This window comes from Notechis scutatus, chromosome 3 (genome assembly GCF_049901735.1).
Source record: "Notechis scutatus isolate UNSWTSFEM ecotype Mainland chromosome 3, rNotScu1.2, whole genome shotgun sequence".
Taxonomy (NCBI): Eukaryota; Metazoa; Chordata; class Lepidosauria; order Squamata; family Elapidae; genus Notechis; species Notechis scutatus.
This window is the reverse complement of record NC_142011.1, coordinates 154938704-155010792: the sequence shown is the minus strand read 5'-3', so window position 1 is coordinate 155010792 and position 72089 is coordinate 154938704. Positions and strand designations below refer to the sequence as shown.

Below are 72089 nucleotides of genomic sequence, written 5' to 3'. Positions count from 1 at the left end.
GCAGTTGTGGATTCCAGGTGCCCGACTGATTTTGCTTGAGTTTACACTTGGCCTTTTAAACCATTTAGGCTTCAATCTGGAATCCTCTAAAATTGCTCCTCCAGTGTTTTTTGAAGGAGGGATGCAATTCTTATTAAAAAAACAACATTCAACCTCCCCAGATTATAAAAAAAAAAAAATGAATAAAATGAAACAATACAAAAGTCACAAATGGAGGATTAACTAGAATCATAATGTAATAAGGAAGAAAGGATAAGTTATTGCAATAACTGTAAGGCATACACACATATGCATATTCCTGTCATTCCTATGTATGTTTTTAGGATAATTAAAGTTAGGAAATATGCAGAAAAAGAGTAAGAAGTAGTAAACAACAATTAGACTAACATAAGTTAAGGGCAAAATAGGAGATCTGTGGCAACTTTGGTGCTCTCTGAGTTTGGTTGTTTTCTTGGAGGTATTTAATTACCAAACTAGTAACATCATCAGTGCTAGTTGGCAGTAGGATTTGCTGTCATTTTATATATTAGTGGTTTGCTCTATCAGTTTGGTGGGAGAGGTCTTAATTGTTTCTTTATTGGCTGTTGTTTAATGTTAGCTTTAAAGGAGATCTAACTACAAACAGGTTTAATCCAGCATTATACATAATACTCTCTGTGTGTTTTTGTTCTTGCTTCTACTGACTGATATTTTGCCTTTATTCTTTAAACTTAACTCTTCTTTTGCAGAACTCAAAAGATGAAGCTAGGCGGAATCACATCCGATACCTGTAAAATCAGCACAGGGGGCCCCTAAGGCTGTGTGCTATCTCCACTTCTCCTCTCCCTATATACCAATGACTGTATCTCAAACGATCCATCTGTTAAAATATTGAAGTTTGCTGATGACGCAACAGTGATTGATCTCATTCGAGACAATAATGAATCTGCATACAGACAGGAAGTTATACAACTTTCCTTGTGGTGTAACCAGAACAATCCTGAACTGAACACACTCAAAGCCATAGAAATGGTGGTAGACTTTAGAAGAAACCCTCCCATACTACCACCTCTTACAATACTAGACAACACAGTATCAACAGTAGAGACCTTCAAATTTCTAGGTTCTACTATATCACATGACCTAAAATGGACACCTAACATCAAAAACATCATCAAAAAAGCACAACAAAGAATGTTCTTTCTGTGCCAAATCATAAAGCTCAAACTGCCCAAGGAACTGCTAATACAGTTCTGCAGAGGAATTATTGAGTCTATTATCTGCAACCCAACAAGACAGACACAGACTTCAGAGGATAATTAGGACTGCAGAAAAAACAATTACTACCCACCTGCCTTCAATTGAGGACCTGTATACTGCACGAGTCAAAAAGAGGGCTGTGAAAATATTTACAGACCCCTCACATCCCGGACATAAACTGTTTCAACTCCTTCCCTCAAAACGACGCTATAGAGCACTGCACATCAGAACAACTAGACACAAGAACAGTTTTTCCCCAAAAGCCATCACTCTGCTAAACAAATAATTCCCTCAACACTGTTCAACTATTTACAAAGTGTACACTACTATTACTGTTAATCTTTTCACCACTCCTTATCACCCATCCCCTCCCACTTGACTGTTTCCTAGTATAATTTGATTGTTGATTGTCCCCTATGACTATCATTAAGTGTTGTATGTTATGATTCTTGATTCTTAATGAATGTACCTTTTCTTTATGTATACTGAGAGTATTTACACCAAGACAAATTCCTTGTGTGTCCAATCACACTTGGCTAATAAAGTATTCTATTCTATTCTATTCATCTAAACCAGGGCTGTCAAACTCCTGGCCCATGGGCCAGATGCATCAAATGCTCTCCACACCCATTCCCAGTTTAGGGAAGGAGAAAAAAGTCCCAATACGTCACGTGACTCTTTCTCAGCCTCTCTTTAACTCTTAGTGATTAATTGCATATCTTGGTTTTCTTACCCAGCCAGAGTTTGCTTTGCTTCCTTTCAGTGATGCTGAGTATATTCCTGGATGTTTCTAAACTCAGAAATAAGTAACTGTAGCTACACAAATAAAAGCACTGTTTTTATATTCAGTAATTATCTTCAACTATATATTTCCTCAAAAGAAAAACAGTATTCTCTCTCTTTGAAGGAACTTACCAAGGACATTAGAATAAGAGTCAACCAGTCTTTCAAAAGAAACATATTTTCTTTTGAGTAAATTTCTCTTGCTGTCTTAAGAAAAGCAGAACATATAAACTTTTAATAGCTTAGTTGATGCATATTTTAATTTAACATTACATAGTATCATTTTTAATTATTATTGCCAGCCTACTTGGTATACGCAAGTATACAACTGATATAACCTAAAAATATCTACAATATTTCTGATAATCTATGGAATGAGCAAGGCCAAATTTTCTGCTTACTTTTATTAATGTGGGGAGATGTGGGAGCAAATGGATTGCTGAATTCTTGATATAGCCAGGAAAGAATGCCTTAGAGTTAAAGTGTTTCTCTATTCATATGAAACAAATTCTCTCAATTTTATCTCCATCTAGAATGCTAGGCCCCAAATCCTATATTTTTTCCCAAAGATTTCCATCCTATAATCTACAGTAGATTCAAAATGTTCAGAAAATGAAAGGAAGAATCCAAGCTAATGGAATTGAGATATGTGGAATTTCTACTCCAGTACTCCAACTAAGAAAATATAATATATCCTGAATATATAATTCATTGTACATAAAACAACAATGGTCACAAAAAAGTAAGAATTGTTGCCCAAGTCAATCTTTTCACACAGCATTTAACTTCTGAGAGAAGCTATTATACCATCTCAGTTATAGGATTAGGGATCTTATCAAGCATGGAAATCTGTATGTGAGCATTTATAGTCATTCTGTTGCATTTAATGTAAATCTAATTGAAATACATGAAACTCTCTTTGTAGCCTTAGTGTAAAATAGCTCTAATATTCATTTATGAGCTTTACTCTGCCTATCAGCCATAAATTTATTGAAATCACTTGAATGGCAAAAAGATCAATTTTATACCTCATTCATCACTAACAGGCTTCCAAGCCGCCAATCTCATTTATTAGTTATAAAATAAACTCTGACATGTCTAATAAAGATATAATTGATAGGTTGACTTCAAAGTAAGGGATCTTTATATCTCCCATAAGGAATAAATTTTATTCAAAAAGCTGAGGACAATAAAAATGAGAAAAAAATGGCAAAGAAAAGGCAGTGTTTATGTTAGTTTTGAAAAGAAGTTATTTATTTATATAACTTGAATTAATTAAATTATTCATATTTCTTAAAAAAGGTCTACTTTTGCAGACATGTAATGTCTACAGAACAATGTGAAACAATGTAACAGAAAGCACAGCATTATATCTAAACCATTTAAAAAAAAATACTGATAGATGATTTAGAATGTTCAGCATGATTCCACAAGCTGTTTTTAAGTCATTACAGACTGTATAAAACAGTCATCTGGAGATGGGTAAGCTGAATTGCTAAGGATTCAAAATCCCTTATAATTCAGGTATGACAGTCTGTAATGAAGTGTTTCTATGACAAAGTTCTCTGAGTTTGTAATTCCCTGACAGCTATTAGTATAAGTCAGGGTTACCAAAGCTGCTTTTAACATTGCAAAGTCAGCATAATGTACTGCATGTCCTACAGCTAAGAATTATGCTGAAGTGATAAGAAAAATGTATGTTAGATTTGATAAATGTGTTATAATTGCCAAGATAATAATACGAGAGTCAAAATTTGTATCAGGAAAACTTCCTAACGCTATGTTTCTTAGAGGTACTACAGTGAAATCATAGCCCCTTTTAATATCTCTTTGTTAAATCAAACTAACAACCTTTTTCAATAGCTTTTGAACAGGACTTAAATTTGTATCAGGAAAATTCTTGTCTTCATCATTGTGGACAGCAAATGACAACTAATTTTATGTGGGCCACATTATGCGGTTTTTGAAATCTTAGATTAGATCTTGTGGGAATGAAAACAAAGTAAAGCTGAAGGATCCAATCTGGGTTGGTCACAGGGACCAGAGATTTAGTCTTCCACATTTTTGGACTTGTTCTGGAGCCCATCCTAAGGAAACTTCTCTTTGCCAGAATGTGTGCTTTGTGTTATTTTATACATAGTATTAATTTGGTGCCTAGTTATGTCTGGCTTTGTATTTGTTTTCAATTTCATTGTACACATGTTGTGCATTGACAATAAATGTTTGATTGATGGTGGCTACTAAGTTATTGGCTGTTTTCTTGTGCTGCCAAGTCCTCAGCTCCTAAAAATACTCCTGTTGACTGACAAGATACAAAGTAAAACGGTATAAGTTTTGAGATTGAATGGAGGCTTGCTCTATGTCATATGAGCCCCATTTCTTTGTCACATTGCTGTCAATATACAGTATCATGAAATCCCTGTTCAGTCTTTAGATAATGTGTGGAAATTTAGAGTTATTTCTAAACAAGTTCCAAACTTCACCAAAGTTCATAGTTTCTGCAAATATAATTTTCTTCAGGAACTGTTGGAATCTGCTATACAATACTGACATATACTATGACATCTGCTATTCTGACATACAAAACATGGCCAGGCTCTATTTAATTTTTTTCTACTTTAACTTGTTTGTAATGAATTGTTTTATGGCTATGGGGTAAATTTAATGAATAAAAATTAATTGTGCTTTGTTTAAATGTGTGTAAGTTTGAAAAAAAAATCTTTATTACCCAGCTTATTGCAAGAGATAATCACTGAGAAATTAATTTCCCACTGCAGTTTTTTTCCCAATCAAACTCCACTCCTTCCCACCCCACATACACTCCTAATGTTCCAAGAGGTAAAATATGCAGCCACATAATCTGGTGAAATACAATAAGAAAAAAATAAATTCTCAATATTATTCACAAGAGGCATTTAAATGGACTCTAATATGAGAGTTACCAGGTATCATTGTATAAGTGAAATGAAATATATTAAATGTGATCTCTATGCAACAGTTCCTATGTCATAATCCAGGTATTTGACTAAGGAAGAAGCATTCTTTTGTTGGGTTTGCTTTGGTCTGTATGCAGAAGCAGGAAAATTAATCATTTCAAAATTTGTAAAGAGCTTTCATAGTGCTTTACATGAAATATATCATGGAGTTGGGATCATTTAAGTCAATTTTATCCACAAACTCTCTTTTGAATGCCAGGCTGATGGGATATTTCACCATGTAGCTAATCTTGATGTTGTTGAATTGTTTCAGGAAGACTTCTATCTAGAAAAAATGGTGTAGCTAACTTTTTCAGTCTTATAAATCATTTTAGCTATTCTATTTTCCTCCACTATAAACACTGGGTAATTAGAGCCATGTGATATCAATTTTCTTTTTGGGAGGTCATGGCTAGATTTCAGCTGATATTCTTTCAATGGCATTAGTTTATAACATGTTGAATGAGTTGCTTAAATTTTATCCATATATGAACATTATTTTATTTGAATCCACAGCTAGATTGTACACATACCAATACAATGTGATGGAGTGTTTAATATAACACAGGAGGAAGAAGCAAGACTACTACAGGAGGTTGACCCAAAGATGATTTTTCAAAAGGCAACTGGACTTTCTTTTTTTTTTTTTTTTTTATTCCATGAAGATATTTTGCTTTTCATCCAAGAAGCTTCTTCATTTCTGGCTGAGAAAAAAAAAGAGAGAGAGAAAAGCGGGGCAAAAATAAGAAAGTCCAGTTACCTTTTGAAAAGCACCTCGATAGACATACAGGAGGCTGACTGCTACAGAAAAGACTCCTTTATTTCAGTATGGTGAGGAGAAATGAGAAAAGGTTTAAGTTCACCTTAATCATGCTTGATCAAGTTGAACAGGAGAATTGCTTTGACAGGCTTTCTTATTTCATCTCTAACAAGAGTTATATTAAAAAGCAACTGAAAAACAAAACGTAATATCTTTATTGTGAATTAGAAATTAGAATATTATGGTATAACTGATAAGACTTTGTGTTTGTACTGGTATTCTTCTTTGCTTTTTAACTGAAATGTCATAAGTCACCAAACTTGATTGCAGGAAATACGACTTCAGCAACAGAGTGGTCAATGTCTGGAATACTCTACCTGACTCTGTGGTTTCTTCCCCAAATTCCAAAAAACTTTAACCTTAGACTGTCTTCTATTGACCTCACCCCTTTCCTAAGAGGTCTGTAGGGGGCGTGCATAAGCGCACCAACGTGCCTACCATCCGTGTCCCATTGTTTCTTTTATTTTTCTTATATGTACCCATTTCACCTATTATCTTGTAAGCGATTGACAAATCAAAATAAATAAAATAAAATAAGCTACAGTTTGTGTTTTAAGAAAGCATCTTTTTGGAAATCATAAAAAGTGACTAAGGGCTAATAATGAGTTTTGATCTGAACTAATGATGGACAGCCTTACTTTACTAACCTAAGAACTGCTAGCAAATTTGAAGAATCAAAGGACTTTAACAAAGGGACAATAGATTTGCAAAGTGGAATCCATGAGAAAAAAAGATGAAAAGAATCAGTAGTGCAAGATTTGTAGTTTTAGGCTATGTTTTATAAAGAGAAAAGACAGGGTAATGTGGAAACCACAAGTTAAACACATAGGAACAATTAAAATTCTAATCCTCAATCCAGTGTACTCAGAAATAAGGAATATAACCCATCTACATTAATGGACATCTCTGTGAAATATCACTGAAGATTAGAACATCAGATCTCTCCATATTTTTTCTCAGATTATGGAAGAAGCTTCTATCTCAGATAATACTTAAACTCCACTTCGTATTTTGTTTCACACAACAATTTATGTGAAGGCTTTACAGCGGTCCAAACAAAATTTTAGTAAACTGCAAGATTTGAATTTAAGGTTGAAGCTTGTTTTTGAGTCACTCGGGAACCAAGGGTTTACTAATTATTGGCATTATATTGAAATGTAGTAGGATTGTATATGAGACACTGCAGCTTAATAGTTGATATATTTACTTACTATACTAAATATGAAAAAAAAAATCATGTAGTTTATAGAAGTAAGGATAAGAAACCTATTTTTAACCATTGAACCACTTGGTATTATGTATTTTAAGAAGGGTAACCTAGCATCTATTAAAAACTGGGGGATCATGAGTTTTTAATCCAGCACAAAACTATTTGGGTGATCCTGGATCAGACTTTCTCTCTTAGCCCTAGGAAGAAAGCAATGGCAAAACACTTCTGAAAATCCTTGCCAAGAAAACTGCAGGAACACTGACTCTTATATGAATGAATGAATGAATGAATGAATGAATGAATGAATGGACACACACACACACACACACGTGTGTGTGTGTGTGTGTGTGTGTGTGTTTATTTGGTTCTGAAGGTTTTTTTTTTTTAAGGAAAAGTTACTTTTATCCAAATTATCAGGAATAACTTATCAGATTCTTCCAGATGTTCAATTATGGAGTTGCCAAAGAATGTATGCAAATGTTCTGTTTTCACTGTGTTATTATCCTTTCAGGGGGAAGCTATTGTGTGGAAACTCAATATTTTTATTTTTCCCAAAATAGACAATGAGGAGGCTGTGACAGAAGACAATGCCACTAACAATAGCATTCTCCAAGACCCAGACAAATTCAAAGCATGTTATCAAAGACTCTGAAAATAAACTAGGAAAAGAGGGGTATCTTGCACAGAAATAGAAAAAAAAACCCTTTTCTATACTAGAATTACTGGGCAGCCATTTGTCTGAAATGGTATAGTCTTCGACTTGAGCAGAGAGTTGGATTAAAAGACCTCCAAGGTCCTTTCCAACTCTTTCATTCTGTTAATAGGATATGAAGTTGCTTCCTCAGTAAAATTATTGAGAATGTAGCCTCTTCTACAACATGCCATAGATTACTTGATGCTATGCTAACAGGTTCATCTCACAAATATTTCTCCTGTGGTATGTGCATCTGCCGCCCCAGCCTTTTACCAGTGACAAACAGAATGATCAAGGAGACAGTCTTATATAACTATGTGGCTGAATTATGTGAACATCTGCCAATGTTCATAACTCTGATAATTTCCAGGCCCCCAGGCCCCTTCTACACTACATTATTTGTATTTCAACCTTATCCATACCAATACCCTCCAAACGTGTAAGGATGACAACTCTTAGTATACCCAGCTACCATAGTTACTGAACATGCCATCTGGAAAGCTATAAAATGGCCTCTGAATAGAAAGGAATCCATTAGGAAAAGAACACTCTCTTTTTTTTTTTTTTGGTTCACAGATAGAAACAGTGACATTAAACAAATCAAGATGGTGACTACAATAGCCCTGTCCCTTTTGCATATTAAACATATATAAAAGAAAAGCGGAGCCTTGGTTGCAGTCAGAGTCACCATTTTGCCTTTGGCCCCTGATTCCACAGATACCAACAAGTTGAATCTGGATGCAATGTGAAGGTTTTTAAATCTGCAGGTAAATGTAAATTAACTTTAACAAATACAGTTCACAATCATTGACCTTCTTCAAGTTTTTTTCTTTAGGTATATTTTTCTCCATATAACATCAAAACAGATATAACAAATTCAATTTCTTGGACTTCTTTCCCCTACCATATAAAACTGAAGACAAAGGCCTTTATTCATTACCACATTTTCATAGCTCTACCTTTAAAGTAACTGAAATAGCAATTACTGAAGAAAAAATTAAAAACCATGTCTAGCAAAGAAATATACCAGCGATATAATGACATTAGTAGAAAGATATTTATATGAAATTAGGATGAGATTATACATCTGCCTATTTTGCTAGACTTAATTCTGTTGAAAAATTGGAATTAGAAATGAGCTCAGCGCAGTCCATGCAGAAAAATGAAAGGAACTTTAAAGATCGTCTAGTTGAATCTCTTGCCCATGCCAAAAATATGCACAATCTTCCAGAATTAAGAGTTGTCATGAAATTTGGTGAATGTTCCTAGTTTAAGTAGTTATAAGAAGCAATGAAGGCATTTCTGGAAAGTGGATGCTAGAAATAAATCATACAAAATAGCTGCTGTTTTCATGTCCTTTATAAAATTCCCAGAAGAAGGTAACATATTGCATTAGAATCAAGCATAGCAAAGTAAAACTAAATGGAATTCTTAACAACAAATTTTAAAAAAAGAGAATCTGGCAAAATAATAGACATATCAATCTATAAAATAAAATATTTTATTGGCAACCAAATAAAATTTTTCACTCTCTGATGATCATACTCAACAATAAGTCATTTAATTTAATTAGACAAACTATATTCACTCTAACAATTGGACATTCTTTCCCAAGCAGTAAGTAGAAAGGAAGAGACAAATAGCTTTGATCAAAATATTGAATGCATTTCCTGAAAGGGTCTTTTGAAATGACAGTAAAAGTGGGCCAGGGGGAGCATGAATTAGTCTCAGGGTGACAATAAATGAGATTTAGGATTGTCTAACCATCAAGTTCCTATATTAGGTTTCCAACAATGTATTTATTTCATATAGGATGATTTTATGATAATGGAACACATTCTAGAATTAATGTTTTATCTTCTTTGTACTATCTGATGAACAACTAATGAACTGTAATGAAAAAGAAGTTCAAACTTACCAAAACAACCCCTTGTTGTTTAAGGAGCACTTACTTCAAATGGCCTAAAAGCTCATGCTTACTTTCTTGTATCATTTTGGCCAGCTTTTGGTAGTAATATTTTGATGCTTTCCCCACCGTCACATGTTAGCCCCACAACTGTATTAACATTCCCTTTTTTCTGCTTATGTCTATAGTTTTTATTTCCATTACTTGTGAAAGGCGCTCATGCAATTCAGCTTGGGCATTAAAGACATCCTATTTGGGCTTTCTAGAATGAATTTTAATAATAAAAATACAAACTTATTAAAACAGTATGCTCCCCAACTCCCTATATTATATCTCTGAGGTTCAGTGCAACTTATTTTCCCCCATCAAGTCCAAGAAACCTTATTGTTGAACAGCATTCATATATATAGAAAAACATACACTGGAATCAGAACTGGAGCCAGTTACATATATAGAATATTCATTAAAAATATAACAGATTAAAATTAAAGCAGACTGGGCATTGCATCCACTGGGACAGAGGTTGCAGCCCAATGCTTCAAGACAAGCTCTTCTCAATGCCCATGTGAGCATGCTTTGTTTTAGCAGTCCAAATATAATCTCTATGTAGACTTATGCAAGATGCTTGCCTTCCTGCCCACCAAGAAAGCATTTTGACCCACCATACAGCAGCTGGCATCAGTGAGTTGCTTTTAGTTTAGCAGTTCAATTCAGATCTAACTAAAGGACAGCCAAATCCATCTTTCTTAAACAAAGCGAAGAGTCTGAGCTTTTGGCAAGAGAGCAACTCTGCTTTTACATGTTTTTGGATTTTGTAAAAGAACCTCTGAGCAGATGGTTTCCATTATGTGGAACATTTCTGAGCAGCTGCTGCACAATTCAACTATATGAAAAGTCTTTGTCAAATGACCACAAAGGCAGCATATGCTGGGTCTGTGGTTGCCCTGATCTCCTGCATACTTAGACAGAAAAATATTGGGTCACGTACAAATTGTGTAGGATAAGAAACTTGGCCCATTGTGGACTTTTTGCTCGGTAACTCTGATAAGCTTTTGTTGTTATCTGCAGTGGCTGGAAAGCATACAAATCAACACCAAATTTCTAGAATGACACCAGGTTCCTATTTCTGAATTACATGGATCAGTTATTAGCACATCCAATTCTTAAAGTTAATGCTGTGAAGCTGCACTTCAAAATGCTTTGAAACTGAACAAAAAAAAAAAAAAAAAACTGCCTTCCAAATGCTGTAGGAGGGCTATCCAAGTTTCAAACTGCTTACTCACTCTGGGGAAAGAGCAGGATTATTTTGAAGGGAACAAAGCGGCAAGTTATTTTGCAAATCATGAACTCTGGAACAGATTTTATAAACATGTTCTGCTCAATAACAAGCCTTCAATTCTCTGAGCGTACAATCCCTTACTATCAGCAGACTTAAAAATGCAAGAAAATAGCCCAACTTTTATATTTTCAATCAGATTCAGAATTTTTAATCATCAGAACTGAAAAGAAATGCCTTGGAATTTAAGGCTTGTTCTAAAGGCATCTCTGTCAAACTTAAATAAGGTGCTGGATGTCAAAGCAACCTGGAAAGCTGAGATTTGCCTTGAGAACAACAAGCAGATCTATTTTACTTATATTTGTTAAGAGAATTGGAGAAGACAATTTTGGTAGAAGGAGGCAACATTTCTCTGAGACATCTGGGCACATTAATGCACTAACCCATTTCTTTGCAGTATCCGTCATCCTTCATTGTTGAAGGAAAACCCTCAGGGAGAAGAAAAGCTTCCATTTCCCTCCCAGACAAGACAAGACAAGACAAGTAACAGACAAAATATGGGCACTACATCTGAAACTACATCAATAGTTTCATCAGGCTAGAGGCAGTTTTAACATAATGACAAAACACTGGGAAAGACCTACTTTCATCCAGTTTAGAATGAAAGATCACAGAATGTTGTAGCGTGTTGGAAGATGAGATTGAACAAGGGGACGTGAAATAAAATGCCACAGCATTTAGCATCACCCAACATTTAGATCTCAGCCAGCTGTGTTACTTTCATTACAGGTAGTCCTCGACTTAGGACCACAATTGAGCCCAACATTTTTGTTGCTAAGTGTCTCTGATCTAGGCTTCACAAAATCACGAAGCAGACTCCTTGTCCCTTTTTATTAGGCCAATGTGAATTCCTCTCATTCACATCCAGCAAAATCCTGGCAAACAGCCTTTCAAGAGTGAATTATAACCACAGACTTTATCAGGCTTGGAGAGTTGCCAGACCAATAGCTTCCAAGTGCAATGCTGTACAAGAAAATACTTGGCAAGGAGTCTCTGAGAGTCATGAACAAATCTTGACACAAATTAAATGAATTAATTGTCTCCTGCAAACACCATTCCCCTTTCGGTCTTCTTTATTCCCTATGGGAGGGGCCACTTTCCACCTGTGCCTTTACTCCTGAGTCAACCCTTGTTCCTTAACTATTCCCTTCTCCTGGCAGCTCTGTGCATGCGCACATTGGGAACAGGCTCCAGCTGTTCTTCTGCCTCACTGATCTCTGACTCCAAAGGCAGCTGATAACTGTCAGATGGCCCTGGCCCCATCTCTGCCTTTGATGCAAAGCACTCATTGGAGCTTTCCCCAGACTCCAGGACAAGCCCATGTTTTTCCCCAACCTTCTCACTGTCCGAGTGGGCCACAATACTGAGACATTTGTTAAGTGAATTTTGCTCCATTTTATGGCCTTTCTTGCCATAGTTGATAAGTGAATCACTGCAGTTGTTAAATTAGTAATATGATTGTTAAGTGAATCTGGTTTTCCCATTGTCAGGTCACAAAAAGTGATCACATGATCCCAGGACAATATAACGGTCATAAATGTGAGTCAGTTTCCAAGTGCCCAAATTTTAATGGCATGACCATGGGGATGCTGCAACATTATAAGTGTGAAAAACTTTTTTCAGTGCCTTTGTAACTTCAGTCACTAAATGAACTGTTGTACATCAAGAACTACCTGCATATGGTGAAACTAGTTAATTGCTATGGTTTGTCTCTCTGAGTGTCCCAAATAAGGAACAATTACTCAGTTATCATAATCAATATTAGGACCTCAAGAAATGATTCTGGTTACTAGACAAAATTGGAAGCCAGTTTCAATATTGTACAAAATGAAATGAACTGTCATAAAATTACAGACAGTGTAGGGGTAGAAAAGAAGAACTGGAGGGATGGTGTGGAAAGAGAAATAAATGGATGTCTTTGAGAATAATATTGAGAGTGTGATTTGCATATCTCCTGACATTTACAAATTGTATTTTTCCCTAGAGAAAATGGAGGAAAAGATTAGGAAAACTCCCACAACACTTTCTGTTTCAAAGCACAGAAAATAAGAATAGATGACTTGTTGAAAAAACAGAAATCAAGTCTTTTAAGTTAAATAAATCTTTCAGTGCAGTTTTTTAAAAATAAAATTAGACCATGCTCAGTGTATATACAAAGTTTGAAGAACTTATGAGATTATTTATCATCATCAATGAACCAGGATTTGAGTCAGAAGAGAAAAATGCTAAGAGGCCAAGCAATGGGGAAAAACAAAAGAAGACACCTCAGCTTAAATTTATAAATTAAAGTCACAGTATTAATGCTATAATCCTAAGCATAATTACTAATTAACCATTTTAACCATAACCATGAAAATGCTTGACATTAGATGCTTTGCTGATTTCTTTTTAAAAAGCCTTTCTTCTCAATCAGGTTCCTATTATTTTTTTTAAAAGCAATATAGTCAACCATACTTTTGAATAAATATTGCATTCAGAATTAGAATTGTATGCTTATATCTTGACCCAGATATGTAGAATTTAACTGGAATTAGAATAAAACAGGCCTTGAATTCAGTGCCTTCAAAAAGCTTTAAGGACAAACAGGAACTGTAGAATAATATAGTAGGTGCACTCCAAGTCCCTTCTCTTACTAATTGTCATCTTGCAGAAGCATACCTTCTCGACCACAGTCCCTAATCTCAGGAACCAAAAATAAATATTGCCACTCTCCTGGGGTTCTTGAAACCTGGCTTTGATCCTGGATCTGATATTAATGTATTGTACGGAAGTGTGTGTGTGTGTGTGTGTGTGTTGTGGTTTCTTGCTGTTATGATTTAGTCCAGACTGTGTTATTTAGTTTTTCATTGCTTTTATCATTTTTGGTTTGATATGCCATCCAGAGCCTATCGCAGTTGGGCGCCCATGACAAATTTAAATTTTTTTTTTTAAAAAAACCAGCTGAATATACCAATAGCAATAAGACTTATGTACCACTTCATAGTGCTTTACAATACTCTCTAAGCGGTTTACAGAGTCAGCATATTGCCCCCAACAATCTGGGTCCTCATTTTACCCACCTCGGAAGGATGGAAAGCTGAGTCACCCTTGAGCCGGTCAGAATCGAACTCCTGGCAGTTGACAGAATTAGCCTACAATACTGCATTCTAACCACTGTGCCGCCATGGCTCTGTATCATATATCATAAACATTCTACAGTTAATACCTACATACTGAAGCAGAAATAAACAAGTAATCTCCCCTTTCTAGCCAGGGAAATATAGCATGTCTGTTTGTAATTGGGGATGGAATTAACAGGACTGTTCTTACTGTTAAACCCGGTGTTTTATCCTATAAAATGTGTGCAAAATAATGGCTTAAAGATCTATGATAGAGCCTCATGCAATAAAACATTTTAAGCTCTGTTATTTTATCAACCTGAAATGCTACCACTACTGAAGAGAGGAATGCATTTAAGAAATATCATTTTCTTTCGATGTCAGCTTATGGGGAGGGTTTTTTGCATCTTTTGAGAACTAGAAAAAGTTAGCTATTGGCCTATCTATAACTGCCACATCATTTTGGTTGAAGACAGTGAAAAAAAAATTGAGCAAGTATTTTCTTTTTTTCTTTTAATATTCTAAAAAGACCTATGCTGTAAGAAACTTCACTAACCTATTAGCCATATTGTTCACTTAAAAGCAAACACATAAATAAAAGAGAAAGGTAGCTGCCACAGGAAATATTGTTTTGATGCTCTCCTATTGAACCCCAGAAGCAGAACTATATTCAAATTCTGCCAACTTCAACCATAAGAATTTCTCTCCCAAGAAACCTCACTGAAATTCTGGGACAGAGAAGGAACAGACTGCAGCAACTAAGTATCACAGACGGTTAAGAGAAATCTGAGAGGAAAAAAAAAATCAGGACAAGATTTATTTTGATCCTATACTATATGTAGAATCAATTAGCAGTAATATAGAAGCTGGTTGCGTTTTTGTTTTGTTTTTTAAAAAAAACACCTTGTTTTTCAGATTGTTTTCCTAGGCTTCCAGAATTCTAAAATGTCCGATTTGCTAGAAGAGGAATGTTTGACCAGATGCATTCTTGGTAAACCAATAACAAACCTTAGCTTAAAGGCATTAGCAGGCTTTTGCAATTGAGAAGTTAAGTCTTATACTTCAAACTGTAATAGGATTTATAATTATGCCACATCATCATTCTTAATCACCGAACTATGACCATAGAAACATCATCCCGAAATATACACCCTGATAACCTTCGGAATTCCATTCTGTTGAGACAGAGGCATACTTTTGAGAAACATCATTTTCTTTCCATGTCAGTTTGTGGGGAGGAGGGTTTTTTTTTTGTTTTTGTTTTCAATCTTTGCTAAGGCTGCCAACAGGACCGCAGACACTTTGCCAAGATATTTGTACAGATGTGTGAGTATATCTGCAGCATCCAATTGTTCCATTTACGTGTCTGGTAACCATAGATGACAGCCTTACTTAGCTGGCTGGTTAGGTTGACTTGACAGCTTCTCGGGTATCACTGGCGTGGTTAAGGACAAGCCTAGCAGGCCAGTAAATCTAGCCCAAGGGAGACAGTGCTTGCCAAATGTGAAGTCTGTTTGGTGATAAAAGGAGTTGATTGGAGAAAACTAAGGCTGAGTTCTGCCTCCTGTTCCCCCCTCCCCATGCCAAATAACTCGCAGATGGTAGCAACATTTGGCAACTCTCCTGCTTAGCTAGGATTCATATTGATACCCTAGAAATGAAATAAAAGCTCTTGTATCCTATTACCGCTCCCCTGAGCTATCTAGTACCCATCTGGAACAGAAAGTAAAGATTCACACAGCTTTATTTTCAAAGGCAGCAAAAGGGAAAGGGCATTTCGTTTAAAGGGGGAGAGGCAAGGTTGGGTGAAAACATACCAGAGCAAGTGTTTTGTTTCGTTTAAAATAATCTCTTTCTGCAAGTGTCACAGACTATACATACATTTTTTTTTTTTTACAAGAATAAACCAGATTCTTATCTACAAATTGAAGAGCTCAGAGATCCTTAGTGCAAACTATTGCTGGCCTGCAGCTTTTAAATCAGTAAACTTTGGATACCCTAAATGGTCCATTAAAGTTGAACAGATATCCTCAATCTGCTTAATTTCCTCTGGAGGCATATTGTGCTGCCAAGCATGGATGCCCGCCGGAGAGATTTCTCCTTCATAAGGAAGATAGAAAAGACCGGTAGATGTAGCAAATAGTATTTGGTTTAAGCTGGCTGGCGCCAGAGGCATGCCAAGGAAGTCATAGATGGTTTCAGCCGTCTTCTGGGGAGAGTTGACAATATCTTCAAATTTGATCAGCTGGTAGTTTGCTGGCAGCAAGCCCTTATTTACTCTCAGGGCAGCTGCTGTATTGGCCAGCCATAAATGAGACATCACAGAGACAGCATTTGAATCTGAAGCGGTGAACTTCTCTCTCAGCGCTTCATATTCAAAAGCATAGCCTGAATTGGAACCACATTTTTCTTCATGATTTTCTCCTTTGAACATCTTAGTCAGGTGCTGTGGTACCTTCCTCAGAGAGTAAAGGCTAGGCTGGTTTTTGTACAACATTGAGTGGATCCAGGCACGTGGGTCTCGAACCACATAAAGTACTCTCAGGGAAGGACCAATGACTTCCTGAAGAAAAGGTAACTTTAATGTCCAACTTCCACTAGTCAGACTAAGGACGGGGCGGGCATTTGGATAAGAGGCAAGGTGTTGCCTCAGTTCCCGAATGTATTCAGTTTCTTTGTCTGAATTTCCTCGCAGGCGGTTTCTTTGCTCTATAATAGATTCTCTCTTCCTGGACCGTCTCTTTCTGTCTTTGCTAGTGGAAGAATGCTGCATCAACTTACTTCTGCTGGTTTCATGCAAATGAATATTTTGTAAGTGAAGCTTTGTGTCTTTTACTAAGGAAAGCAGCCAGCCCTGGAGGATCCGAAAATGACCTCTCTGAACATCCGAAGCTTTCCATTCACAAGCATCAACAAATGAGTCAACCTCAAACTCCGTTTCAGGGATATCAAGGTAACCCGTTGGGATCTTGATATAGACAAAATCACTAGTGTTGTAAAAGAGCTGCTTCAGAATTTCTGCCCCTGAAGTAGGGAGGGAAGTGATGATAACATTAGGCAAATTAGAATGCCCTTGGTCCTCCCCTTCACTTGGTTCCATATTTGTCAAGCTGCTAGTCCACTTTGCACAAATTAGCTGAGTGCAGGAGCTCCACACATCTACAAGTTCAATAAACCACAAAGTGATCACCAGGATTAAGACCCAGCGCAAAAGCTTACCAAAGGAAATGTAAAATCGCCAGTGAAAAGCCAATATGGCCAAGCTAATCCCCAAAATAAATCCTGCTATCACATTCACTTTAAAGCCAAAGGGGAAAATGGTTTTATGAATAAGTCCCTGCTTCCCTATCATCTTAGTGCCCAGGCCAAACTGTGTAACCTTTCCTTGAGTGGTTACTGTGGCATAGCCACCAAATCCTAAATAACGGAACCTTGTCCACAGATTGAGATACTCTGTTACAACAGAGTAGACTATTTCTGTGCTGTTGACGTTTAGAGAAATCCGATACCCCGACTGGGCATCGTCAATAAACCTACAGCTAGAAACATTGACATAAGGCCCATGAAAAACATAGGCAATTCTCGCAATATTACTCTTTGTAGAGAAAGTGACATTTACAAACTGAGTCCATCTCTTTTTGAACTCAGCTGCTTGCTCGGCCTCTTGTATCCTAGCAACAGGGCTATTTCCATGATGGTCAAACCAAAACATTTTATAGTGAGCATCCCAGACATCCATCATGGCTCCATTATATTTGTTCATAAACCTGTATGGGACATACTTGAAGTCAATGTCGAGGTTATGGAAGAAGGCACTGATGGCATCAATAGGAGAGTTCTCCTCCTTTTCCACGTGGTCCACCACAAGTAACGTCTGAGGATTTAGTAGAAGCAAGGAGCGGTACACACTTTTCAGCTTCATGGCTGATGAATATGCAGAAGCTGCTTCACCACTCACAAACATCATCTCCTCATACTGAGAGGAGGCAATAATCTCCCCGGATGCATCCCCAACTTCATCCCCTGTCCACTTAAGCCACTGCATACATTCCCCCAGCTGACCTTCCCAAGGCTGATTGCACTGACTTGTAGGGGATGGAGCAAATACTAAAACATTGTTCAAGTGGCTAAGCTTAGGTCCATAAAGGGCCTCCGAAACAAACACCTGCCCATTTGGAGCAAAAGTAAAAGAGTTTTGATCTGGGTGTTCGTGGCCTGGATTGAAGCTACGCCAGCCATCAATCCAGGAATATGGCTGAAAGTGGACTATATCATAGACAGCACGGCCACCGAGCTTTCCGGACTTAAAGGAAACAAAGGTATTTGTCTGAGTGTTTGGTAACCCCGCTCCATATGTAACCACCCCCCAATTGGGAAACACATGCATTTTAGCCTCACCATAGTCAGCGGGAGGTTGGGGGGTTAGCCTGGGGTCATACCATATGTACTCTGTATGAAGGGTGCTCCACCGTTGGGCAGTGGATGGTACCATTGGGCCATCTTTGGGCCTGTGCTTTCTAATTTGCTGTGCAAGCCAATTGCCTACCCCATTCTTCAAGACAAACCTATCTAAGAAAACCAGTTGGCTTTCTGGACCATAAAACCAATTATAATTGGAATCAGCTATGCCTACAGTTCTCTGAAAGCCTGGCAAAAGGGTGGCATAATAAAACCAAAAGTGCATCTTGAGCCAGTGGTTTTCAAGATTGTTAATCCCAAAGTGGCGCTGGGCCAGGTAAATATACTGGGTGATGGATTTGGCAGTGTAGCTACCATAAGCTACACCTTCGTCCAAGGAACCATCAACAATATGATTTAGCAAAAACATAGTTTTTTCCATCACATCTATTACAGCATGCTTCCAGGCATTTGCTTGGGACTCAATGCCTCCTCCAGTGACCAGGGCCCCAATAAGCAATGCCAACATATTTGTGGCTTGATGGTTGTGAAGAAGTTGCTTGCCCCAAGACCGGACTTTGGAGTACTCGTACATTTCCTCGGTCACAGTCCATATCTTGGTAGAATATTTTTGTCTCCTAACATCATCCAATGAGGCATATAAAAAATCAAAAGCAGTGGCAAATCCAGTTAAAGAATGCCCAAGAGGAACTTCATCGCCTGGGGCATTCTCCACCAGCCAGTCTTTATATCCTGCCATTCTGTCCATGTATTCGACAACAAAATCAAAGGCAGCTTTATCTTCAGGACTGAGGAGACAATAAAATGCTAGGGGAGGCAAATTGTTTCCATATATCTCATTCCACTTGGCAGCAAAATCAGCATGTTTGGGAGGAGGTAGATAATAGGAGGGATTGGACAGCATTGTAGACACCGCACTCCGGAATATTCTAAAGAGGTGGAGATGACTGGTGTGAGACTTTTGCCTCAGAGCTGGAATCTCTTCAGCACCAAAATATAAGTTTGGATACAGGGTTGTTTTTTCCATCTTCTGATTTGCTCCTAAAGCTTCCATCCTCTGCTTCTCGTACTGATCCACATCATCTGTAAAAGTCACCCAGTCAGAGTAATTGCTTACAGATTCTTCAAAAGTAGAGACTGCCAACATTACTAATGCTAGAAATATGGAATTTCCTATAAACATTAGAGCCATGATCCATTAGGCAGATTCCTCACTACGGTTATACACCTCTGTTGGTGGGGTGGGCGGGTGGAATGTTGAAATTTCAAGCACAGATCAACCTACCAGTGGGGAAATCTGCTTGAAAGTGCTTTACTGTACATAGGGAAAGGAAAACTTTTACAGAGTTCTTGGACAACAAGGTCATTAGGCACAGCTCTACGTTGAATTGCAAATACACTGACAGACATTGTATGGCTACACAGAAAAGTAAAGAGAATGTCATCTCTCACTAATGTCCATGTATACTTGATACATTGGGTCTGAAAAGGATATTGTATGTTTTAGCAAGCCATAAAGTGCAAGGATCTTTTTTTGTCATATCCAACTCATTACTTTGTTAATAATGGAATTATTCTTCTTCAAAACATATAGTCATTCATGCCACTGAAAAAGAAAGCAAAAACATGACATATATCAAAGCATTAGGAAATAAATGTAGTTTTGTATAGAAGGGACCATACAGAGAATGAATTGTGCGCCTTCATTTTCATTTCTCATGTGGGTTGAAAATATCCATACATTACTTTTTGTGGGTGGAAAGGTTTAGCAAAATATTTTTGTCAGCCAGAATTGTAGCAGCTCCAAAACTTAAGCAATGAAAGCTTTGCTTGATTTGAACTTCCTGGAAGAGGATGGTGGTTTTAATGCTCGGTTTCATGACTGCCATGTTCTCATCCATCTGTGCAACTGGCTCCTGTTCCGTGAAGGTTTTTTACTACCTTGATGTCGTTGTCACAAAACACATTTTAAAAAGGGTGCATAAAATGTGAAACACCGGTCACTTTTTCTTCCACTGCTTCTGTAGTCTTTTTTTGTTTGTTTGTTTGTTTGCTATGATGAACTTCTCTGCTTTAAAAAGAAAAACCAAAATGCATCATTAAAAACAAACTAATATCAACATATACATTTAAAAAAAAAACCAATGAAGACATGGTGGCATTCTTATTCTGATCAAATTAGTATCGGAAATAAATAAGTTTTGAGTTTTCATTTCTAATGCTTTGCTTCTTCATCCACTTCCTTCACGGTGCTTGAGCATTCAGAACAGGTTGAAAACTTTTACCCCTGAATGAATCAATTCCATTTTTTTTTAAGATCGATTAGGAGTCAGTGCCACCCAGAAGCCCCATCAACTATGCCCCTTGTCAGTTACATCTATTTCCTTCTTTCCCTGCCAGCTGATGCAAAGAACACCAGTTTTGAGAGCCAAGCCAATTTGAAGGGTGGCTGAGCCTTGATGACTTTGGGCTTTTGAAATATCGCCCCAAAGCATTTCAGTTTCCCCACCCAGATATGCTTATAAGTAATTTATTCCCCTTTGCACCTAATAGCTATAATGTTTTATACATACATACATACATACATACATACGTATATGTTTTATACATACATACATACGTATCTTTCTTTTCACCTGTGGCCGGCCAGTGGCTGATCACCAGAGGGCGCCAGGAGCCAATTAACCAGACCGGACTGACACACTTAGAACAAGTTTTCTTTGCCAACAGATGGAAATACTTAAAAAGTCGTGGCCAACAGGAGGTCAGGCAGGAAATTCTTCTTAACAATAGTAGCAATTATGAAATAACGATATAATTAACGAAGACCTCCCCCTAACACTGTTTAAAAAGTTGCAAAGCCTTACCTTAAGGAGTCTTCCTCCGAAGGCGGAGGACAGAATAACCGAGGGAACCGGGAGAAGAAGAAAAAGGAGAAATATCCGGGGAAACAAATATCTTGTTTTTAAAAAATCGTTTTTTGTTTTTTTCTTCTCTTTCCCGCCGATCTGCTATCCGGCGCTTTCTCCTGACTTCGCGCTCCCCGGCTGGATCGGATAAGCCACTAGCTTCTTTTTTGGCCCCTTAGCAAACTGTCCCGAAGCCCGGCTTGCGTCGACATGTGGTTGATCCGCGTTGTGTGTGTTGTTTTTTTCCCCCCTCAAGATCTAGGAAAGAGTCGGATCCCGGCAAAGACAGTCCGAAGTAGCCGAGCGGCCTTAAAAAAAAAAAAAATCAAATAAAAAAGGCGGAAAAGCCGCGCAGTATCTTTGAAGCGGAAAAGTGAAGGAGCCGAGAAAGAAATGACTTTTGAATCCTTTTTACCTCGATTCCGCGAAGGGGGTAGGACAAAAATAATAACAATTAAAAAAAAAAATCTCAGGCGGGATTAATCGTTCAGAGTTTGATGCCAAATCGACTCCGGCAAAGAACGTGACTTTCTCCGCAGAGACGAGCCAGGCAGAGCCGCTGTGGTCGCAGCAGCCGCCGCCGCCGCCGCTCCGGCTTCTGCCTGAAGCGACGGACTTTCCTCCGGCCGAGCCTTAGCCATGATCCTCCCGGTGTCTGTCTGTCAATCGGTCTGCCTCCGTTGCAGCCAGCAGCTCAACCGCTGCGGTCGGCGGGTTGGAAGCTACAGCGGCCAACGCCGGGGCAGATTTAAGAGCGGCAACCGCTGCCTGGAGCCGGGCGGAGTCAAGGCGGGTCTAGCGGCGGTCTCTGCCCTAGCCGGCAGCTCCTGCTGCTGCTGCTGCTCATTCTCAGCGCCTCTTTTTTTTGTTCTTGGTTTTTTCTTTGCAACGCCCGCCCGGTACCGAGCATGTGCGAAGGCCGCGGTTCCCCCTCCTCTTCACCCTCCCCCCCTTTAACTACACCTGATCTTTGCGAGAGGGCGAGAAGCAAGAGGGACGGGTAGGGGATCGGGAGGGACCCAGGCTGAAGGAGGAAACTGAGAGATGCGAGGCAAGTGTTGATGGAATGGAAAAATTCTCTGGGAGAATACAGACCAACGCTCTTGAAACGTGCCAAGGCTGAATAAGTGGGTAAGGTTCTGGGAAGAAAGTAAAAGTCATCTCTTTGCGGATTCTCAGACATTATTATTATTATTATTATTATTATTATTATTATTATTATTATTATTATTATTATTATTATTATTATTATTATTATTATTCCATTGGAAACCACCGGTTTCAAAGACATGAGGTCTATCAGCTCAGCATGAGCCATTGAGGTCTGAGGCTTCGTGGCATCACCGTGTCCTAAGATCCTGGATCTGAATCGAAGGTATTAAAAAAAAACAAAAAACAATGCTCATCATTTTTATACAGGAGCCGGTTGAAAGCACAGATCACCTGTTGCATAGAAAAAGCCATCATAATCATGTATTGGCAGAAACTTTGTGGCTGGATCCTTCAGCATTTTCTCCTCCAAAGCTAAATTATACTTTGTCATCTTCTGAATCCGTTAACGGAAGCCCTAGACCAGTGGTTCCCAAACTTTTTCAGTCCACCGCCCCCTTGGTGCAACAAACTCATCCTTGGTGCCCCCCCACCCAGGGGTGGGATTCAAATTTATGTGGGCATGGCCTAATTTGAGGGTCTGGCTTGCTGGTCATGTGACTGGGTGGGCATGGCTTGCTAGTCATGTGACTGGGTGGGCATGACTTGCTGGTCACATGACTGGCTGGCATGGCTTGCTGGCTGGGCGTGGCTTGCTGGTCACATGACCAGGTAGGTGTTGTTTGGTGATCATGTGGTAGGGTGGGTGTGGCCAGGTGACTGGCAAACCAAATACAAGTGGTCCTCACTTAGTGGCTGGTTGTTTAGCAAGTGTTCTAATTTATGACTGGCTTCCCCAGAGGTACTTGACCTGTTTTTGGAGTTTTGACAGCCATGCACACACATACACACACACTCCCTTCTAACCCTGCTGGAGCAGGTCATTGGACTAGAATCGGCAAAGCATCTCTGATTAGATTCTAGTAGTGAATAGAATCCAATCAGATATGCTTTGCCGAATCTTGTTGATTTGTTTTATTTGTATTTCTTTATTTTATGTTGTTGAATTGCATTGACACGTGTGTCCCTTCTTGTACACAACCCAGAAGCTTTTGTGATTCTTTGCAGCAAAAATTACTGGCCCCTGGCTTTGCTCTACTTTTCAAACGTGCCGCCACTGCCGCGTTTAGGTGCTGGTCCCGCAGGTCCACCCCATTGAGCCCGCTGCACCGGAGGTCCTGCCCAAGCAAGTCCGAGCAGAGCAGTGCACCAAGTCAATGGGGTGAGCCTGAGAGAGGGAAAGAGAGAGAGAGAAAAGAGAGAGAGAGAGAAAGAGAAGGAATAAAAGAAAGAGAAAATGGAAAGAAAGAAAGAGGGGGGATGGAATGAAGGGACAGAAAGAAAAAGAAATATAGAAGGAGGGAGGGAGGGAGGAGAAAGATAATGAGATATCTATTCTAGTCAACTGCTCCAGCAGGATTAGAAGGGAGCATGTGTATGTGTGTTCTCCTTCTAATTTACCAGTATATTTTGGTTTTGCCTTCTTCAGAATTGGCACTGTAATACATTGGGGGGAAAGTAATTTTTTAGGGTGGAGGTCTGGTCCAATGGATCCTGTTTAAAGCCTCAACAAAATGTGAGAGCTTCCTGATAGTCTTGGCCATGTTTTGTCAACAAAACCTTTAATAGAAGACAAAGAGGTTTCAATGTGGAAAAGGGCCTCAGTCTAAACTAGGCCTCATTTCAACCTGATGCATTCTCTCTCTCTCTCTCTCTCTCTCTCTCTCTCTCTCTCTCTCTCTCCTCCCTCCCTCCCTCCCTCCCTCCCTCCCTCCCTCCCTCTCTCATAGAGAGAGAGACAGAGGCAGAGGCAGGCAGGCAGGCAGGACTTTTTGGATGGATGTATGGATAGGTAGGTAGGTAGACAGACAGACAGACAGGTAGGTAGATAAGTAGGTAGGTAGATAGATAGAAAGGTAGTTAGGTAGTAGGTAGATCTATATTGGTAGATAGGTAGACAGACAGACAGAAAGACAGGCAGGCAGGTAGGTAGGTAGGCAGGAAGGCAGACAGAGAGACAGAAAGACCTTTAGGATGTATGTATGGATAAATAGACAGACAGATAGACAGACAGAATGCAACAGCAGCAGCACTTTGGGAAAGTAGAGCAAAGCCAGAGTGGGAATTGAAGTCCACACCAATTGCCAAGGTTGAGAAACATGGGCTGAATATATCAACCCAGCCATTCTGGTTAGAGTTTAGCATGCTGTTTGATTCCAGTGGATTCAATAAACCATGGCTAAGATCTTCCTGCTCCTTAATGCAGCTGCCCCTCTGCCCCTTCTCCAGCCCCCTGGCCCAGTTCTTTCTTTGGCATCCAATTTTGCAATGCCAACCTCCCCAGGGCAGCGATGTGGCTGACTTCACCCTCTTTGCTTCGACCAAAGGTCCACTTCCATTGGGCCAAACAAGGGGAGGCACTCTGCACACGCTCAGAGACTCCCAACTTCGGGGAAGCGCTCCGCCCATCTTTACGCTCTACCCGAGAGGAGGAAAGCATGTGGAAGCAGCCCAGACCGGCAGAGGGGAGGCGGAGGGAACGATCGTTTGGAAAGCAAGCAAGCACAGGTCTCGGTCAGAAGAACCGGGCTGCAGAGGTAGGCTAGATTCTAGGTCTGGCCCGGCCACATAGAGCCGAACCGAACCAAGCCACGTGCCTTGGAGAGCCGCAGCTGCACCCACCCGCATCCTGCATGCAAGCCCAGCTGGCTGGAGAGGCGGAGGCCGGGCAGGTGCTGCACGCTCCCTTGTTCTCCAGGGAAGGGGGCCCTAACGCTGGACCACCCACCCCTTCCACTGCGCACCTTGGAAGGGTTTTGCTTTTAGGCCTTCTGGAACGCCTCCGCCACTTCCACTGGAGAGGGCAGCCTGCAAGCTAAGGCGCCCCCTTTCCGCCACCTCCCCCTCCCCTCCAGGTTTTGCAAGGCTCACTGCGCACAGGTTCTGCATTCGAGACACCACGCGCAGCTTTCGCATTTGAGCAGTGCAACAGTCAATGGGGTGACCCTGCAGGGCCGGCACCTCAAATGCCCCCCTGCCACCTCTTAGCGCCCCCCTACCGGTCCCCTTGCCTCTTAGCACCCCACTAAGGCATCCCACCGCCCCCCAGGGGCGGTACTGCCCACTTTGGGAACCGCTGCCCTAGACCATGGGTGTCAAACACAGCATCACATTGCCTTCATGTGACGTATCATGTTTGATCCAAATCTAAGTTATACTTTGCCATCTTCTGAATCCGTTAACAGAAGCCCTAGACCATGGGTGTCAAACTCACAGCATCGCATTGCCTTCATGTGATGTGTCGTGATGTTTTTCCCTTTTGTGGAGCTGGCATGGGCGTGGCCTATGCATGACGCACCTGGCCCGTGGGCTACCAGTTTGACACCTCTGCCCTAGACTAAGACAAATGTACCACCCCACATTCCTGATCCTTATTTTTCCTCAAAATCTACATTGACTAATATTTTCATGACAGGATTTCAGGACAATCATGCTTTACATTAAATTCAGCGTATTTCAAAGTTGTGATATTTGTGGGATAGTTCAACAAGTAACCTTAGCTGAAAAAAATCAAGTCCCAAGTTTTCTAACAGTGTTACAGAAGTGGTTTTCAAATTGTCTAGACTGAGCCATCTGGGAAGTTAAGGCTACTGTGAAATTGACTAAGAGAATGAACCCTCTCTTAGATAAATTAATGGATGTAATGTAACTTAATATTTATGAACTCATGAATAGATTTTGCTACAACAATCCAGATCTAAAATGTAGAAACTTTAAAAAAAATACATTGCTGACATTGAATGTGGAATAGTAAGAATGATGCAATAGTACATACTTGTCCTTGGGAAATAATACAGTTAAAAATAAGAATTGAAATAGCCACTGAAATATGTGGCTTTTTTCCCAACTGGTCACAAGAGATTAAAGTTGCCTCATGTCTATTTTCCCCTAAGGGAGATTGAAAATCTTGTCCAAGTCCAGTTACATATTGTTATTGTTATCATCAGGACTAACATTTGACTAACAAAATATCCAACTTTTTCCCATCCAAGTTACAACTTGAATTCCTTTTATATTTTATATATAGATTGATCCAATATTAAATAGTGAAACTCTATACATTAGCATTAGATCCATAGTTTTGTTTCATAGAAATCCCCCACAAATAATCAAATAGGTTGTTAATGAATGAAACCTCTCTTACAGTCAAAACACCACAATGGAACAGCTTTTATAATAACCGATTCCATTCAGATACTTTACCAGAAAAATTCCAAAGAAATAGGTCTGAAAAATTCATACCAGAAACTAAGTATTTTGGGTTTATTTGTTTGTTTAATTGTGCTTGAGGAATGCTGGTTCTAAACTTGGAAGGCTGTTTCTTGCCTAATAGGAAGTTATAAATCTGTGATTGATGTATTAGGCTAATTCCATTTCAAAGCCATCTGAACTGGAGGACAGCATTACTATATCTTGTGGCTGATTTCCATAAATTCATTATATTCATAATGGAGCAATATATCATTTTATGGATGGGAAAATTAACAAACCTAACAGAATATGTTAGCAATTAGGCTCTGATAGTGTTAATGTTCTTATCGAAAATTATTGTGATGTATGTGATAGTGTTTGAGCTATCTGCATACATATTTATATGTACATCTACATATTTATTTCACTTTTTACCATGTTTTATTCTCTTAATTTTTTTCAAAGGTTTGCAAACACTCCAAGAACTCCTTTATAATCAATCAATCAATCAATAAAAGTCAGTGGCATGCACAAGGTCTGTTTGCAAAGGATGACCGGGGTGCTATGAACTCCAAAAGGAAGGCTTCCTTCACAGAATGCAGGATGAGAAGCAAAATGACAGATCCCAATTGACAATGTGGACCAATATTAGCCTTACTTTGATCAAGGGTATAATTGTGAAGATACATACCATAAGATATCAGCTAGTCTAAGAACCAATTGAATAGAACGGCATTTTTCTTTGCCCATCCCTAATCATACAAACATTGTATCCTGGTTCAGAATTATCTTCAGAGTTGCTCATTTGTAGACTCCAAAATCAATAAAACTGTAAAGAAGTTTGGAAATAATGAGAGCCATCAATAAGGAAAGCTAACAATGGTGTTGGTGTTACAAATTATTCCTACATTTTTATGTTGTTTTAATAGCTGTTTCTCCCAATGAGTTGTCTTGAAATCCATTGGCATATCAGTGCCAGCAGTCTGGGATCGAGAATGGAGGTCTTTGGGTTGAAGAAAATCATTTTCAGCTACTTCCAGAATCAAAGGATTAAATTGCCAGTTGCTCAGCAAAAGCATCAGCACTGTCATGTCTTGCTTTTGAATTTTCTGGGTGTATCTGATCAGACACTGAATGACTCACTGTGTTGGACAACTCAGGTATCGGTCTGATCTTGAAAGAACCTTTTTATATTTCCCTGTTCTAAATAGGAGAAGGGCAGTGGAATATATCTCCCCAGGAGAATGAGAGTATGACACATATGGTGTCAGTAGAGGGCAGACCAGAATGGAACTTTTGTGAAATAAGCTACGGGTTTGAACCATTAAAAAAAAACAATTCTCTAAATGCATTGCTTTAATCCTCTAGCTTACTCCTAAATTCCTCTCTGTAAATGTCTGTTCTTAATTTATTCAGTTGCACACCATGGGATTTAATATGTCACTTGGTCAATGATACAAAGATGCTGTGCTGTTAGAGATTTGCATTTGATCTCTAAATAAGCAACATGGAATTGTATAATATGCTACATAATACTTCCTGGGTGGTACAGATTAAATGTATAATTGGTCAATAATATTGTTTCAATGGACATTATTATTCATAATAACAGTCAACATTACCTTCACCCAAGTGCTGCAATAGTTATGTGATAATTTATGTCAATTAACATATAATGGCAGTTTAGCCTTATTGCTTAGGATCAAAAGAAGAAAGACAGGAAGGAACAATATTCAAGTTAAAAAGAGGATTTCAGAGCAATCGCTGCAATACATAATTTTAACAAAATGCTTTTAAATTAAGAGAAACAGATATATGAATTTATGTCTTAGTAAGTATGCAGTAATAGTAATCATACAGTACATCTAAAAACAGATTGAGCAGGAGTGATATTACAATATGATTTTCAACTTTTAAGATATCCACTATCTTAAATCTACAAAGATTTAAACTGCACTTCAAACTGCATAGAAGATTCTCACAGATAGCAATAGCAATAGCATTTAGACTTCTATAATGTTTCATAATGCTTTACAGTCCTCTCTAAGTGGTTTACAGAGTCAGCATATTGCCCCCAACAGTCTGGGTCCTCATTTTACCCACCTTGGAAGGATGGAAGGCTAAGTCAACCTTGAGCCTGGTGGGATTTGAACTGCTGACATGCAGCAGAAGTAGCCTGCAGTACTGCACTCTAACCACTGCACCACAAGGCTCATATGTCATAAGCATCAACTAAGAAATATGCAGTTACATTTCTCAGAGCATGGATGTGCTTGGCTAGCAGAAGAGTTGCATTTGCCAAGTGATAAATTATGGCTGTTTATTTTTTTTTGTTACTGCTTAAAATAAAACAATGTTCTTTCTTGAAGGAATTCATTGTGATATTCATAGCTTCCCACACTTCAACTTCCCAACCACCCTTTGAGGTAATCAGGACTGAGGGAGAGTGATCAATTCAAAGCTGTGGATACACTTGTTTATCTTATCTTCTTCTCTTTATATTCATTTCAGGCATGAAAAGTGTAATAAAGTGTTAGACAAATTCTACATCCCAACTAATGTAAGTTGCAGAAACAAAAAAAGCAGCAATGTGATGGAAGAGTGTCATCACATAGCAATACAGTGCTCTAAATAATGATGTGGCCAAAGACCATAAGCAATCCAATAATGACTATTCTAATAGAAATACTTAGGGGGAGAAAGTTGACTTTGAAGTCTTTTATGAAATGCAGAATGGAGATGTCTGGAAATGAAATGACACTTCATATGATAAACTTTTTTGGAAGGAAATACTTATGAAGGGCAAAAGTAGCTTTGGAATTATATGTTTTTATATGAAATTTTCCAGTGCTACTGTTTTTCAAGCTTCTTAAGACAAAGATGCAATTCAGTAAAGTTCACGTTTGTCTTTTAAAAGAAGTATATGTAAAATCCACTGGGGAAAATATCTTCCCAAAAGGAAATCTTCAAAGCGGAAGATCTTTCTTCTAGGACATCTTGGCTTTGTATGTTGCATTCATGTCTTCTTTTTTGTTATTTTTATTACAGCCTTGTGATATACAGAATGGACTTGTGATATACATCACAAAAGGTAGAGAATAGATTTGAACTCTTCAATTTTAATTCAATACTTGAATCATTGCACTCTGTTGCTGCCTTTGTGATAGATAGATAAATAAATTAGGACTTAAGGAGAGGAACATTATTCATGTAAAGGGTCTTCAACCTATGTTATCTCCATTGGTGATTTATTCAGAAGGCTCCAGACTAATAATATATTCCTATATTTTCTTAAGTGATTTATTGAAGTACCCTGGGAAATTGTGCTGTGCTATAAAAAAAAATTCTAAATATTTCTCTAGAGATTCTTTGCCTAAAAAACAATTTGTTTTCCCACAATTGGCACTATAGGACAAGATGTCTTTGCAGTCAGAGCAACCTTTAAGATTAAAATGTTTGCTTTACTTTGCTTACTAGGAAATTCATGAAACCACCCCTATAACTATTCAGCAAAACTTTAAGGTATTTCACAATTCATTGTCTATTATATGGCAGGGAATCTATTAGTCAGAGATACTCTTGACAAGACTTTGTGCCTCATAGAAAAAAATGTATGTATGTATGTATGTATGTATGTATGATGTATATATTTATTTATTTATGTGTATGTACACACAAAATTATGTGTCTTCTTCTTCACAAGAATTGAGATACTTTATAGTGTGGTAAAGAAAATTACAAATATATACATTCTACAAAATATACACAGTCTAAATTAATGCCATTCTCTAAGCCAGGGTGTCAAACTTGTAGCCCCCAAGCTGGATGTGTCGCATGCTGGCCACGCCCATGCCCATTTTAGCGAAGGGGGGGAAGTCACAATACATCATGTGACAATGCTGTGATGACATGAGTTTGACACACCCCTACTCTAAGCCCAATCATCCTTCCCAGATAGAAACTAAATTTGCACCCAGTCCCATGCAAATAAAAACATAAGTAAAGGAGAGTCCTATATATTGCCCTGTATTTGTATTCAGGCTTATGTGGTCAGAATGCAGGGGGCAAATGCTTGTAAAATATCTATTTCTTAAACAGCATTAAAAAGCCTTGCCCAAATTATTTTATTATAGCCTATTTTAGACTGCATAGTGGTTATGAAAAACAAGAACTTGATCAATTATAACATAAGCTCAAAAATAGAAGCAGATGATTTTTTTTCAGCCAAGCATTTTGTTCATTTTTGTACTATTGCCAGTCTAGCATAAGAATCTCTTGAAAGTGAGTCTGTCAGAGACAAAAAAAAAAGAAAAAAGAAAAGAAATGACTGACTGACTGGGTATCCATATCAGATGTTAATGCGAGAAACAGCCAGTATCCATGAGAAAGGCTTCCAAAAATATGTGCAATATGTTGAAATAAGCCAAAGACTCCAATTTTAAAAGCACGTCTCTGGCTTTAAAAAAACAGCAGAATTATTTTCCCATTAGCAAGCTCCATTTTTGTAATTACATTTCTGACTACACAAATTTATTATGTACTTCATTGTCTTTTGTGGGTTTCTGTATTCAAATAAAGCATACCTTAATAACGGTTTGTTAAATAAACCATGGTGAATTAGTTCAGATTATTCTAAGACAGCAGTGGTTAGAGTGCAGTACTGCAAACTACTTCTGCAGCAGCCAGCTGCCTGCAATTCGGCAGTTTGAATCTCATCTGGCTCCAGGTTGACTCCGCGTTCCATCCTTCCGAGGTGGGTAAAATGAGGATCCAAATTGTTGGGGGCAATTGGCTGACTCTGTCAACCACTTAGAGAGGGCTGTAAAGCACTATAAAACAATATATAAGCCTAAAGTGCTATTGCTATTATGGATTATAATGACTAGGTTGATCTATCTTTTTAAACTAACATTAAGCAAATCACATTATGGCTTAGCCAAATGTATGAACCCAGTGTTAGCAGGGGTGGGATTCATTTTTTTTTAAACAACCGGTTCTATGGGCATGGCTAGGTGGACATGGCTATGTGACTGGGTGGGAGTGGCCTTTTTTTGGCAGCACCCCCCAGTCCTCAGGGAAACTTAAGGGGGGACGTTTTTGCTCCCAGAAGGCTTCCCTGGGGCTCAGGAAGAAAAAAAGCATGGAGGGGGCACGCAACATCTCCACCCTCCATTTTGGGGCCTTCTAGGCCTCAGGGAAGCCTCCTGGGGGGGCATTTTTGCTCCCAGAAAGTTTCCCTGGGGCTCAGGAAGGCAAAAAATGCAGTGTGGGGGAGGGCTATGCCCTCCCTCCATGTTTTGCCTTCCTGGGCCTCAGGGAAGCCTCCTGGGTGAAGCAGTAAGACAGGGAGGGAATCCTGGCACAGCTGATTATAGGAACAGCTGATGGTCAGGAGGGGAAAAAAGAAATACCTTAAGGAGTGACTGGGCAGGGTAGAACCAAGTCAGCGATGTTGCGCATGTGCGATAAGGAGTGACTGGCCAGAGAGGGGAGGGACGGGCAGAGAGGGGCGGGGCCAACCAGGGGCATGATTTGCCAGATCTCCGAACTGCGCAGAATCATAACAACCGGTTCTAAAGAACCGGTCCGAACTGGTAGAATCCCACCCTTGAGTGCTAGGCTTTCTAGCTATGCAAAATCTTACAGGTTTTCATGTGGGTCATAAGCTTTACAAAGAATGAAAAGTAAATTTACAATTCATCTTTTATTACTGTACAGTGAGGAAGCTCAGCTGTTCCAGAGCTCTATGAGAGGTTGAGGTATGGATCAAGCTCTCAAATTTAGATTAGGAAAAAAAAATATTCTGTTTTACAATTTTTTAAAATATGCTTTTCTTCACTAGAGTATTACAGCAAATCTTTTCCAATCAAACATTTTTTTAAAAAAATATTGAAGTTTGTCTGTTTACTAAATGGTTGTTTACCAGGCCACAACAAGAAGTAAATTAGTATGCTTCTTCTTTGCCATATTCCTCATTTCTCTATATATTTCCATGCAAAATTTCTTATAAATTATTGAACTATAGTTATGCACCACTGCTGATTCCTAAGATGGTTTTCCAAGAGGCACTCTTATAAACAAAGATGCTACTAATCTGGGCTTTCATATTACTATGTGTTCATGGTACCATGAATCAGATGAGTCAGAGGAGATGGAGGGTGGTGCCTGGGTTATCATTGGGGCCTGACGCAAATTCAGAACAGGGCCCATCTACTCATGCTCAGGTGGAGAGACAGCTGTTTTCAGGGCCTAAGCTGAGTGAGGCGGAGGGACAGGTAGGGCCTTTCCCAGATGCGTATATGCACAGAGAAGTGCGGAGAGGAGAGCAAAGTAGGACTGAGAGCCAGCTATTCAGGAAAAGAAGGAGATGTTAACAAGCCTCTCCCTGGCTTGGATATAAGGAGTAGGGGCATAGTAGCCACGGTTGTTGGAGACAACCATTCATGGTCCAGAAGAGTTTCTTCTGGTGAATTCCTTGCCAGGATTTCCTTGCCACTATCCAGATTGGTCAGGACTCTTTGTGTGGGGATTGAAGTGCTAATTGAGGCTCCCTGTGGGGAACTCAGAGACTGCTACATCTTGTGAATCATCTACAGATATGTGACCTGGAGCTTTGTCAGTGAGAAAGGCAGTGTATTCCTGCCTTTCTAAATAAAACATGAGTAGGCTCCTCATGAGTAGGCTGTTGAGTGGGACTCGTGAAGGCTGAGTCAGAACATTGTGGCAATTTCATATTTTTAAAAATTAGATGAACTTTTATTTTTAAAAAAACCAGTGTCAAATAGAAAGGTATCTGACAATATGAAAAAAGGTTTCTCTGGTTATATTGCTCATAGGGATCATGTTTACTGTACACTATAGAGATCATTATTAATTTTTATAACTCCAATGGGTTTGATTGGTCTTTTCCAAAAAAAAAAAAAATCTTTATCATACTACCATTAAGGGTGAGTCCTAAGAACTTTTCTATTCCTAAACTACTATCCTTTCCTTTCTGGTATAGCTACTAAGCTGGGAGATCTCTTATCTATCAGTGTTTTATGGATGTCAACTACAATTGGAATTCAAGTCTGAGATGGGAAAACTAATAAAAGCAATAGAAGTAAAATCAGTTTCATTTCTTCTCTGAATGCAAAAAAAAATAAAAATTAAGAAAAGTATTCTAGACTGAAAGAAAATGGCTCAAGGTAAAGCAAACAACAAAAAAGCCCCTTGAAATATTGAAAAGAAAACTAGTGCCCTCCCACATAACAACCCCCCACACACACACACACAAATAAAGCTTAGGATAGATTTTTGGCTGACGTCCCAGAATAAGAACCCTGAGAGATAAATTGTTCAGAGTTATAGTTACTTAGAAGCACCCCTCAACTCAATGGGACTTTTAATACTGAGGTCAATTAAATGGCAGCTTTAGCCCTGCCCATATGCTTTGAAGAGGAAAATAAATATGGACATAAAGACTCGAGTGAGATTGGTTTTGATGATCAATGAAACTATGAGCTGGGTTGAATGTGCTTACAGCTACATATGTCTTTGGAAAACGGAATTAGGGAGGATGCAATTGTTCTCCTCAGGTTAAATAAGAAACTTCCAAAACTATCTGTCAGGTGACACAAGAAGAAGCAGTCTTCAAATTCACACTTTCATTGATAAGGGACAATCTTCCATCCTTCCATAACTGGATAAAAGGGAAATCTGGGAGACGTACAGCTTGAAGGAACTAAGTGGCAGAAAGCTGGAGAAATATCTAAGATAAAACATGAACACAGTGTTATAGGTCTGTCTTATGCTTTGGAGAATATCACATGAATATCAAATAATAAACCTACAAGTGATCACATTATGAGGAACATTTTGGTATAGGTCCTATGGCTGGGATATGGGGTATTTATGGTAGCATGACAATTACTCATTACATTTTTTTTGCCAGCTGAATTAAGAACTGGCCAAGGGATTTGTGTTAGAATATCCTCTTCAAGCAGGAATTGGGGTTGTCTAGTCTAGTGAAAAAAGGACTAGGGGTGACATGATAGCAGTATCCCAATATTTGAGAGGCTGCCAGAAAGAAGAGGGAGTCAAGCTATTTTCCAAAGCACCAGAAGCCAAGTCAAGAAACAACGGTTGGAAACTAATCAAGGAGAAAAGCAACCTAGAACTAAGGAGAAATTTCTTAGCAGTGAGAACAATGAACCAGTGGAACAGTTTGTCTTCAGAAGTTGTGGGTGTTCCATCACTGGAAGCTTTTAAGAAGAGACTGGATAGCCACTTGTCTGGAATGGTCTACTAATCTGGAGGAGACATACTTGTAATAATATCTCATCTAAATATGTGTAAATCTTTATTTAGCTGATTTAGATAAATTAGCAATGTGAATTTACAGATTATGCACCATTTGAGGATACTTGGTATGGCTGCTGCAGATTGTTACTACAGTACTTTGTTTCTTAGTAACTGAAGGGGAAGGAGAACTATAGCCAGGAGCCTTCACTGTACATCTTCATCAGTAAAATCGTATTATGCTTTCAACTGAATGCATATATTTGAAAGAACAATTACTAGAAATTTAGGATTTTTCTTTGATGTCCATCTAACATTCTTCAAATTAAAAAATCATAATCATAATTCCAAATCATTGGAATAAAGAAAAATGGGACAATTTTTAGCTCTGGAATTCCTTCTGCAGCTTGATGTCCTTCAAATATAGTATGGATATATGTTATGTCTCCCCTTTAATTGCAGGCGAGTAAAACAAAAAGCAGCCGTTTCAGAAGTAATTCAAATCAAAAACAAACCCCCACAAGAGAACGGCTGGAGTAAATTCCAATACACAGCAATAAATCCCCACTCTGTCCGGCGTGGCAGTAAATCACAAGCCTTAGAGAGTTTGCTGTATGTCTTCACTCCCAATTAGTCACTTTGCTTCTGGCGAATTCCACCAGCCCAGCTGTGTCCTTTTATTCATTTATGAAACGTGCTAATTTCCCTAATTATTGACTAGCTCTACGCTTTCTTTCTAACTGGGTTTGTCTTCTCAGCCTCCTTCTGTTTCTGACGTCTAACCATAAGTTTTCCAAATTCTCATCTCCGCTGGAAAACTCTCTCATGCCTTCCCTGTCAGCCATTCCCGGCTGCTGATCAGATAAAGAACCAGAGGAGGTCGAAGGTCCTGACAACTCTATTAATTCAGGTCTGTCTTCCCTTGTTACATCCATCTCCTCATCCTGGTTACTATCCCAATCACTACACAATGCCGGCTCATATTTTGCTGCCATGTCCTCATCACTTGAACTCATATCTGCCACAGGAGCAGAATCCAAACCCGGAGCCACAACAGATATAGCTACTGTGATTTGTACCCAACATGTTCAACAGTAAATCATAGAAATCCAAAATGTAATATTATTCTCTATATGGGTTTGCATCCAATTGAGTCAATGACCCAATGACCAGAAACATTATTTATGCAAGCAACAATGGAATTCTCAATCTCAAGAATAAGCACTAAGCCTTCCACACATCAAATATCACTCCTAAATTGGCAGAATAGGATTTATTCCAATGCCTCTCCGTAAGAAATGGAACTGGACAGAGAATGTGAAATGGACAAGGATATCAAAAAGGGTTTAACCCTTGTTACTGTGTTTCTCCAACAATATGGCCTCCACTAATAAGAAGCCCCACCATGTTTTATTGGCATAAAATCAAATTAAGCCCCTCCCCCCAAATTAAGGCCCATATTAAACATGCAAAATGGGGGGGAATGGCGGGGGGGCTTGCCGTTAGGAAGTACTTTTGTTGCATGCCCGGATATGGTGCTGCCTGCATTGGTGGGGCACTTCATACCGGGAGACCTTCTGCCACCATTGCTTTCCCTTCTCCCTTGCTGCCACGGTGTGAGCAATGCCGGCGTTTGGCACAGCCACATGCGGCCAGCCAGGGCTCCTCCCTGCAACCGGAGCCCTGAGGGGACACTGGGCTTCAGGTGTCTCCTGTCACCACATTCCCTTTGCCTTCGAAGGTAAAGTGAAATATTTTAAAAATGACACCCTATTACAACTAAGCCTCCCTGCCCGAGAGGGCAGCCAACCCACATGGGGAGGCGATCTCCGGGCCACAGCGCAGGATCGGCCCACCTCGGGAGAGCGCCCAGCCACCATCCCTGCTTGGTGCCGGGCAGAGCGCGAAGAGCTTCACCTGGGGTGCCCAGCGTAGCTGACAGGAGGACCCTCCTTCCCGGCGGCAGAGCTCTCACCAAGGCAGTGAGCACCTCCCCGCCGGGCCCTCCGCTCATCCCGCCAGGGCCTGCGCCAGAGCCGCAGGCGGGCTGAGCAGAGCCGCGAAAGCGAGCTGCAGGCGAGGCGCCGCTGCCTTGGTGAGAGCTCTGCTGCCGGGAAGGAGGGCCTGCCTGTCAGCTGCGCTGGGCGCCTCAGGCGGAGCGCTTGCGCCTCTGCCCGGCACCAGGCAGGGATGGCGGCTGGGCACTCTCCTGAGGTGGGCCGATCCTGAGCTGCGGTCTCCGGGAGATTCGCCTCCCCATGTGGGCTGGGTTGCCCTCTCGGGCAGGGGAGGCTTTGTTGTAATAGGGTGTCGCAGTTAAAATAATTCGTTTTACCTTCGAAGGCAAAGGGAAGGTGGCGACAGGAGCGCCTGAAGCCAAGTGTCTCCTCAGGGCTCCGGTTGCAGGGAGGAGCCCTGGCTGGCCGCATGTGGCTGCGCCAAACGCCGCGGCATTGCTCTAATGCCACGGCAGCAAGGGAGAAGGGAAAGCAACGTGGCGGAAGGTCTCCCGAACATCCAAGCTGTCTCCGCCCACCCACCCAAGGATGCAAGGGGGGAATTAAGTTACCCCTGAAAAGAAAGCCTAGCCATTTTTTCGGGGGTCAAAAAAAATAAGGCCCGGCCTTATTTTGTGAGAAACATGGTAGTAGTGTGGGGGCAGTTAAGACTGAATGAAGTTTCAGTTAGGAATTTGATTCAAATAGAACTCCCCAAACTGAATTATTTTCCAGACTGACTTCATAGAATCATAGAATTTTATGGCAAGGATCTTTGGGACATCTACTTCAATCCTTTGTCTGGTACAGGAACCTTGTATTACCCAGTACTCACAACACATTGCCATCCAGCCTCAATCTGAACATCTCTAGCAGAGTCCACCATATCTTAAGATAGTCAGCCCATTTTTGAATATGTCACTGTTAAGAAATGATTCGTGTTGGCCAATTGAAAACTATTTCTTTATATTTTAAACCTATTGTTTCTTGTCCTATCTTTTGGATAGCAACAATTTCGCCGTACCTTTACACTGAGACCTCTAAAGATGCTTGAAAGCAGCTATTGTGTCTCCCTGCAATGTTTACATCTCCCGACTAAACATATCTTATGTTTTCATATCTTATGATTTTAAAAAGCCTTATTCTCTTATTTGCCCTGCTCCAAACATGTTCAAATTCATCAGTGTCCTTCTTGAATTGTGATAAACAAAACTAGATATTGCCTGACCAGTCGTGCTACAGACTTCCCAAACATATGACTTTGCATTTGTTTCTCTTGACATTGGAAAATTAATAATTAAATCAGATGCCTCCAAAATGATTCAATAATTTTGAAAGGCATTCACATATATTGTATAAAAAACATATCTCCCTCCCCATTAGATGTGAAAAATCACATAGAACCAATTCTAATTGAAACTCTAAATCAAATTGATTTTCAAAGTCATTTTGGGTTGCTGAATTGACCGAATCAAGATTAAAATTATTATTTAAATTGGATGAAAGGCAATCTGATACTGTAATAGTTACATATCACTTTGAAGAAAGAAATCACTAAGAAGAAAACCACCACCACCAAATGCTGCACTTTAAAAGAGGGTGGGGGGAAGAGGAAACAGATTAGCATGCTAATGTTGTATGCCTTGATGTAAATTTAAAAAGACTGGCCATAAAATAAATTGAAATTCATTACTAAAGACCATAGAGAGAAGACCTTTGTGCTTACTCAGTCTGCTGTCCAGCTATTAATTGTTGCTGGGTAACTGCAAATCCTTTGCTCTACTTTTTATCTTTGAACCAGAGGATTGGTATGTAGACGATGTCTTCAAATGGAAGAGTAGCTTCTGACAGCTCTTGAGAGAGAGTCCTGCCTTCTATAAATTAGGATATATGACCACTGTAGTCCACAATTTTACTGTGCCCAAGGACAGCAATTTCAGGTGGCATTTTAAGCATTATGAGATCTAGGCGCTTCCCAGCTCTTAGCAATTTATGCATAAAGGAAATCAAGGAAAAACAATGCTGGAATACTTAGCCTAAATGTTGTCTACAGATTCTTATAAACTAAGCTATGCAAGAAACCAATGCTACATTATCTTAGGAATTTTCTGGGATTTGCACCAGTTCAGAATCAGCTCAGGACCAGTTTTATCTTACAACTTTTGTATGCTGCAGTTGAACGGATTACTTTCTGACTGAATAACAATTTTTTTACATAACAGCAACAGGGCTCTTGGTTGCATTGATGCAGTTTATCAGCCAGTTGTATTCTCATAGATGGGGTCTTTGATCTCTCCTCTTATCCTGGCTCCTGTTTCACATATTCAATGGAACAGCAGCAATCTGCATTTCCCTCATAGTTACTAAATTGTGTCTTTCAGTGTGTGGACTATTGGTCAGTGGAAAAGAATACTGATTAGTTCATGTTGCTCAGAATTTCAAGGTTAGTAGAAGTGAGGACATGGAAGTGGTATTTCCTTTAAAAAAAATAACAATACAAATTGTCCTCAACTGACAACCCCAACTGTGACCAGAATTTCCATTCCAGTTGTTAAGTGAGTTATGCCTGATTTTAGGATATTTTTTGCTGAGATTGTTAAGTGTATCACAATGTCATTAAATGAATCCAGCTTTGTAGAAGTGAAGACATGGAAGCAACATTTCCTTTAAAAAACAACAAGGTGGCACAGTGGTTAGAATGCAATACTGCAGACTACTTCTGCTGACTGTTGGCTGCCTCCAATTTGGCACTTGGATTCTGACTGGCTCAAGGTTGATTCAGCCTTCCATCCTTCTGAGGTGGATAAAATGAGGACCCAAATTGTTGGGGGCAATATGCTGATTCTGTAAACCACTTAGAGAGGGTTGTAAAGCACTGTGAAGCAGTATATAAGTCTAAGTGCTATTACTCTTCCCCCAATGACATTGCTTGTCAGAAGTTTTGACCTCAAACAATTGGAAAATCAAATAAATAAATAAAATAAATAAAATAAGTTGGCTAGGAAGGTAACACATGATGATCATAGGAACCTAGGATGCTGCAACCATCATAAATACATGCTGGTTCCATCATACATACATCCAAATTTTGATCACATGACCATGGAGATACTGTGACAGTCATAAGTAGATTTTATAACATTTCTGAGGATCAACTACTTCCTCGGGTGAAGGATTTAATGAATTCTATCCTAAAGGGGAATCATATGCCAGAATCTTGGAAGGATGCCTAAATTTCAGTAATCTCTATTTTTATTGAAAATAAATATAATGATAACAACGATAAAGTAGTAAGAGAAAAATAAAGAAAAAGGGAACTTTTGTGCACTGATAAACACCTATGCAATTTTAAGCTGAAAAGCAATTAATGATCTGCATTTAAAAATAATAAAGAAAAGATAATTCAGGATGGTAGGAGATGAAGCTGTATAATAATGTGAAGAGAACTGCTATCTTTGTTTTCTTTTGAACAACTGGAGACATTAGGGAAAGATAGTTGCGCAACGATAATGTTCAAAACAATAAAAATGGCATATTTCCCTGCCTCTGATTATTACAGTTAGTTTTGATTCCATTCAAGACAGCCCTTACTAAATTCCCATTAACTTTGAATTAAACCAGCCCTGTCCTATTGTTTTAGCTTACATTATCTCAAATAACCTTTGTGAAAATCAAATAATGAGATGAATTCAAGTAGACCAAACTTAAGAAAAAGTACTGAATGTGAATGAATGTAACAATCAGCTGGATATATTAGAACAGCTTAGGACAACTACTGCCATGGTTGGTCCTACTCCATCAACACCAAGCAAACCCTTTCTTACTGAATAATGAGCAACTCTCTGAACCAGAGTAGAGTAAAGGTGATGACATAGGTGACTTGTCTACCTGGAGCTTCTTTGTCTACTTGTATCTGTGGGTTAAGCACAAAGAAAGGCTTACTGCTTATATCTGGTTGCAAGTTTCCTGAGAGAATCCCAAAAGAGCTGTGGCATGAGTACTTCAGCTTGGCTTCTCTTACATGATGGATGAAGGAAACAAGTTATGCATTAGTGATAATTATTTCATACTGAGATTGCTAGCAACTTTTGAACCCACTTTGGTTTAATAAAATGATCTTCTTCAACTGGACCTCCAATACCCATCTCTTCTCCAGCTGTGTTTGTAAATCTAAAGGAGTCTAAATTTCTTTGCCTGAAGGAAGCTTATCAAACCATAAGGCTAGAGGGCAAATGGACTGATGAAAATAGCAAAATGAATTGGTCATGTAGCGCAATGAAAATCAAATGTTCTGGTGTCCAACTAATGGCATTTTCTTCTTCTTTTGTTTCTTGTCTGTTTTATACAGAAAACTGATGAGAAGCAAAAAAGATTTCTGAACAACATCCAGTGCTGAATATAATTTGTACTTTGGTCTGGAAACTACATAGTCCACTCTTAATCATGTATAATGTGTAAGAATCATGTCATATTAGTCTATCATATAGAATGCCTAATTACAAAAACAGCAAACTACATTACACTGTTTGATTCTTTGTTTGATGTTTTCATTATTTTGTAAATCATTACTGCTATTGTGATACTGTCTCATAGTTTTAATGTATTCAAATATGCATATTCCCTTGTATACAACCCTGCTACAAGAATCAGGATAGAATTTGAAATAATGTACTTAAATAAATTAATAAATATTCTACCATTCCATCTACTGATCAATTTTTTACCATATTTTCTTGCTTTGGAATCAGACTGCATTACAACTGTGCCATTTTAAAGCAGTAATTCAAAAACATTCTTGTTCTTTTACCCAGTTCTTCAAAATATTATCTTAATTGAATTCCAGGGAACAGAAACAATAAAACAGATGTAAGTTTAGCCACTTCTTGTAAATCTTACTTTGCATTCCAGAAATACCACAGAAAATTTTCACTGTTTACTTAGAAGTGGATAGCTTATTTTGCTTGACTTAAGCATTCCTAGTATCTGAATTTATCCAGTTTTCTAAGAGAAAAGAAAATATTGTTCTATCACCTTTGAAATACAAAGACCACAGATGATATTTAGCCCATCTAAAACTTCGCAAGTTTGCATGCTGTCATTCTTATTCTTTCTACTAAAGGTATTTTTTCAGCTATGAATTGAGAAACGCAACATTTAAATGAGAGAAGGATAACACCTTTTAACCAAATTACACCCCCACCCCACCCCAAATGTAACCTGATGCAAACTTACTGTCATGCCCCTGTTGGAATGTGATTTAGAGGGAGAGGCCAAGCAGCTGACAGAGAGTGGAAGTGTGGCTCCATTGGCTGTGGAAGAAACTGGGGAAGGGCAAAGTCTGGCTGGGCTGAGCAGGGGAGAGGTAGAGCAAGGGAGAGGGAATTTGGAGGAAGATCCAGGCCCACCCTCTCTTCATCCTAGGGCGCCCAGGGAGGAACAGAGAAGGGAGCAAGGTGAGTTGCGTGGCTTACGGGGGAGAAAATGGCCCTGATTCCCTTCATTAGCTGCAACTGGGAACACAGTGTTTAAAAAGGAAAGCTCCACACAGCAAGTTGTTGGAAGCAAATTGTGAATTATTTGGTATCGTCGATGCTTATTTGGGTTCCTGCCATCTTCCCAACTGTATGTGTTTCGCTGTGCTTTCAAGGCTGCAATTCCTTCTCCTGCCCTATCAAGTTAATTACTGCAGTGTGGTTTGTTTGAATTTTTAGTTACAGTTTGTATGTACTTTGTTTTTGGATTGAATTTTCTCCACTTAAAGGCTGTTCCTGAGAGTTTTTCTCCAGGCGAAGATAACCTGGACATTGGGGGCAAAGTTGGAGATAATTAAAGGGACTCTTCTTGCTTATTTAACTCTGTTGCCTTTGTGCCATGCCCTGGATCATCACACTTACTTTGAAGTAAGGTGTATTGTGTTCAGTGGCCTATAACTCACTCAGTGTAAATTATAGTTTATTTGAGAGAAGAGTGCTCTTTTACTAGAAAACTAGATAACCTGCGCCCCATTGGGGTATTGATTGAAAGATATTTCCTTACCTAAACAGAGAAACAGAATGACATAAAGTGGGAGCAAGAATGAATACCAGCTGCCATCTTCCCCAATAAGTTTCCTCATGGGAATCTGGAAGAGAGCATTGGAAATCCCCTTCTCCCTTCCCAGCAGATAAGTGACTGCAGCTAGGTACAGGAAGAAGTGAAGGATTGTGAGACTGGCTGAGAAATTCATAGAATGTTAAAAATGAAGAACATGGGACTACAGTAGGAGCTCATCAACACAGTAGCACTGAACAGCCATGACTTCTCCAAATTTCATTCTCTCAGGAGTCATGTGTTCTTGATTATGGACACATTCTATATATTTACCCATTTGGGATACTTTGGTTCAAAAATTCTTGCCCTAATGCACTCTTTCAACCAGTTCAAGGTCATGACAAGGACAGCTTTAGTAGTTCAGGAAGTCATTGATTAACCATTCATTTTGTGACCATTCGAAATTACAACACAGCCAATGGTGGGATTCTACTGGTTCTATAAGAGTGCGCTTTACATGCAACACTCAAAAAATGCTCTCTGTATCAGCACTAGTAAGGTGAGCTGTATTTTAGCTCAGCTGAGGCATGGCAATTCATCCTGCTGCCTGAATCAGTTGAGCTAAAAAACAAGGGAATATAGGACAGAAAAGGGTGGGTTGGGCGGGCAGGGCCAGCCATAGGTGGTATTTGCTAGTTCTCCGAATTACTCAAAATTTCTGCTACCAGTATGCCAGAATTAGTGCGAACTGGCTGAATACCACCTCTGAACACAGCACTGAAAAAAGTGACTTATGACTGTTTTTCACAAGGCCGTTGCTGCATCTCTATGCTTATGTGATCAACATTTAAATGCTTGGCAACTGGCATGCATTTATGATGGTTACAGTGTCCCAGGGTCATGTTATCACCACTTGAGGGTAAGCAAAGTCAATGGGGAAGCCAGATACACTTTAACAACCGTGGTACCAACTTAACAACTGCAGAGATTCACTTAATGACTGTGGCACAAAAGGTCATAAAATGGGGCAAAACTAAACTGTCTTGCTTAGCAATGGAAATTTTGGGCTCAGTTGTGGTTGCAAGTCAAGAACTATCTGGATATAGATAACGAAATACTATTAGATGATGAATGTATGCCTGGCTATGCAAGATCATCAATATTTTATTAGTCCAAATATTCCAATTAAAGTTTTATAGTCTGTGATGCAGTGTGTGCTGTGTAAGTAAAATGTCCTATTGACATTTGCAAATTTTGTTTACATATTAATGGATAGGTGTTTGGATTGCATTCCCGTCAGTCAGCTGAAAATGGCTTACACTATACATTACCTTCTAGCAACAAATAGCAAGACGTTCACCGAGGAAGAAGTGTATTAATTTCATTAAATTAGTATAAGACCAACAGATTTATCAACCGTCTCTAATGAGCTAGATGAGGTTTATGGTACGATACAGCATATAATGCAACAGCCTCATCTAAATTTTATGGACCTAGAGTCAACTACTAGATAGGTGGTCATTTGTGGGCTTCATGCATCCTACTTTGGCCTTTCATTTCAAACCCAGAGAAGTTTGTTGGTACAAAAGAAAAAGAAAAAACATTTGAGGCTTGATTCTATTTCCAAAATGGGCAATCTGTGAAGCCCATGCAGTTGTTAGTAATACCATATGTTTTTCATGACAATCAACCAGCTCAACTGGCCAGAATAGAAAGATAGTTTGCTTTCCATAACATAAGATCAATGACCAACCCAACTAACAGATTGAATAAGTCTTGAGAATAAGTATGATCTTGATCTGGAAATATAAAAACTAGGTTTTTGTCCTCTTCTATTACCCCCAGATTATTATTATTATCTCTTTTATTCATTAAACGTGAAACTCAGTCAACTGAACATTTAAAAAGGTATAACAAATACCAGTGACTGGTACTAATGTTTGATATGGGTTGCTGCCAGCGTCCTAGGTATCAAGCAAGTATCTTCTTGAAATATACGGTGTTCTGAGTAGCAGTTTTTTGCAGTTCCGCTGATGTTATTGCAGGAAGCTGCAATTTCTTGATGCATTTTGTAAAATTGTTGGATATGGTACCAAGTGCCATGATGACAATGGGTATCACTGTTACACGTTTCATCCATAACAGTGTAGTTTTCGATGGCCAGGTTGCGAAATTTCATGATGTTTTTCAGTTCTTTTTGTTCAACTCTGGCATCTCCTGGTACAGCAGTATAAATAAATTGTATGTTTTGGCCCTCGACAACCATAATATCTGGTATGTTGTGTTCCAAATGGTGATCTTTGAAAGTCTTTGAAAGTCTTTGAAATACTTTGAAAGTATTTGAAAGTCCCACAAGATCTTCACCATCTCATTTTCAACAACTTTGTACTACTACTACTGCTGCTGCTGCTGCTGCTACTACTACTACTACTACTACTACTACTACTACTACTACTGTTACTGTTATCGTTATCGTTATTGCTTTGATGTGGAAATTAGTACTAGAAATGTGCTCCCTCCTCATCAAAAATATCCTAGAGATGTATTTTCTTAGCAATAGCAAAGTAGAAATAATTTTGAAACACTTCTCTTCTTAAACATCACTTTTTCTACCCTCTACCCTCCTTGAAGATAAATGTGAACAAAATAAAAATGTGTTCCAAAGCAAATCTATTAACTGAAAGGGTGTGAAACTAACAATATTCATATGTTAACTTCTTTACTCTGTCACTGCTTCACAGAAAAATTTCCCTTCAACAAAAAATAATAATAAATGAACTAGGTAAAAGAAAGTGTAGAGCAATCTGTATTTATGCTGATGTAGTTGCTGTTTCAGGCTGAAGGAATAAACTCGGATGATTGTCTGGGGCAAGGTAGACTAAATGTTTCTAAACATTCAGATATCTGAAACTGCAATATGTCAAGCTCCAGCAGACTCTATACTTGGCATCTATAGATCATTTTATGTCAGCATTTCTTTAATTTCTTTTACACAGAAGTAAGTGTACCGTATTGGACTCCCTTCAATGGTACTCTCCATTTCTAGTTCAACATATTATGAAAAGTAGTTATATTAAGGAACTTTGTATTACTCAATGGTAAAATACTAACAAAGAGTACCATCTCATAATTCCTGTGCCAGGAATCGTTTAATCGAGCAATAAAATCAAAGATTCCAGTGGAGAAAAGGAAGCAACTCTTCCTATGTTTATTTATTTTATTTATTAAATGTACAGTATGTGCTACCTATCTCTCTAATAGGGTGACTATTCTATTCTTATGAATAATTTAATGTATGAAATGATGAAGCAATAACTAATAGCCTATGAATCAGTTAAAGTCATTGGAGGTTGGGCAGCATACAAATTTGATTAAGAAATGAACAGAGAAACAAACTTCTGACTTTAAAGGGGGGATTTGAGAAAATCCCCACTGGTTATTAATCATGAAAAATATATGTACCCTAAATATTACTTGTTGATATGTTTCTTAATAATATTTACTGGAAATATAAATGGGAAACATCTTACAGAACTCATATTCTGCTTGAAGTTATCGCAGGGATCTGCTTATCACTGTGGAAACAGAACTGAATAATCTTGTTCTTGATCCAGCGGGAAAGCTTTTCTCATGTTTTTATAGCTTAAGTATTTTATGTAATCTTAGTTTGTATGTGAATGCATAAAAGAAAAAAAAAAGATAAGCCACAGAAATTAAGATAGAACATAAGGAAAAGCAAAGCAAACTAAATTGAATTTATGCCACTAGCATTCATTATACCTCTCCATATCTATCTTTGCAAAACAACTTTATTTCTACCGTGTGCATATATTGTTTCATATATTCCTTTATCTGCTAGGAAAACATCCCAGCTCACCTAGAATAAAGCAAGAATGCATGGGATAAAATTGGAATCAGGTTGTGAGGGTAGCATATTAGCCAAAATGTGCCACAATCAAGTGTTGTGCCCTTACTATCACCAGGGAATGCTATATATGCATAGATGTAACTAAGGTTGGTAACCAAACCTACATATTCTCTTTTTTCTAACTTTTTGTAAAAAGTATTATGTGAAAAAGGCAAAAAGCCATTAAACTTCCCTCCTAGTACCAACCCATTATTTTAAACTTGATCAAACAAATTCTGTCAACCATCTTTAAATTCCTCAAATATCATTCTAATATCTGCCTTCCCTTGCTCTCTTCATCTCTTCTCAAAATTCTTGTCTCGTATTTGTCAAACCCCTTTTGCATTTCCAACATGGCAACTGTAGCAAATTCTTCTTGTAAATTAAGTACAAAGATAATAATCCAGAGCACTCATCTGATTTGTTCTTTGTATCTTTTTTTCAATGTTTAAGTTGTGACATTTGCTCAACTTGTGATATTTCCCAGGCTGAAAACGACTGGCTCAAGGCTACCCATGGAAAACAGTGTGTATTCTGTTTAAGAAGGAACTTACCTTTTTCTTTGGTGTTTAATTTCTAGAAGTGCCATATATGGTGGCAAATGTTTGGGGAGGATAGAATCTAGGCTTCTTAATGAACAAACACCTAAATGTAGTGTTATATGTTAGGACTAAAATCAGTGTTTCAAAGGGAGGAGGATTCAAACTCAACATTCAGGAATATTTGCAATACAGGCCAAAATATTTAAGACTGACTCAAGGTACAGTTCAAAATAAATGATTGCTATTTTATTCTAAAATTTAAAAGGGCATTGCAAAATTAGAGAGGAAAATCTACTAGTCTCTTTGGTCATTAATTATATCTTTGTGAGTATTAAGTACTTGGAGCATCCGCTGAATACCTGCCTTTTCTCATTTGTATCTAAACATGGCATAAACATGCCTTGGCAGCATCATTTTTCTATTGAGTCCCCATGGTGCTGCTTTCATTTCTCAGTCAATATGTGAGAAAAGCTTAAGTCATCGTTAGCTGTCCTAGTATTTTGATAGTATTTCCCCATACTGTGATACCATCCAAGGGCAGGCTCAAGGTATGTACATTTTTTAGAATTTGTCTCCCATTGCAGGGAGACCATACAGGGAAGTGGGAACAATAAATATCATGCTGGTTCACAGATGGATGGATAGAACTTTGGGAGCACACAGTGGCAGTTGGCTAAATTAATTGCTTCTCGATGCCTGGAGATACCAGCTGCCTGAGTACTGAGATGGCTGACCTCTGCTGTCATATTAACACCCTGATTGCTGTGGGGGATTTGTAGATCCAGGGCTTGTTGGAAACTGTCTACTTTGGCTGCAATTTAATTTAATTGTCGCAATATAAAAATCAACATTTCTGCAGGCAGAAGGAAAGCCTCCTAGAAAGGTTTAGTGATATAGTTGTCATGGGGGATAATACTAGGAGTTTACTCTGAGAAGTTATCTCCCTTCTCTGGATGGATGAATTGAGACTTGAGGAGCTGGCTTCCAGTATGGATGGATCTTGCATTACTATACTCTTTGGAGGTGAAAGGAGTCCTGGGGCTGTGAATCCATTATTCACATTTTGAGTTGCCTCTATGGTGTGTAGATAATAATCAATCCTCATCTGTCTTTCTGCCTTGTTAAATTGATGAGTTCCTGTAATGTTGCTAGGGATGGCCTGAGCTCTTTTCTGGCACTTGAGTGGGATTTGGGAGGCACTGGGTTTAGCTAGAAGTGGTAAAACCTGTTGCAAGCAGGGAAGTTATTTCAGAAGTTACTAGTGTTTTGCCATCTTGGCTAAAGCTTCAGTTCAATTCAATTCAGTGTGGAATAGGTATTTTCATATATGGGGCTCCCAGGGAATTTTTTGAAAGAATAAGGAAGAGCACTGTTTAAAACTTTTTCCCCGAAATCATTTATAGTGTATAGCCTTTTGTCTCAAAACACAGCATTGCTGAGAATTATAGCAGTATATGTCAGCCTAACCATAAAATCAATATTAATATTTCATTCCGTTCAACGACAGCTGTCAAAGATAGAAATTTCATGGCAAAAATGGCCAAGTGACCCAGGGTAAACTTTCCCCCCTCTGTGTTCTCCTGTCTATTTCATTTAAAACACTGTACCATACTCTTTTTTTTTTCAAAGGTTGCTTCCTGAAAAGCTTTTGGTGATTATGATAGACTTTTTCAAACTGAACACAGTATAATTTCAGAATGACTGAGATACATAGGAATCTTGAGAAGTGTGAAATTAACTTTTCAATACAATGTATTTAATTGTATGATGTTTCCAAATGCTTCATGAGTTCAGCAGGGCTAAAAGTGTTTTTCAACTGATTTTCATTTGTATTCAGTTTCTGATGTATCTGGTGCTGCAATGCCCAACAACAATCAGCCAGCATTGATGGATTCCAGTTTCCCTGATACAGTTTTTTCATTGCGGCAACGTCGTGGTGAAAACTTTCACCCTATTTATCATTGACTGCACCTAGATTTTCAGAAAAGATGTCCAAATGTTAATACAGAAAATGGATCTTCAGTGACATGTTGCAGTTCATGGTCTTGTATGCTGTAAAAATTTTGTCAGCCAACTGAATATACTTTTTTGTGCTGTAGTTCCCAAGAAAACTCTCAACTACAGCCTTGAATGCTTTCCAGGCAATTTTCTCTGGCTTCACTAATAGATTTTCAAATTGCTTGCCAGTGATGACATATCTGATTTGTGAACCAACAAAAATGCCTTCCTTACTCTTGGCATTAGTTAGTCTTTGAAACATATGTCTCAAATAATGAAAACTTTCCTCTTCCTTGTTCATTGTTTTCATAACATTTTTCATCAGCTAAAATTTTATGTTACATATCTTTGTCAGGTCAACATGTAGTGAACATGCCATGATTTCTTGTGCTAAAATAAAATTCTTTTGAAGGGGCCAATTCTTTCTAATATAATGTGACTATCTTGTACAATTTCCCATTTGTGTATGTAACCCCAATGCTTGGTATAGCCCAGCTACATTCCAAGCAGCAGAACCATTACTTTTAAATCTCTACAGATATTCCAGTTATAACTGGTGTACTTGGCGTGCTCTAACACCATGTTTTCATGTGTTTCTGTCATGAGTACAGAATAGCTAACTGAGGTACTGAAGTATATATATTGCCATATAAGAGATTTCTATAAAATGGTACATCATTGAAATTACAGATTATTTTCATGATTAGCACCAAAAATCTTAAATTACAGATTATTTTCATGATTAGCACCAAAAATCTATAAGATATACCCAGAAGTGTTCAGGAAGCAAAATCTTTATTGCCCAAGAAAAAACCTTCAGCAGTTTTGTCTCACTCCTTCAACTTCACTGTGGATTGATTCATAGCACAAATTGCATTAACTGCATGTTCATTAAATGGCTTTCATTGTCAACTCATTTCTTGTATTTTGTGCTATTATGTCTCTTTGCACCCACATTTTTTTACAAATAAAGGTAAGGAAGTGGTGGTCCTCCAAAGGTTGCATTGTGAAATTATGCCTTTGCCATCCTGGATAGGGTTAATGGAGTTTAACATTGTCTTAATGAGGCTTCTGCAGTGACAATTTCTAACTTGTAACAACATTTCAGATGCAGAATGTGGAATATCCTTGACAGAGCCGTGCCACACAATAAGTTATGCAATTTGCAAATTGAAGCAACAATTCTACAGAGCCCACATATTTCTCCCACAGGTTGTCATCATCTGAAATGTCTTTTAAACACAGTTATTATAATACTGGCTGCCGAGCATCAAAGAAAATAAAGTAAGTTTGCCAATGAGAGCAGATCAGAGGTGGTATTCAGCAGGTTCTGACCAGTTCTGAAGAACCAGTAGCTGAAATTTTGAGTAGTTCAGAGAACCGGCAAACACCACCTCTGAGTGGCCCTGCCCCTATCTATTCTCTGCCTCCCGAGTCCCAGCTGATCAGCTGGGTCTTCTTTTGTTGCCCTGCACAGGAGAATGAAGCTGGAAAGCAGGTTAGAGGGGTGGGGAGGGAATGGGATTTTGCAGTAACCTTCCCACAGGAGTGGGGTGGGAATGCAGATTTTACAGTATCCTTCCCCTGTCACACGCACCAAGCCACACCATGCCCACCAAACCACGTCCACAGAACTGGTAGTAAAAATGTTTGAATCCCACCATTGGAGCAGATTTAGACTGTTTATGGATTTTAGACTGTTGATCATGGGTTTACAGTTCCTCACTTTCCTTTCTGCATGGGGAAGAATACAATTAGGAAGAAGTAGCTGGAAAACATGCTAGAAGTGTATTCCAAATATGTTTGAAGCATGGAAAAATCCAAACAATTAGCTTTTTGAGAGAGACCAGGAACCCCATTTTGGGGCTGCTACTGATAGGTTACTGTCAGCCTCCCAAGTAGGCCAGACAGAAATTCTACTTTATTGTAAAGCTATATTAACAGAATCTTGCAAATCTGAAAGTACAAATTTCTGCCTTCTCTTTTTATCACCTACTAAGTTAAGGCAGATCCTTTCTAAGTTTCCTTCTCTGTCCTATTGTTCAGTCTTGGGCTCTTCCTCCTTTTATCTGATCATTCGTAGGGCAGCTGGTTCCCTTCCTCATTTTTCCAAGAACATTCTCAGATTCCTTTGCAGATACTGTCAGATTTATAAAACCTCTGTGATCATGTTCTCTGCAAATGAAGTTCATTTTCATCCTATAAGACTCTCATTTACATGTCTCATTGAGTCGTTATTGAGAACTACAAAGCCTAGTTATTCAGCCAGAAGTAAGTGTCTTATGTGCTCTTGAAGGAAAAGGAGCTTGTCAATTTCTAGACAATTCATCCTATGGAAATGTTAGATTGAAAATACTAAATCTTGACCCAGTGTCGAAAAAAAACCAAATTAATAACATTGGGGCAGCAATAATAGAAAGTGTTATACCGTGATACGTATATTTCTTTGTAGCAAATGTATTACTTGTTATTGGAAAACTTAAACAGGCTGATTAAGTTTTTCCCTTTTTTCTCTCATATAGCATCACCAGTCCAATAACTGGAATAAAAGCATGAGAAGAAGATATTCAGTTGGTAAGGTTTCTGCTGGCACAGTAAAGAGAAGCAAGGTTCATGGTTGAATTCCTATTACCGTGTTTCTCATATAATAAGGCCGGGTCTTATTTTTTTTTGAGCCCTGAAAAAATGGCTAGGCCGTCTTTTCGGGGGTGACTTAATTTCCCCCCCTTTGCATCTTCGGGTGGGCAGGCGGCAATGGCTTGGATGTTGACCTCGGCGTTGGTGGGGCACTTCATATTGGGGTCAACGCAGGCAGCACCATATCCGGGTGTGCAACAAAAGTACTTCCTAACGGCAAGCCCCCCGACCATTCCCCCCATTTCGCATGTTTTAATATAGGCCTTAATTTGGGGGGAGGGGCTTAATTTCATTTCATGCCTATAAAACATGCTGGGACTTCCTATTGGGGGCGGCCATATTGTTGGAGAAACAGGGTAGTAATGTAACTCTTGAATGAATGTCTTACTAAGGAAAAAAATAACAACAATAATAATGTAATCCGACTAGAGATCAAAGAGTCATTGACAGACTTGAAAGCTTATGGCTTTCCCACTTTCCGAGTATCACTGATTTAAGAGCATAATCTCTCCGTTTCAGTCCACTTGCTCTACAATAATGACAACAAAAGACCCCCTAATTAAGAGTCTTAAGGGCTACAATTCAGCTTTTGAATAAGTTCAAGTACAAATTGCACTCATGGGACAATACTCCAATGCTGCAATCATTCAGCAGGCTTCTTCAAATTAATGCCATCTGCATAGGCAGTGTATTACTATGTGTTCACATCTGCCTGCTCTCCAGGTACATTACCACCATTTAGTTCAGGCAGCACAAGCTATATCTGACTTACACTGTCCCACCATAAATATGGATGAAGAACATTATTCTTTCATTGTCCCTTTGCTAATATAGACTGTTTGTTTGAAGGTAAGTATAATCTTTTAAGTATTAGCCCCTCTTAAACACCTGCCTCTCTCCTGATGTTTTGGAAAGGTTCTGCTGAACAACCCTAACAATTATGAGAATTTGGGGCTAGGATGAATGTACTGTTCACTCTACCAGCCCCTGAATGAAGACTTAAGAAATTATGTGAAATGAACAGAGCTGTTTATATATCTAGTTGCCAAAAGAAATTTGTCCTTCACAAAGGTACTTGTTATTAAGAGCTATGCTTAAAGATAAAAGCTAGGATTCCCTTATTGCTTCTCATAGCCAACCTTTTCAAGTACTTATTGAAGCTATAAACAGCAAATATGAGCAGGTCAGCCTTCGCAGTCGAATATGAGCAGGTCAGCCTTCGCAGTCGAAGAAGCTACTTTTGATCTCTAATGCCTACTGCTACAGGCTGTTTTGTTTTTCCTTTTCATTTACATTACAAGGAAAATCATCCTCTCATTAGCAGTTCTTATTCACTAAGCTATAAATCTTACTGAGCCTTTCTGTCACTATTAATTCCCTATTCTGGACTTAATCCTCTTCAGTTTTTAACATTGTGACATGCTTCTCCCTTCCTTCACATCCTTCTCACATGTCTTTTTCTCCACTGCTAGTATCACAATCTTTGTGGCTTGTGATCACTAGCTGTCCCTTTCACATGGCCCTCAATTATTGCTATGATGTCATAAGTATCTTCAGAAGTAATGCTATTAGCAGACCCATACATGTAACTTCTACCACACCACCAACATATGTACATTTTATACCAACACACTGATGAGAGATTACAATTGATAACAAAAGGTAACTATATCCAAAGTGCAGTTTCTTTTATTACATTTGTTTTTGAGATTGTGTGAAACTATGGTGATATGAGACATTTCACCTTGATATATCAAACTAAAGACTTTAAAAAGATGTCAGATATAATGATGATGCTCAAGAACAAACTAGTAATGTAATCAAGTTATTATGCAATCCTGCACCACTGTACACTGGACCAGCTATACTTTTCTCTTCAGGGACAACACCATGTACACTGCATTGCAACAGTCAATCCATGAGGATACCAGGGCATGTGACTGTTTGAAAGGCTCCCTGATTTAGGAAAGGCAACTAGACACTTATTCCTGGACCAAGAAAGGCCAACTAGAAAAAAGTAAGGTAGAAAATGAATCATTTACTGGACCACCTCAATTGATGGCATGAATATTAAAAAAAAAAAAAACCTTCTCTTTTTCTTTTCTTTTCATAAAAAATGATGAAATTTCACAACACTTCAGGAATTTTACCTAATAACCTCATGATACTTTAAACTATCATGTGACTTTAAACACCAAACTATCATGATTTGGTTATTTTGACACAATTCAGGCCTTCGAGAAATAAAGACTTTGGAGGCATGCTGCAAACTAGACAATCTAGAACAGGGGTGCTACATCTGATTTTATTGATGGACGCATCAGGGTTGTGTTTGACCTCAGAGGGCCAAGGGGTGGGCATGGCCATGGTGGGCATGGTGGGGGTGGGCATGGACATGGCAGGTGTGGCACAAGACTCGTGTTGGGGGCACCTGTGGTGGCCAAATGCTAATGCAACACTTCCAAGACTCTCTCTCACTCTCATTATAATCTCCTTCCTTCCTTCCTTCCTTCCTTCCTTCCTTCCTTCCTTCCTTCCTTCCTTCCTTCCTTCCTTCCTTCCTTCCTTCCTTCCTTCCTTCCTTCCTTCCTTCCTTCCTTCTCTTCTTTTTCATTCCCTCTTCATTCTCCTTTCTTCTTCCTTTCCCTCTTTCATTATTTTTACTTCCTTCCTCTCTTCCCATCTTTTTTTCTTTTTCTTTGTCTTTCCTCTTTCCCTTTCTCCTTTCCTGTCCCTTCTTGCATGCTCAAATGCCAAAGGGAAAACATTTCTCCATTTGTTTTGGTTTTAGTTTGTTTTGATAGTCCTCTGCCAGCAAAAATGAGGCCCCTTGCACCCTATTTTTGGCCACAACACCCTCCTGCAGCCCCCTACCAGCAAAAATGGAGTTCCTTTGCTGTTTCCAGGCTGACCCTATGGGCTGGATCTAAGCACCCCATGGGCCAGATCTGGCCTCTGGGCCTTGAGTTTAACACCCCTGATCTAGAATGTAGAGGGTGAACATTGTTGCCAATGAGATAGTAAGAAGAAATCTTCCCTAATTTAGATTTAGAAGGAGGCTTACCTTTTTCTTGGACTAGTTAGTACAGATCCTTTGTTATTCAATGAACATGTTTTCTTTAAACTCCTAATGCATGAGTCTGGCCTCCTTACACTGGAGGTACAGATTCAAACTTTCTGTATGAAGAATGGTTGCAGGAATTGGGTAAGTCTACTTTAATAAAAAGAAGGACTAGCGGTGACATGATAGCAGTTGTCTAATATTTATTGGCTGCCACATAGAAGAGAGGGTCAATCTATTGTTCTGACCAAGGCTTCCAAACTGTAATTATGCACACACATCTTTTAAAAGCAAGACTTATTTTATTGCAACGTGGGGAATTGTTTTCATTCCCAGCTGGAATTAATCTCAAACAGTCCCCTGAAATAAGCACACACCTTTGAGTTCTGTGAAATGCTGCGAAAAACAGAAGTATCAAATGAACTAGAAAAGAAACCAACTGAAGAACAAAAAAAAAAAAAAAAAAACCAATCAACCGAAGTACAAAGAGCTTCAAGAATGACTCTGATCCGATTGAACTACTTTGCTTTCTGCAAAGGTATCATCATCTTGGCCTGACCTTTATACCTTATAAGAGGGGCAATCATCTCCCAGCCTTTCTCCTGAAGTCCCTTTTGTTTCAGATGCTCTCGCCTTCTAGCAGCTTTGCACACACACACACACACACACACACACACACACACACACACTGGGAACAGGCTCCCCTGGGTCCTCTGCCTTGCTGCTGTCAGACTCTGAAGGCTCTGAAGACAGCACCCCACTCCAAGATGGTCCCGGCCCCATCTCTGCATCGGATGCAGGACCCTCGTCTGAGTCCTCTCCAGACTCCCTGATGGGTCCCCGTTCTTCCCCACTGTCCGATTCTGCTGCTGTCTGCACCGGCTGCTGGTGAACCACAACACCTATACTCTAAAGTATCTGAAGGCAGGACAAGAAACAATGGATGGAAACTACTCAAGAAGAGAACCAATCTAGAACTAATGGGAAATTTCCTGAGAACAATTAATCAGTGAAACAACTTGCCTCCAGAAGTTGTGGGTGGTCCAGCACTGGAGATGTTTAAGAAAAGATTGGACAACCATTTGCCTGAAATAGTACAGAGTTTCCTGCTTCAGCAGGAAGTTGAACTAGAAGATCTCCAAGGTCCCTTCCATCTCTGTTATTCTCTTACTCCTAACCATCCGTGGTACTGAAAACAAAGCCATCCTGTCACATGGCTGCAAGACAAAATGCTTTCTCTTTATATGCTCTGCAATTGTCATTATACTTCCATGTCCATAGGCATTAAGAGAAATTTCTATTGTTGACCTTGTTTGGTCGTGGATGCTAAACAGGATGGAGTCTCATTAGCACTCTACTGGAAGGGAATTCTAAAGCTAGACTGGGACGTTGAAAGAAAATCTAAGAAGAAGCCAAAGTTAGATCACTTTCATGCTCACGCCCATTCAATTACACAGCTATGTCCATGTGACCAGAGGAGTATGTTTCATGTAAATATATTACATGTATCTAGATGAACCTGGCTTGTAGTAGTACAACTGCACAGTGGCAGATAAGAAAGCACTCCAGAGGGTTAACATCATTGCCCAGAGGATCATTGGTTGCCCTATCCCCTGTTTGAAAGAGCTTTATAGTTCCTGCTGCCTTAAGAAAGTTCAAAACATTCTCAAAAATCCATCTCATCCCGGCAACCCCCCCTTTTTTTTTGAACTATTACCATCTGGCAGATGGTACAGAATAATAAAAACAAGGACAAATAGGCTGAAAAGCAGCTTCTACCCCAGGGCAGTAGCTCTTTTGAATTCTGATGTGTAGTGCAGTGTTGGTGTGGTGTTGGGGGTTTTCGGTTCAATGTGTGGAGGAGGGTGAAGGATGTGTGTTTGTGTTTATTTTCATGGTCATAATCATGGTGTGCACTGAAGATGGTGTTTGATTTCATTGTACGAGGTGCAATAACAATAAAGTAAACTAAACTACTCTCACTGAGAGAAATTATTATTTAGGAAACTAATTTCAGCTCTCTTCTGACTCTCAAAGACTAAAGTGGTCTGATATCTATCAGTTAAAAATAAAAAGAATTGGCATCTGTGACCCTAAAATAACAACAATAAAGGAATAAACAGTTATGCTGGAGGAATTCAGGTTTTAATTTGAACAAGTTTAACATATTGATATTACTGGAAGTGGCACTATGGAGCTGTGTAGTCTTGGGAAAGGACCTTAAAAATGATAAAAGAAACGTGATCTTGTTATTCATAGTCACATGTTTCTTATTTTGTAGTAGCAAAAGCATTGTGTGTGTTTGTCTCTTGTGCACCATTGCCTATTATTTTGAAGACTAATGAGCATCCTAATTAGCATAGTTATTTTCTTAACTTTTAATTATTTCAGTTTCTCTTTTTCTTTCACTTAGGCCTCATAGCATGATACCTGCCTCAGAAGTGAATATATTCATTCAATTTTCTTTACTTTAATTACTATTGCCTTTGGCAAGGTAGCAATAAAAAAAGTAAAAAAAGTTACACTTTTCTCCTATTTTTCAATATGGACTACAAACAAAGAATCCATAGGCCGTAGGCCACTTGAATAACATGTTATTGCTAAAGTCAGTAAATGTGGTAATATTCAGCTGAAAATTGAATAACAGTATATTCTTTTCTTGTGAAAGTGATGCATATGTTTGTCTGCAATTTTTCAAGGACATTTGTTATTCTTGTCAGTTTTACCTATCTTATGGGTCTTTTAATGTTCTTTTCAAAATTTCTGCTGATGTTTATGTAATTTTTCCAACTGTACACTGAACTTTTCTAGAACAGCAGATGGCAACAAATAGAATGTACAGATGTTAGCCAGCCCATATTGCAGTCCACTTTAGGGGATTTCAACATTTTGATGGGGGAAAAATATCTGTCATGGATTTATTTCCTATCCCCATTCTATACTCACAGCTAAGAGAGGTTGTTAGTGCTTATCGTATTAACCCACTTCAGCATCTGTTAGATCTTGGATTCAACTTTTATACCCTGAATAATAATTGCTAGCTTTCGGTGTTTTTTTCAAGTGTTTGTTAGAGGTCAGGCTCTTCTTTAAAAATCTCAATCTGAAAGCTTGGTAATTCTGAGATACAGTGATTTATACTGCCACACGCTATTCCCACCTCCAACATATGCCATCTACAGGCCTTGCATTTGAGATTAGGAAAATAACGTTCTTCTCAACTGCATTTGCCACTTTCCTCAGTTAGGGTGGTTTTAATGCCTGAGCAGAAACCTTTATGAATGAAGCAGACGGGGCAATCAAGGCAGAGAGCCGTCATCTTGACTTTTCATCTTTTTGAAAGAATTGCACCAACATTGATCTATATGTATCAATTTTACCGGATGGATGCAATTGAATACATAATTTTCTCTATTGGACATATTTGAATGCAACATTTTATAATATATATTCTTCTGTACACATTTGGGGAAAAAATAAGCCAGGAAAGTGTGAAACCATAGAATAATTACATAACAATAGATATGGTGTAAACTATGTTGGTTTCAAATAAAATGACAGTCCTAACTATTGTTTTCAGTATTATTCTGAAATATTGTCCTACAGCTTTGGGTGCTAGATACTGGAAGCTCTAAAGCTGTGGTGAATGTATACTGTATTATTATAGATATTTAAAGAAAGAAAAACATAAAGAAGAGGCAATCCCAAATTTGCCCTGTAGCAATATATAAAATGGGGATGGGGTAAGGATTAGGGTTAGAGAAAAACATTTGAAAAGTGAGTTGGAGGGATTATGAAAGAGAAACAGGAATAAGAAAGAGAATCCATACATATAAAAAAGATACTGAACATTGTCATTCCCAATACACATTATACACTTAAACATCTCTAGTAATGGTAATAAAATCTGACCATAGAAATTGATGAGGAAATTTAAGAATGAGCCCTAGTTCATATAGATGTCCTTCCTGGAGTTCTAACCTTGATCTTATTTAGCAAATGGAGCTACCTGTTTCTGTCCTGTAAACTTGAAGGAACTGCAGCTGAATAAGTATAAAAAATTTCAAAAGGATAACAAGAAGAATTCCTCATCAAGCCACCCTGATAAGGCCAGAGATTTTCAGTGGGAATGGAAAATTGTGAGAATCCAGATTAACCAGAGCTGAAAGAAGATAAAATGGAATGCATTTAACCCTGCAGTCTTTAACAGAGCTCTGTTTGTTGTACCAGCAGATTGTTACATATTGCATTATCCATTTTAATACAAAATGTGAAGTCCGTTCCCCCGCCCCCTTGTTTCAACCTCTGCCTGATTTTCCTGGAACAAAATAAGCAAATGATCTAAGTTGCACAGCAGTTACAGTGAAAGTGTATATAACTACTCAGAATTGAATTAAATTGTGCTTTTTTCCCAAGGAATCTGTACAGGACCATAGCAGTTTTGAACACATTTTCAAATTGCTGAACTCAGTAAAGGTAAAAACACATAACATTAAGTCATTATGCATGGTTGTCTCATTCGAATCAGTGATCAGTGATCCTGCCTTGTATATATATATACACACACACACACACACACACACACACACACATGCCATATCTCTTTCATTCTTAACATTCAGATACAACCATATGAAAACAATGCAAGCAAACCATAGATGTTTATCCTCATTTTTAATTTTGGAAATCACCATTTTTCTCTCCCTCTATTGTCAAATGTTTCATCAACTCTGTAATGCTTTAGAAAAGGTAAAAAATCCAAGTGACAGAAGCTGTCCTTCCCAAAGGCATCTGATTAAAGTACCTTTCCATTCAGAAAGAGGAGGAAAGAAAAAAGAAAAAGAAAAAAAAAATAATGAAAAGAAAAATAATTGGTCAGGATTCATGGAGTGTTAAGCCATATATCAGAATAAAGAAATACACTAAGCTAATGAGAAAATCACATGAGCTGACATTGATGTGCCATTCCTATCTCCATATATCTATACTGTTATATTGTTCAGTGGCTATTCCTTTTGTAACCTCTGAATCTTTCTAGTAAACTATAATTAAGAAAGATTAAAAAAAATAAAAAATAGCAAAAGAGTTTTCGTAGCTCATATGAATTAACTGAATGAATGAATTAAGGGGCGTGCACTATTGTGTCTCCCGTCCCTGTCCTATTGTCCCCATTTATTCGTACCTATTTCCTGTATTCTTACTCATGTTTATACTTATACATATTATCTTGTAAGCGATTGACAAATCAAACAAATACATAAAAATAAATAAACTGGAGCAAGGGGCATTCAAAAGACATTGTCTTCTTTCTTAGTCACTTGTCAACTCTTTCAAAATACAGGTAGTCCTCAACTTTCAACAGTTCATTTAGTGACTGTTCAAAGTAACAATGGCACTGAGAAAGATGACTTATGACCGTTTTTCACAGTTATGGCCTTCGAAGTATCCCCATGGTCACATGAACAAAATTCAGATGCTTGGCAACTGGTTCATACCTATGGCTGTTGCAGTGTCCCAAGGTCATGTGATCCTGTTCTACGACCTTCTGACAAGCAAAGTCAATAGGGAAGTAAGATTCACTTAACAAGCATGCTACTAACTTATCAACTGCAGTGATTCACTGTGAAGTGAATCTTCTTTATGACCTTCAAGGAAGGTCGTAAAAGGGGGAAAGACTCACTTAACAAATGTCTCGCTTAACCACATAAATTTTGAGCTCAACTGTGGTCGTAAATCGAGGACTACCTGTACAGATTGAGATTATGTATTTACAAAGCCATAACCAGATAAACTATAGCATGGCTAAATATGGTATCTATCCGTGATTTATAAGAATATCAGCTCATGAGTTGCCATGGTGAATAGGTGGCAATACAAATGTAATAAATAAATAAAAAATAACTTTTAAAAAAATAGGACTTTAAAATAGGCAATTGGAAACTATGCAAATTTGCTTACATAAGTAGCGGGTTTTCAGATTCAGATTGACCTGTGATCAAATTGTCTTTATTAGTTTCTATATGATGCTGATTTTTATGGAGATAATTTCTCACACCTGCTTTTTACATTTCCAATAAATAGAGCATGAACAGGTATCAAAACAATAAAATACCATAAAATTTGATGAAATGTAATAAAACAGCAGTAAAATTCCAATTAAAAAAAAATATGGCAGGCAAAATACCACTGAAATCCCTAAAACTATTAGAAACAATGTCAACATATTTCAGATGCATAGCTAGTCAAAAGTGTCATAATTAAAAACACTCACTTGCCATTGGACAGTCATAAGAGCTGGTTCTAGCCAAGTATCTTTGAGCCACTGAGAAGATGCTTTTTGGGTTACCTCTTCCCTTTGTCATCTTCAAATTTTAGAACATAAAATAGAGGTTCAGCAGCCTCATTTTTTAAAGGTGCTCTCTCCAAGAAGTACAGCATGAAACTGTGTTCTCAAATGTGATAATTAGACAGTAGGCATAGCTATTTTGGAAATATAAAATACAGATCATAAACCAGATACTGGGAAAAAAAGAGAGAGAAAATGGTCAGGTCTAACCTTTTTATAAATGACATATCATAACCGTCATGAAAAAAAATCTCCATGGTTCTTACATAGCACAATCTTGTTAGGAAAGCATTAAAATGTGGCTCACGACCGATATGCATCCACAAGAGTTGCCAGAGATTGCAATATGTACACAGTGTTCTATGTACGCTTAGCAAAACTTGATGCAAAACTATGCTGAATGAAGGAATAACATAATGGCTTCGGAGCTCTTTATAAACCCCAAATGTTCTTTTCATTTATTTATTTTTTCCTTTTAAACAACAACACAGGAATAATCATGCTGCAGAGAACGAGGCTTCCATGCAAAGCTCTGGCCATTTGACCTGATGCTTCAACTTGCAGAGGCAATTACAAGGGAGAGAAAGGAAGAAGGGCAATGGCTGTGATTCTCTCAGTGGAGCTGTAAAAGAAGAAATTTACAACCTGTTATTGTTTTGCAAGCCACAGTGTTTTAAGAAAACAAGATTTTTTCCCCCTTTCCTTTTCCTGATACCAGTGGAATGAAAGGGGCTGTCTTGAAATGAAACCTTGTGTAGCAGGAATAATGCAAAAGTAAGCCAGCACATCTTTCTCCTTCATTAAAAAGGATGATGTTAAACTGTACTAGTTTTTATTATGCTTATTTTCAATGAGACAGTTGAAATGTTCTATGACTTTGATGTACAGATTAAAATGTTATTGAAACTAAATGGTACACCTCTCACCTAATCCTAGGAGGAGCAGAGAAATGGTATTATTTTAGGAATAAAAATTAAATACACCTCTGAGTATTTATATTCTATATAGTGAAAAGCATTGAGTAGATGACGAAACATAAACAATTGTTCTGAGTTTGTTTTTAGAACCTTAATTAGTAGTTGGCTTTTACTTTCCTCTGCATATTTACATTTCTTTCAAGAAATAAGCAAACTGTTGCATTTTATGATGAGAGAGTGATTAAAAAAATGGTTTCATTTATTTTTAGTGTTATTTTACTCTGTATTTTCTTGAGAAGGACTTTTTTTCTTTAACAGGAGAAGCAATTGTTTTAATTCAAGTGAGTCTTATAAAATATTTGCTTTGAAGCACAGGGGTTTCAAGTAGAATCTCTGGTGGTTCTGCCTGTACCTTGTGCTAAGTTAAATTGGCTTCTAGGAAGATGTAGATCCATTATTTCCCATGAAAAGCTTTCATTCCTGAGTGAGGAAAATATAACAGTGAAGAGACTAGGGTTGCAAACATACTATAAATGATACAATGGAACCAGGATTACATTTATTCGGAAATGTGTATTGCTTGTATCTCAGATTCCATGCCATACCAATTCAACTGCAATCCCTTTCTTCATTAGGTTTGGGTGAGTTTAAGGTGGGGGTGGGGAGGCTTACTTTTATATTTTTTTCCCCAGAATTAAATTCACTTAAGACAGTTTCCAACCCCATTTACTGCAATTAAGGGAGTGTTTGTGAACTACATTTCTCTTGAACTCTGATCATTTTAAAAGAAAAGATGGCTACCGAGGTATGAAAAAAATGCATTGCTCCCTGGAAGCTCTTTCTAATGATGAAAATGCCTCAGTCTTGCCATATTGTCTTGACACTTTCCAGGCCACAATCTGTTGTAGTCACAAGATTTAATCTGACACTCGTGAATCTTTGGCAGAATGTACATATAAAAAAAAATATGGAAATCTGAGATAGGCAAGCAAAGCAGCCACCATCCACTGGTTTCAACGGTGGATGCAAGAACAGATATTGGCCATAATGATTTGATTTTGGGTAAATCAGCTTAGAAATTAATTTCAGTTAACTTTAGCTGATTGTAGTGACCTAAATCAGAGTTCTCCATCTTTTCTGGCTTTGCAGACTGGTGGGAGGGGAGAGAGGGAGTGGTTCCATTCAAGTGGCTGGTAAGCACAGGTACAGCTCCATTTGCTCTGTGGTGGGCACACACGTCCGTCATTCTCACAAATGGACTGCAAGTGCACACACTCGTCCACTGTTCGTGCAAGTAGGGATATGCATGCACATGTGTGGGCATTCTCATCTGACATTTCCATGGCCCAGTTGCAAACAGCCACGGCCCAGAAGTTAGGGACTCCTGACCTAAACCACAAAACAACTTATATGGACTGGTCTTAGAAATATGAGGGCAGCTGCATGAGAAACTCAGGACAGGCAGCCTTGGCACAATAATGGGAATAAATATTAATGCAGCTTTTCAAAGTTCTTCTCTTAGGGAACCTTCAAAAAAAATTTCCTACGCTTTTGTGTAGGTTTATATATACCCACCCATCCACCCACACATATTATAGTTCATTACCTTGCTGCAAAGTTTCCTATTTATTTAATGTCTGGGACCGTTGCCCTTTTTCTTTGAAAATGTTTGGATTCCCCTGAGAAATGTGAGTCAGGACCCTATTCAGCTTCAGCTGAGATTTAAGCTTTGACTGAATAAACATGGGAAATAATTCACTTTCTCCTTCTGTTATTATTTACTTTGTCCCTGGAACCCAGGTAATTTATTGGAAAGGTATACAAAAATTTGTTTGTAACACCTGTCAGCTACCTCATGATTTAACAGTCATTTCACACTCCACCACAATGCATTTTAAAGAGACGATGTGCTAAGAATAAAAATATACATTTTATATCAATATTCCACACTTGGTTTGGCCAGAAAAATATTAATGCTATAATATCAATCATACAAAAAAAGTCTTATCTTGCAAACTTCTTATATCTTAAAGAAATTGTTATTAAATGAAATATTGTCAGTGCTATTAATATTGCATAACAGCTATAAACTTGAATGCATTTAGTGCTCTAATCTCTAATAAAACAAGTGGCAACTCCTAGTAAATTTTCTTAAGAAGATAAAGGGAACTGCGCTGGGTCAGACCAAAACCTATATCTTCAATCCCCATGGTAGCCAATCAATAATCTATGAGAATCCCATAAAGAATAATGAGTGTGATAGCACCATTCAGATCAAAGTCCCCCACAAATAATATTGAGAGCCAGAGCATTAATATATATCCTTTGTGACCAGCGGCTATGCTTTATCGCCCTTTGAGAAGCTAAATCTGTTTCAGCAAGGAACCTTTTCTACATCCTGCAGTATTGAATTCCATAATTTAATAATTGGGTGTGTTAAGAAGTGCTTCTTCAGTCTCAAACAGCCTTCAGACTAAACCTCCTCATTCTAAATAGGACCCTTGAGAGTGACCATCCAGCTGAATTCATCTATCCATCTGGACCCAGAATGAGGGCAATTGATTATATAATTGATCCTATGGACCTTCTCCCTCATGTTATGTCTCCCTAAGAAGTAATGCCTAAATTTGATAGTAATCATCTCCCAATCCTACTTAATTTAAATGTCCGCACTCAAGAAACACAGAGTGAGTTTGCTACCAACTTTTACTGATACTGGGCCAGAAGAACATATTTCTGAGTTAAATGGTTTCCAGAGTTAAACCAAAGGATAACAGATTTTGGCCTCACATCAATTACAGACTCTGCAGTCTGCCCTGACATCAGCTAAATCTCCCAATGTAGTCCTAGTGAATTATAGCATCAAAACCCAGGAGCTCCACCAGGATTTATTAACCTTTTTCACATGTGGTATTAAAATATCCATTTTATATGTAATGACAATCACAATTAGTATTTTCAATAGTTATTAATTCTAATTGCTATTGTGGCTGGTGAAGATATTAGAGAGAAGGTTCTTGAATCTCTAACAAAATGTTTGGAATGGGATGAAGAAGATATGGGTGCAGAAGTGGACAAGTGAACAGAATTAGTATAAGGTATGCAAAGTGAAGAAGTATACCAAAAGATACCTGTGTACTCTGTCAGGAAGAAGACAAGAGACCTTCCATATAAATCGTTCCATTCTCCACTATCCTGTCAGAGCTGAAGAAGTTTCTTGTATTAGAAGCAAAACATCTTCAAAAGAAAAGAAAAAAAAAACCTCCACGAAAGTCCAGTTGCCTCCAGAAAAAGCACCTTTGGGACAAACATGACCTCAATGACTGAGAACCTCTACAAATTTTTTAGACAAGAGACTGTTTTAGCAAACAATTACCAAATTAACTGGGAAAGAATTAAAAGAATTAATTCAACATAAAAATGGTGATTCCAAAGAATATAGTTATTTGTCTGAAAGACATAGATCTTTCTCAACAGAAGGGTTTTTTTTTTTCTTAAAAACCTTGTTACATTTGTTACCAAAGTGGAGATATTGCCAAATAGTATTTTAGAAAATATCCAGTGACTTTAGCACGTAAAAGAAAGTTAGAATTTACATTTGGCAGCAAATTGAGAATTTCTTACTCCCCAAAAAATGAATAATGGAAGATTTTAAAAACCCTGAAATAATTCTTTGATAATAATAAACAATAAAGGCACAGATATAAAGACAATACAGGACAGTAAGAAATCCTTTATGAGAGGAGAATTTATACAGAAAAATAATGAATTGAAAAGACAATTCATTTGTCTTTTCAGAATATGCAAAAGGTTTTAATAGAGATAAAAGAGGAAGATGTAAGACCTCCAGAAAGGAAAAACGCCTTACAGCAAATTAAACTTCTACAATGTCAGCTCTCTATATTATCTCCAGGAGAAATTGAAATTGAAACAAAAATGAATTTTGTAAAACGGGAATTTTGACTTTGCAAATAAGCTGAAGAAATGGTTAGCATATAAATTAAGAAAATAAAGTGAAAAGAAAATTATACTAAAATTACAAAATGGTCAAACAGTAATGTAAACATGAAAAATAACATTTCACTTTATACAAAAAGTGTACAAAAGAAAAGGAATGTATCTGGCAAAAGTGAATAGATATTTAAAGAAACAAAATTTATCAAAGATATGGGATAAATAAAAGCAGCACATTCTAATAAAATTATTTAATGAATATATTTATGAACAGAGTTCTTTGAAATGAAGGCTACAACTTCTTGTAAATTCTTGTTTAATAAAGCAATAATCTTAGTTAAATTCAAGTGACTTTATATTAAGCAGCTGTGTTGTACAAGGTCTTTATTTTTCTATAAAAAAATGGAATGGGAAGGTCAATTTCATTTTTTCACCCATATATAAAGCTGTGTTCATGAAAGTGTTTGTGTGTGTGTATGTGTGTGTGTGTGTGTGTGTGTGTGTGTATTTTGCATCTCTTGTTATATGCAATAATAATCTCAAATGTCTCTAGTCTCTTTTTGAAGTTACTAGGCAGAAAATTGTCCGTATATGTATGACCCATTTTATTAAGGGTTACATTTTATTTTAGATTTCTGTTTTTAACTAATTTAAAGGCTATTTTTTATTGTGATCTGGGTAGCTCTAGTATGTATCACGTTTCAGATTTGAATCACTACAAGTTAATACCTAAAGCTAAAAGAATGTAACATTTTATCCTTTTTAATAATAAATTTTGATATACTTTTCACCTATGAGATTAATTTATTCCCTAGGAGAGAGGGAACAAAGGCTTAATAATAACCCTACTATGCTACATGATTAGGATGGTGACATTATTAAAGTTGTTTCAACTTTTTGCATTTTGAACTTTTAATCATCTGAAAGGAAGCATACGTATGTGAAAGTTTCATTGAGGTGGAGTTATAACCTTCCTTTCGAGAAAGTTTTCCATGTGAGTGCTGCCTTTTTTTGGCCTGAATTTGTACACCATTCCAATATTGGTAGAAGACTGTTTTTCTGGTCCAGTTAATGCCTGCATGTTACTATGGAATTAAAATAGAACTGAGTGCTTCTGGTGCATTAAAATTGTGGAGCTTAAAAGCTGAAATAAATCTAAAACATCCCCATCAATGGAAACTAGACACTTTAAAAAACAAAAGAGGACCCTAAGGCTATTGAACTTCTCTGCTACATGTGATGTGATACACACACACACAGATACACACACACACACTATGCCTCACATTCTGAGTGCTGAAAATGAAAGTCCAAATAATAATATGTCTATAATAATCAAGTACACATTTGTGTAGCCTGAAACCATTTTGTGAAAAAAAGAAAAAAGTACTCTGATAATAGTAGGAAGTTGGCTCAGAAGGCTAAAGCAAAGAAGTAGCATACAAAAAAGATTTTTGTGAAAGGAAAGAAAGCCTCCCAGATAATGCCATTTTTTATTATCATTACAAGGCTGTGTGTGTGTGTATTGGAATATGCCAAAGGGAGACAATAAATACACGTATCTTTGTGGTTGGGTATTCATTGTTATTTACATCATTGTGATTTTTTCAGGTACTATATAAGCTGGTATGGACATTTATACCACAGCAATGGATGACTACTTTGACCACCTATTTCTTCCAGGAAGAATATAAATGCAAAGGTTTTGCCAAACTTTCCCACCATGAAACCCACTGAACAGCGGAGCTCAAAGAAATGGAAAGGGGGGGGGGGGGGACAAGGAGAGAGGGTTCCCCAAGGCAGGTCTAACAACACCAACGGCTATAAGAGCTGGGGTGTGTAAGCGTCAACACAATACTGCTCCAAAAAAGATCTTACAGATCCGAAGGAACAAAGCACAACCAACAAAAAGCCTTTGCAAAAAACAGAAAAAAAAAAAAGCTGAAAGCAAGATCTTGTTAGACCCAGCCAAAGGACCTTGTCCCAAGATTAGAGAGCCCCCAAGCCAAAAAGCATTAGAGTGTTAACCACCGCGAAGAGCACGCAGACCAAAATACAGTCAGCGGACCACACTACGATCTGAAAGCACAATGAGAAAGTCAGAATTCACAAGAAGAGTTCCACCCTCTGCGAGAAACCTTGCACCAGACGAAATAGAACAGAAAACCTTGTCGCTGGGTCTGATTTAGCATGGTAAAAAACACAGCAGTCCACCGTCAAGAAACAAATAAATATGAAAAGTAAAATGGGAAAACCCCATACCATTATCATGAAAACAAATGTCCCATTCAGTATCAGTTCATACATTTACCTTGTCTCCATTCATATGCAATATGATAATTCCAACGTCAGCCTTGTGAGGGCCAAAGTCAGCATAGTCTCAGAAATGTGTATTAGTAGAAGGAACTAGACTTCATAACAAAACAAAACAAAAAGCAAATGCGTAAAAGGAAGAATTCTGAATACCAAGATATATAGTGGGGGGGAAAATAAGATACCCAACCATTTACAAACAATTGCATTCTATAAAGAAAATAGCATTCCACAAATTCAATTAAAAACATTGTCACTGCTGAGTTAGGGCACTTATATGTTACCCCCATTTTCTCTCTGCAGTTCATTTAGAGTCCTTTCAAACTGATCTGCAATTATCTTCTTGGCTGCTGGCCTTGAAGTGCAGGGAACCTGCTGAGATCAACATGAGCCAGGCAGTGTTCATGGTGATCAATCAGTCAGGCTTCCTCCAGCTAACCAGTAGGAGAGGGGCAAAGTGCCAATCAGTTAGTATCCCTCTCATTTGAGCTGCTATGAATCCCGAAGAAACAAAAATCCATTTTCTGCTTCATGCAAAAATAATAAATATTGTCCTTCCCGCAGATATACTTTCACATCTCTGTTTGCTGTAATCAGAAGCTATGAAAGGAATCACATTTATAAAAGAGTGAAAACCTATCTGCCTTGTTGGTATCATGATATCACACATAAAAACATCTGAAAGTTAATGATATTATTTTTTATTAATCTTTATTTTGTAACTCTCAAGGCAGCACACATGATGGTACCATCTCTGTTTTCCCTACAAGAGCAGAATAATAAACTTGGAAGGGACCTTGGAGGTCTTCTAGTCCAACTCAGATCCTGTGAGGTGGATTGAGCCAAGAAAATGACTCAAAGTCACTCGGCTAGCTTTCATAGCTAAGACAGACAAAAACTCATGGTTTCTTGGTTTCTAGTGTGATACTTTAACTGATATATGTGGAATTTTACAACCAGGTGAATAATATATCTACCCCTGATTCCATGGTTTTATAACATTTGGTTTTAAGAAGGTAGAGATAACTTCAGGACTGCCTTTTAAAAACAATATTGGCTGGTCTGAAGTCTTTGCGGATCTTATAACTTTTCTTATATGCCCAAATCTCAACTGATATGAACAGGGGTAAAATCAATGATTTAATATTCCATTTTTTTTTGGCAGCAGAACATCTAAGCAAGCAAAGCAACAGTCTTGCATCCATCCATTCATTCATTCATTCATTCATTCATTTCAACTGACTTCCTTGAAATGGAATAGCTCAGCTGAATCCAGAGCCAAGCAATGACAAGTAACAAGAGTTCTCACCAGTGAGGCAATAAACAGTCCATAAGCTGTAGCACTGCAAAATTAATAACTGTCCTAGCCCTGGTTTCAAATAAACTGGCTTGGTTATCATGTGCAGGTAACCAAATGCATGTGATATGACTTGATCAAGGAGGGTCAAGTCATATCACATGCATTATGACACAATTACCTACTACACAGGCAAACCTTACTTAATTGCGCATAATTCCCTCTCCCCCACATGCCTCTCTCCCTCCCATTCCTGTCCTTTTGGCCACCCGCCACTGCCACTTTCCTTGCCCCCAACTTATCTTCATAGTCTTCCTCTTACTGCCTCAGAGGAGGTTTCCACTGATGCATCACAAGAGGCTAGCAGCTATCTCATTTAATTGCCTCTGGTAAGAATATGTGAAAGGACAGGCTTCCTACAAAATGGCCAGTATCGGTGCTGCTGTTGTCCTGTCCATTTAAGATCTCTCCTTTGCCAGCACAACTGTTGGCTACAACAGCTGAACAGAGAGGCAGCTGAACATGGTGGTGTCAGTGTGTCTGAGGTGTGTTGCTCAGGGATTCTTGTGTTGGGTCTCTTTTGGAGCCAAGTGATTTGGGTATATGTCAGGGGTGTCAAACTCGTGTTGTCACAGCGGCATCACGTGATGTATCAAGACTTTTTCCCCCTTCACTAAACCGGGCAGGGGCAGGGCCAGCACATGATGCATTTGGCTTGCAGGCCACGAGTTTGACACCCTGGTATATGTAAAAGAACCTGTGACAAAGTGAGATGAAGAAAACACTGATGGTCAACTGGGACAGGTCCAGGGGTGGGATTCAAATTTTTAAAAACCAGTTCTGTGGGCATGGCTTAGGTGGTGGGCGTGGCTTGGTGGTCATGTGACTGGGTGGACATGACTTGGTGGTCATGTTATTGGCTGGGTGTGGCCAACTCAATATCACTCACACTGAGGCACACATCTCTCCGCCTGGCCTCTCATGACTGTGGGGATGCTGCAACAGTCGTAAGTGTGAAAAATGGTCATAAGTCACTTTTTTCAGGGCCATTGTAACTTTGAATGGTCACTCCACACAAGAAAAGTACCAGCAAAGGAGGGGAAAAAACCTCCAGAGAAGTTCCTGAGACAGGAAATCTAGTCCTGTCAAGAATGTAAAAAGGGTTAACAAAGAGGCAGTTTCTGTAAGCAACACCAGAATGTTTCCTTCCTGCCTTCCTTACAGGATTAGGCCGGTAATTTCTTCTAACAACCGGTTCTCCAAACTGCTTAGAATGTTAACAACCGGTTCTAGTTAATACGTGCAAACTGGTAGAATCCCACTCCTGGATAGGTCTCAGATAGCAGTATAGCCAAAAGGACAGGCATGGTGGATAGATAGGCAGGTGGGGAGAGTTGAAGCAGAGTCAATCACATCAGGGCAGGAGACATATGAGGTCTTCACCTAACAGCAGTCCTTCCCTACACCTGCAATCAGAACTACCAAAACTGCTATAGCTAAGTGGTGCTAAGTGGTGTGGTCAAGCGATGCTTCATCTATTTATTTATTTATTTATTTATTTATTTATTTGATTTGCCAATTGTTTACAAGATAATAAGTATAAGTGTATACATAGTTATGAATACATGAAATGGGTACATATAAGAAAAATAAAAGAATAAGAGAAACAATAGGACAGGGACGGTAGGCACGTTGGTGCGCTTTATGCACGCCCCTACAGACCTCTTAGAAAAGGGGTGAGGTCAATAGTAGACAGTCTAAGGTTAAAGTTTTTGGGGTTTGGGGAAGAAACCACAGAGTCAGGCAGAGTATTCCAGACATTGACCACTCTATTGCTGAAGTCGTATTTCCTGCAATCAAGTTTAGTGCGGTTTACTTTGAGTTTGTATCTATTGTGTGCTCTTGTGTTGTTATGGTTGAAGCTGAAGTATTCACTGACAAGTAGGACATTGCAATCTATGATTTTATATACCATGCTTAAGTCAGACCGAAGACGCGTAATTCAAGGTTTTCTAGTTCTAGAA

General features: G+C 38.4%; 1 protein-coding gene and 1 long non-coding RNA gene across 4 annotated transcripts; one reads left to right on the top strand and one right to left on the bottom strand.

Moving 5' to 3' along the window:
* Positions 1-13383: 13383 nt before the first annotated feature.
* DSEL (dermatan sulfate epimerase like) lies at positions 13384-22437 on the bottom strand. Of its 2 annotated transcripts, none has more exons than XM_026671976.2 (2): positions 21348-22437; positions 13384-20551 (listed from the first exon to the last, which is right to left on the bottom strand). In XM_026671976.2, the coding sequence occupies exon 2, from the start codon at positions 19670-19672 to the stop codon at positions 16016-16018; it is 3657 nt and encodes a 1218-aa protein (XP_026527761.1). In that variant the 5' UTR covers positions 19673-20551; positions 21348-22437; the 3' UTR covers positions 13384-16015. The 2 variants fall into 2 exon arrangements, with proteins under 2 accessions (XP_026527761.1, XP_026527762.1); XM_026671977.2 differs by having other exon boundaries at positions 13384-20548; positions 21348-22238.
* LOC148131445 (uncharacterized) lies at positions 22279-62409 on the top strand. 2 transcript variants are annotated; one of them, XR_015748861.1, is made up of 5 exons: positions 22279-22520; positions 50652-50827; positions 52066-52117; positions 59655-59714; positions 62076-62409. It is a non-coding gene; the product is annotated as an uncharacterized LOC148131445 (long non-coding RNA). The 2 variants fall into 2 exon arrangements; XR_015748862.1 differs by lacking the exon at positions 22279-22520 and adding an exon at positions 42439-42519.
* Positions 62410-72089: the final 9680 nt, after the last annotated feature.

Excerpts from the sequence above, each read along its gene's own strand:
- DSEL (XM_026671976.2), bottom strand. The coding sequence starts at position 19,672 with ATGGCTCTAATGTTTATAGGAAATTCCATATTTCTAGCATTAGTAATG.